This window comes from Mirounga angustirostris, unplaced genomic scaffold (assembly GCF_029215605.1).
Source record: "Mirounga angustirostris isolate CCGP_5_RB_7025 unplaced genomic scaffold, mMirAng1.0.hap1 SCAF_16, whole genome shotgun sequence".
Lineage (NCBI taxonomy): Eukaryota > Metazoa > Chordata > Mammalia > Carnivora > Phocidae > Mirounga > Mirounga angustirostris.
The window spans coordinates 49318467-49377545 of record NW_026991724.1 but is presented as its reverse complement, the minus strand read 5'-3'; the positions used below and the strand labels follow the sequence as shown (position 1 = coordinate 49377545).

Below are 59079 nucleotides of genomic sequence, written 5' to 3'. Positions count from 1 at the left end.
GTACTCTAGAAACTCCAAACACTTATGAAAGAAATTGAAGAAGACAGAAAGAGATGGAAAAACTTTCCATGCTCATGGATTGGAAGAATAAACATTGTTAAAATGTCTATGCTGCCCAGAGCAATCTACACATTCAGTGCAATCCCTATCAAAATATCATCGATATTTTTCACAGAACAATCCTAAAATTTGTATGGAACCAGAAGAGACCCTGAATCACCAGGGGAATGTTAAAAACAAAACAAAATAAAACAAAACACCAAAGCTGGGGGCATCACAATACCTGACTTCAAGCTGTATTACAAAGCTGTAATCATCATCAAGACAGTATGGTACTAACACAAAAACAGACACATAGATCAATGGAACAGACTTAAGACCCCAGAAATGGACCCTGAACTCTGTAGTCAACTAATCTTCGACAAAGCAAGAAAGAATATCCAATGGAAAAAAAAAAAGACAGTCCTCTTCAATAAATGGTGCTGGGAAAATTGGACAGATTTTCCAAATATCAAATATTAAAGGGGACTCCTTGAGTAGAAAAGAAAGACCATAAGTGACAGTATGAAGGTAGGAAACACAAAAGCAGGATTGATGAATATTTCAGTAAAAAATCAGGCCAGGAACTCACAAAATAAAGTATGATACCATATACTTAAAATGAGTGTGTGGGGGTGGGTGAAGTAAAGAACGTATTCAAACTTAAACATCAATATAGACTGCTATATGCAGAAAATGTTCTATACAAACCTAATGGTAACCACAAATCAAAAACCACTAATAAACAGGCAAAGAACAAAGAGGAAAAAATCCAAATGTATCACTAAACAAAACCAGCAAACCATAAAAGAGAAGAAAGGATCAGAGAAAGTATTCAGAAACAACCCCAAACAAGTAATAAATGGCAATAAACATATATCAATAATTACTTTGAATGTAAATGGACTAAATGCTCCCATCAAAAGACACAGGGTGACAGAACAGATAAAAAAAAAAAGACCCATCTATATGCTGTCTACAGAGACTCATTTTAGACCTACAGACACCTGCAGATTGAAAGTGAGGGGATAGAAAAGCATTTATCATGCAAATGGACATCAAAAGAAAGCTGGAGTAGCCAACTTATGTTGGATAAACTAGACTTTAAAACAAAGACTGTAACAAGAGACAAAGAAGGACACAATAACAAAGGGGACAATCCAATGAGAGGATATAACATTTTTAAGTATTTATGTACTCAACATAAGAGCACCCAAATACATAAAACAGTAACAAACTTTAACTAATCGATAGTACAATAATGGTAGGGGACTTTAACACCACACTTACATTGATGGACAGATCATCCAATAAGAAAATCAACAAGGAAACAATGGCTTTCTATGACACAATGGATCAGGTAGATTTAACAGATATATTTAGAACATTCTATCCTAAAACAGAATACACATTATTTTCAAGTGCACATGGAATATTCTCCAGAATAGATCACCTATTAGGCCACAAAACAAGTCTTAACAAATTCAAAAAGATTGAAGTTATCCCACGCATCTTTTGTATCCTGAGACCTTATTGCATTCACTTATTAGTCCATACGGTTGCAAATGGCAAGATTTTTTTCTTTTTGATAGCTGAGTAATATTCCATTGTGTATATATACCATATCTTCTCCATCCATTTATCAATCAGTGGACATCTGGACTCTTTCCATAGTTTGGTTATTGTTGATAATGCTGCTATAAAACATCAGGGTGCATGTACCCCTTCAAATCAGTATTTTTGTATCCTTTGGGTAAATACCTACTAGTGCAATTGCTAGGTCATAGGGTAGTTTTATTTTTTAACTTTTTGAGGAATCTCTATACTGTTTTCCAGAGTGGCTGTAGCAATTTGCATTCCTACCAACAGTGTAAGAGGGTTCCCCTTTCTCTGCACCCTTGCCAACAGCTGTTGTTTCCTGTGTTGTTAATTTTAGCCATTCTGACTGGTGTGAGGTGGTATCTCATTGTGGTTTTGATTTGTATTTCCCTAATGAGTTAAAATGCATTGCTGGATTTGGTTTGCTAGTATTTCGTTGAGGATTTTTTGCATCTATGTTCACCAAAGATATTGACCTATAGTTCTCTTTTTTGTGGTGTCTTTATCTGGTTTTGGTATCAGGGTAATAATGGCATCACAGAATGAATTTACAAGTTTTACTTTCTCTTCTTTGCAGATAGGAAAAATAACATGATGGAAACAGATGCAAATACTAATTTAAAAAAAAAAACTAGAGTGTCTGTATTATTATAAGAATAGACTTTAGGGGGTGCCTGGGTGGTTCAGTCATTAAGCGTTTGCCTTCGGCTCAGGTCATGATCCCAGGGTCCTGGGACTGAGCCCCGCATCAGGCTTCCTGCTCAGTGGGAAGCCTGCTTCTCCATCTCCCACTCCCCCTGCTTGTGTTCCCTCTCTCGCTGTCTTTCTGTCAAATAATAAAATCTTTAAAAAAAAAAAAAAGAATAGACTTTAGAATAAAACTATTAATAGGTGTAAATAAAGACATTCCTCAAAGATAAAGGAGTAAATTTATTAAGAAGACATAACCATTGTAAATATGTATACATCTACTTAAGGTACTTAAACATACATGAATCAAAAGAGGATCGAAATTAAAGATATTGACACAGCCACAACTGGAGTTGGAGACTTCCAGGCTCTTTTCTCTGTAAACAACAGAAGAAGTAAACAGATAATCTGTAAAGACGTAGAGAACCTGAACACCTCTATCAACCACCTTGACATAACTGGCATTTTTAGATCACTCCACCCAATGGCAGATTACAAATTCCTTTCAGGTACACTGCAACTTTTAAAAGAGTTGAAATCATAAATATGAGATGGGACCAAAAAAAAAAAAATCACAAGGGTAAAGTAAAACACAAAAGGAGTTTATGCAACTAAAGTGGTGCAAGGATTTATAACATGAGGTGTTTATATTGAAATAGAAGAAATCAAGGACCTAAGCTTTCACATCCAGATACTAGAAAAAGAGAAATCAATTAAACTCAAAGTTTAATTTGGAAAAAAATAATAAAGCAGAAGACATGAACAGACACTTCTCCAAAGACAACAAATGGCTAACAGACACATGAAAATATGTTCATCATCATTAGCCATCAGGGAAATTCAAATCAAAACCACATTGAGATACCACCTTACACCAGTTAGAATGGCAAAATGGACAGGGAAAGAAACAACAAATGTTGGAGAGGTTGTGGAGAAAGGAGAACCCTCTTACACTGTTGGTGGGAATGCAAGTTGGTACAGCCACTTTGGAAAACCATGTGGAGGTTCCTCAAAAAATTAAAAATAGAGCTACCCTATGACCCAGCAATTGCACTATTGGGTATTTACCCCAAAGACACAGAGGTAGTGAAAAGAAGGGCCATATGCACCCCAATGTTCATTGTAGAAATGTTCATAATAGCCAAACTGTGGAAAGAGCTGAGATGCCCTTCAACAGATGAATGGATAAAGAAGATGTGGTCCATATATACAATGGAATATGACTCAGCCATCAGAAAGGATGAATACCCAACTTTCACATCAACATGGATGGGGCTGGAGGAGATTTTGCTAAGTGAAATAAGTCAAGCAGAGAAAGTCAATCATCATATGGTTTCACTAATTTGTGGAACATAAGGAATAGCATGGAGGACATTAGGAGAAGGAAAGGAAAAATGAAGGGGGGGAAATCAGAGGGGGAGATGAACCATGAGAGACTATGGACTCCAGGGAAACAAACGGAGGGTTTTAGAGGGGAGGGGGATGGGAGGATGGGCTAGCCCAGTGATGTGTATTTAGGAGGGCAAGTATTGCATGGAGCACTGTGTGTTATATGAAAACAATAAGTCATGGAACACTACATCAAAAACATGTACTGTATGGTGACTAACATAATAAAATTAAATTCAATTAAAAAAATAAAAATAAAATAAAGCAGAAATCATTAAACAAAAACCAGAAACAGAATGGAGATGAATCAGTGAGACAAAAAACTTTGATTCTTTGACAAGACCAATAAAAATAAAATCTCTAACCACTCTAAGTAGGAAGAAAGAGACAAGATCAAAATTATCAATATCAGGAATGACAGTGGGCATCATTAGAGATACTAAAGCCATTAAAAGATAAAATATTACAAACATTTGTACCCATAAAACCTAGATGAAAAATTCCTTAAAAGATATAAAATATCCATTATAAACCCAACAAGAAATATAGAGCCATTCTATTCCTGTATTTAAAAAACGGAATCTCTAGTTAAATGTGTTCCTTAAAATACAAAAAACTAATTAAAAATTCAAGTCTCAGATTGCTACATGGGTAGATTCTACCAAAGAGTTAAATTAATACTAATTCTATACAAAATCTTCTGGAGAACTGGAGGAAATTCTTTTCCATTCATTTTATGAAGCCAGCATTTCTTTGATATCCAAACCAAAGATATTACAAGAACGGCAAACTGTGTTTTTTGCACAGCAAAGGAAACCATCAATAAAACAAAAAGGCAACCTACTGGAGAACATGTTTGCAAATGATATATCTGATAAAAGGTTAATATCCAAAATATATAAAGCACTCCTACAACTCAACGCCAAACACAAATAATCTGATTAAAATGGGCAGAGACCTGAATAGACATTTTTTTCAAAGAAGACATACAGATGGCAAATGGACACATGAAAAGATGCTCAACATCACTAATCATCAAGGAAATGCAAATCAAAACCACAGTGAGATATGGAGGTCAGAAGAAGTTGCACATTTTCCAAGTGCTGGAAAAACAAACAAACAAAAAACTCATCTTCAAATTATATATCCAGCAAAACTATCCTTCAGGATGAAGGAAAAATAGCGACATCCTCAGATGAAGGAAAACAAAGAATTTGTTGCTAGTGACCTACCTTTAAATAATGGCTGAAAAATTTTTCAAACAGAAAGGAAATGGTAATAGAAGGAATGTTGGAACATAAGGAAGAACAACAAAAGGAACAGAAATATGGCTTATCAAACTCAACACCCAAAAAAACAAATACCAGTCAAGAAATAGGCAGAAGACATGAACAGACATTTCCTCAAAGAAGACATACAAATGGCCAACAGATGCATGAAAAAATGTTCAACATCACTTGGCATCAGGGAAATACAAATCAAAACCACAATGAGAAACCACCTCACACCAGTCAGAATGGTTATAATTAACAAGTCAGGAAACAACAAATGTTGGAGAGGTTGTAGAGAAAGGGGAACCCTCTTACACTGTTGGTGGGAATGCAAGATGGTGCAGCCACTCTGGAAAACAGTGTGGAGGTTCCTTAAGAAGTTAAAAATGGAGCTACCCTACAACCCAGCAATTGCACTACTGGAATTTACCCCAAAGATACAAATGTAGTGATCTGAAGGGGGTACCTTTTTAGATCACTCCACCCAATGGCAGCAATGTCCCCAATGTTAATAGCAGCAATGTCCACAATAGCCAAACTATGGAAAGAGCCCAGATGTCCATCAACAGATGAATGGATAAAGAAGATGTGATACACACACACACACACACACACACAGTGGAACATTAGCCATCAAAAAAGATGAAATCTTACCATTTACATCAACATGGATGGAACTGGAAGGGATTATGCTGAGTGAAATGAGTCAATCAGAGAAAGACAATTATCATATGGTTTCACTCGTGTGGAATATAAGAAATAATGCAGAAGAGCATAGGGGAAGGGAGGGAAAACTGAATGGGAAGAAAGGGGAGACAAACCATAGAGACAACTCTTGACTCTGGGAAACAAACTGAGGGTTGTAGAAGGGGAGGTGGGGGGTATGGGGTAACTGGGTGATGGGCATTACGGAGAGCACATGATAGGAGCACTGGGTGTTATATGCAACTGATGAATTACTGAACTCTACATCTGAAACTAATGATGTACTATATGTTGGCTAATTGAATTTTAAAAAAAGAAAAATGGCCACACACAATAATCTTCCTGAGTTTTATAAAACATATTAGATGATTGAAACAAATACCATATCACCACCGGATATTCAAGACAGTGATATTTAAAAGTAGGGAAGGTAAACGATCCTAAATGGAAGGCTTCCACACTTCAACATAATAGCCAAAGCAACCATTAAAAAACAAACAAACAAAGAGATACACTCAAAAACACTGTAAATAAACCAATATCCTAAAGCCCCAAATATCTATTTGGGATTCTGCACATCATATAGTTAAATGTATATAAAAGTATAAAGTCATTCAGGGAAAAGTCCTGGATGGGTGCCACCTCATTCCAGGTGGATTGATATCTGAATCTAACTGGGAATGTAGATCATGAGAGCTTGGTGGGTCTCAGTCTCCACATCTTTGAAATACAAGTGGCTGGAGAGATAGATCTGTAAAACCGACTGGGCCATTTCCAGTGCTAAAATTTGATTATTCCATAAATTACCAATCTCCCTTCTTCTCATCCACCCTGTGTTATTCCTGATGATTCAGAGATCTCTAAAAATGCTCTGAAAACTAAGGGAAAGTCTACAAACAAAAATGGTATTTGTAGGACACACTCAAGGCTCTTACAGATCCTGAGGTAGAAAGAAGTAAGAGCCAGAGACTTCAAATATCACATATACTATTGGAGCATGGAAGGTTTCCACTAAAGGAATCATTCATTGCTTTCCCCACCACGGGTAGGGAACAGAAGCAAGCAAAGCAGATTCAACCATTTACTGCTGTTCATTTAGCATTCTTCTGGGATCAATCTATATCAAATCTCTAAAATTAAATTATGTGAAAATTATCCAATACCTATCACAGTACAAGTCAACATACTTTCACTTCCTCCTCAGCTCACCATGCTACCCTATTCTGTTTGCATAAATAGCCCAAAGGTAATTTACCTTTGGGAAGTGCTAGGTAATGTATAGATGGTTTGGTACGTTAGACAAAGAAACGCATTTAAAACAAAACTATGCCCTTACTATGTTTTACAGAGAAGTATAAACACCTTATTTTTATCATAAAGTTTAAAAGGCCTGTTTTTCTATATGCAATATAGAAGAATTTTAAAAATTATAAATTTCCTTCAATCCCTTATGTTCTGTGACCAGAATGAATTATTTTTCCTAAACAGAATCAGGCAAAACCCTTAAACAGGACAGTGTAAGCTTACTGGTTAAGAGTTTGGGCTTTGGGGGCACCTGGGTGGCTCAGTCGTTAAGCGCCTGCCTTCGGCTCAGGTCATGATCCCAGGGTCCTGGGATCGAGCCCCACATCGCATCAGGCTCCCTGCTCAGCTGGAAGCCTGCTTCTCCCTCTCCCACTCCCCCTGCTTGTGTTCCCTCTCTCACTGTGTCTCTGTCAAATAAATAAAATCTTAAAAAAAAAAAAAAGAGTTTGGGCTTTGGTGTTATATTTACCTGGGCTAAAATGGTCTGGTTTGTGTATTTGTTAGCTAAGTGGCCTAGTTTAACACCCTGGACCTCAGTATCTTCATTTGTGAAAAGGATATGGAAATACCTACTTTACAGAATTGCTGTAGGAACCAATGTGTCAAAGGCTTTGGCAGATAAGCATTCTACCATGGAAAACTTTGTTTCCATAATTATGTTTACCTCTGGCAACACAGTGAAGCATTTCAAACAAGATGTCAGATTAGTTAGGTTTATGGCACAAAAGTAGATCAAGTTCTATAGTCAGAGAGGTTACCTCTGAAACCATAATTCTCCTGTTATTTGGGACTCTAAGATCACTTACCACGGGACTATAATGCTGAGTCATTCTCTGTCTCCTACATTAGGACAGTGATAACCCCTCCCACAATCGGTGTAATGTGTTCTATAAAATAGGGTTAAGTTCTACTTTATTTTTATAGTATAAATCTGACACTGGTGATTTTTTAAAGCTTATTTCAAGCCATGAATTCTTTTCTTCGAAAGAAAACTTTTGAATAAAGACAAGTAATCTTTAATATCATCTCCATAATTTTAGCCTGTACTAGAAATGCAAGCATATCTTTTCTGTTTTTAATACCAATCCAGTATATCCAAAATGGTCACCTTAAAAAATTATCTGCAGTGCCTGAGTGGCTCAGTCAGTTAAGTGGCTGCCTTCAGCTCAGGTCATGATCCCAGAGTCCTGGGACTGAGCCCCGCGTCGGGCTCCCTGCTCGGCGGGAGAGCCTGCTCTGCCTACTTGTGCTCTCTCTCTCTCTCTGTCAAATAAATAAAATCTTAAAAAAATAAATAAATTACCTAATAAAAGCACACATTCCAAGAAAAACAATGAGATATCACCTTACACCTGTCAGACTGGCTATTACCAAAAAGAAACAAGTGTTAGCAAAGATGTGGAGAAAAAGGAACCCTTGTGCACTGTGGGTGGGAATTGAAGTTGGTGCAGCCACTGTGGGAAATGGTATGGAGGTTCCTCAAAAAATTAAAAATAGAAATACCATATGATCCAGTAACTACTGGGTATTTACCCAAACAAAATGAAAATACTAATTGAAAAAGATGTATGCATCTTTACATTTACTGCAGCTTTACAACAGCCAAAATGTGGAAACAACCCAAGTGTCCATCAATAGATGAATGGATAAAGATGTGTGTATGCATGTGTGTGTGTATTTATGTTTATATACATATACACATATATACAATATTTATATATACACATATAGTATATATATAAATGGAATATTTATATTTGGAATGGAATATTACTAAGCATAGAAAGAATGGAATAGGGGCACCTGGGTGGCTCAGTCAGTTAAGCGTCTGCTTTCAGCTCAAGTCATGAGCTCAGGGTCCTGGGATCGAGTCCTGCCCTGGGCTCCCGGCTCAGAGGGGAATCTGCTTCTCTCTCTCCCTCTGCCCCTCCCCACCCACCACTAGTGCACTCACTCTCTCTCTCAAATAAAAAAGCAACTAATCAATCATTGAACACTACATCAAAAACTAATGATGCTTAATTGAACATAATAAAAATAAAATCTTTAAAAAAAAAAAAGAATGAGGGCGCCTGGGTGGCTCAGTTGGTTAAGTGACTGCCTTCGGCTCAGGTCACGATCCTGGAGTCCCTGGATCGAGTCCCGCATTGGGCTCCCTGCTCAGCAGGGAGTCTGCTTTGCCCTCTGACCCTATCCCCTCTCATGTGTTCTCATCTCATTCTCTCTCTCTCAAATAAATAAATAAATAAATAAATAAATAAATAATCTTTAAAAAAAAAAAAAAAGAATGAGATATTGCCATTTGCAGTAGCATGGATGGACCTAGAGAGTATTATGCTAAGTGAAATAAGTCAGAGGGGCGCCTGGGTGGCTCAGATGGTTGGGTGTCTGCCTTCGGCTCAGGTCATGATCCCAGGGTCCTGGTATCGAGCCCCACATCAGGCTCCTGGCTCAGCGGGGAGCCTGCTTCTCCTCCTCCCTCTGCCTCTCTCCCTGCTCATGCTCTCTCTCTCCCTCTCTGTATCTCTGTGTCTTAAGTGAATAAATAAAATCTTTAAAAATATATATATATGTTAAAAAAAAAAGTCAGAGAAAGACAAATGCCCTATGATTACACGTATGTGTGGAATTTAAAACAAACAAAAAACAGAGGTAGACTCAAATATAGAGAACTGATGGTTGCTAGAGTGGAGGGAGTGGGGACTGGGCAAAATGGGTAAAGGGGAGTGGGAAATACAGGATTCCAGTTACGGAATAAACAAATCGGAGTAACAAGTACTCCATGGGGGTGGTGACGAGAAAAACAAACTATAGAGATGGATAAATTTCACAAATATACGTGAAAATTTTACCCAAACAGTAGGAAATTGAATCCAGCAATATTTACAAAGAATAAATTCATGACCAAGTGGGGATCATTCAGGGAATGCAATGTTGGTTTAACATTTAAAATTTTATCAATATAATACACCATGTTAATATGATACTAAAAAAAATGACATGGCCATTTTAATAGCTATAAAACTCAACACCCATAAATGATTAACATTCTCAATTAACTATGAATAGAAAGATTGCTCTCTCATAAAAGGGATCTATAAAAACTCTACAGCTGGGTTGCCTGGTTGGCTCAGTTGGTCAAGTGTCTGCCTTCAGCTCAGGTCATGGTCCTGGAGTCCCAGGATCAAGCCCCACGTCAGGCTCACTACTCAGTGGGAAGTCTGCTTCTCCCTCTCCTTCTGTGCCCGCCCCCGCCCCCCACTCCTGCTTGCTCTCTTGTTCACTGGCTTTTTTTTTTTTTAAGATTTTATTTATTTATTTGAGAGAGAGAATGAGAGAGAGAGAGCACGAGAGGGAAGAGGGTCAGAGGGAGAAGCAGACTCCCTGCTGAGCAGGGAGCCCGATGTGGGACTTGATCCTGGGACTCCAGAATCATGACCTGAGCCGAGGGCAGACGCTTAACGACTGAGCCACCCAGGCGCCCGTTCACTGTCTCTTTCTAATAAATAAAATCTTTAACTCTACAGCTAATGTCATACTAAATATTGAAAGAATGAATGCCTTCTTGCTAAGATTGAGAACAAGGCAAAGATGTCCAGTTTCACTACTTCTGTTCAATATTGGACTGGAGGTCCAAGTTAGTGCAAAAACTAATAGGAGTACAGACTAGAAAGAAAGAAAATTTCTGCACAGCAAATGAAACAATCAACAAAACTAAGAGGCAACCAACAGAATGGGAGAAGATATTTGCAAATGACATTATAGATAAAGGGCTGATATCCAAGATCTATAAAGAACTTCTCAAACTCAACACCCAAAAAATAAATAATCCAGTCGGAAAATGGGCAGAAGACATCAACAGACACTTCTCCAAAGAAGACCTACAAATGGCTAACAGACACATGAAAAAGTTTTCAACATCAGTAGCCATCAGGGAAATTCAAATCAAAACCACAATGAAATACCACCCTACACCAGTTAGAATGGCAAAAATTAACAAGACAGGAAACAACAAATGTTGGTGAGGATGTGGAGAAAGGGGAACCTCTTATACCCTCTGTCAGTGGGAATGCAAGCTGGTACAGCCACTCTGGAAAACAGTATGGAGTTTCCTCAAGACGTTAAAAATAGAGCTCCCCCATGACCCAGCAATTGCACTACTAGGTATTTACACCAAAGATACAGATGTAGTGAAAAGAAGGAGCATATGCACCCCAATGTTCTAGCAGAAATGTCCACAATAGCCAAACTGTAGAAGCAAGATGCCCTTCAACAGATGAATGGATAAAGAAGATGTGGTCCACATATACAATGGAATGTTACTCAGCCATCAGAAAGGATGAATACCCACCATTTACATCAACATGGATGGAACTGGAGGGGATTATGCTAAGTAAGTCAAGCAGAGAAAGACAATTATCATATGGTTTCACTCATATGTGGGACATAAGCAATAACACGGAGGACTGTAGAGGAAGGGAGGGAAAACTGACGGGGGAGAAATCAGAGAGGGAGACAAACCATGAGAGACTCTAGACTCCGGGAAACAAACTGAGGGTCTCAGAGGGGAAAGGGTGGGGGATGGGGCAACAGGGTGATGGGTATTAAGGAGGGCACATATGATGAGCACTGGGTGTTATACGCAACTAATGAATCATTGAACACCACATCAAAAACTAATGATGTACTATACAGTGGCTAACTGAACATAATAAAAAAGAAATAAAGCTATTTACAGATGACCCTGTCATCTACTATGATGGAGTAACTGAGGTATGGTAAAGTCAACAGGTCAGGAAACAATTGCCATCAAGAAGATATAGGCTTCAAGTTGTTAGAACTTGGTGAATTTCTTGGGTCAAGGTGGCAGGTCAGACTGTTACGAGGGTATAAACTGACAGTTTGATAAAGTATATGTAAAAATTAGTGGTATTTGTATGTAACCGATGGGAAGGAGTCCTGTTGCAAATATGTTCTAAATCATATAGCTGATCTGAGTGTATGTTGCTCATAGGGTGTCCGGTTGCTTGCCAATTGAAACATCCATCCTTAGCCAATAGGCAAGCCTTCTAATTTGGCTAATTACTCAGGGCTCTTTACCTCAATTGTTGGATTGGTCAGTGATAGGCAGGGTCTTTATTTTTTAAAGATTTTATTTATTCGACAGAAAGAGACAGCGAGAGCAAGAACACAAGCAGGGGGAGTGGGAGAGAGAGAAGCAGGCTTCCCGCTGAGCAGGGAGCCCGATGTGGGACTCGATCCCAGGACCCTGGGATCACGACCTGAGCCAAAGGCAGACGCCCAATGACTGAGCCACCCAGGCGCCCAGGCAGGGTCTTTAGATTGTGGGCTTATATTAGCTAAACTTGATGGCATGCAGGCTTCAGCATTTACCATGTCTGGTTGAAACTGGTTTACTTGGAGGGTTTGAGCCTCCTGGTTGCAAACCAATGAATGCATCCAAATCAATAGTAACCAGACCAACAGTCAACAGAATGGTGTGTGGCTGCACTGGATGGGCTTTGTTGTAGGATGTTGAGATTCCTCGGCATGTATTATTATTACCATGTCTGATTTCATCATTATGGGATAGGACATTGCAATGGGCTGAATTGTGTCCAACCACCCACACAAATTCATATTTTGAAGTCCTAACACCCAGTACCTCAGAATTGGACTATATTCGCAACTAAGGCTTTTAAAGAGGTGATGAAGTTAAAATTAAGTCTTTGGGGATGGACCTTAATCCAATCTGACTGGGTGTCCTTATAAGAGGGGGAAACTTGGACAACTCAAAGAGACACCAGGTATGCTCAGCACAAAGAGAAGACAATGTGAGGACACAACAAGAAGGCACCATCTCCGAGTCCAGGAGAGGGGCCTCAAAAGCAGCAAACCTGCCCACACCTTGATCTTGTACTTCCAGCCTCTAGAGAAAATGAGTTTCTGTTGTTTAAGCCACCCAGTCTGTGACATTTTGTTAATCCTAGCCCTAGCAAACTAATACAGTGTTGATTTTATTATGTCCAAGAGTAATATTTACTAGGTGAATTTTCTGTCTCCCTTCTGGCAATCCACACGGTCTTTGGGGATGGCCCTGGAACACAAATTTCCCAAAAAGGATCAGAGGAAAAACAGATTATCCACCCCTTATAACATGAATATTCAGTAAAGTTTTTTGGGGGGGTGGGGAGTTTAGGCTCAAATAGGTCCCAGGAGAGTACCTTCCATCTGGTTTCCAGCCCTTATGGGATGGGGGCAAGATCAAAAATTTATAAAGACAAACAGACCTTATTAACGGGACTCAAACATAATCAGTCTTTATATACATAGAAGATCTAACATTAAATATAGGAAAGGGTGATGAAAATATTTTTTTGTGTTGGTATGAGTCTGCCAAGGAGCCTTGAAGTAAGAGAAATTAACATGTGGGACAAGATATAGACCCATTTAGGGGTCCATTTGCTGGGCTGCAATTTAAAAAGGCATTATTGGGGGTCACCATTAGGTCTCTTAATTAAATGGACTATCTGGGACCTAAGAGAAATATGAAAATTTTATCAACGGTCTTTTCCTAGAGCTAGCAATGCCTACTTGGGGAAGTGAAATGTGTGCCTTGGTAACCATCAGTAATTCCTGGAATTCTGAAAATGAAAAGGAGTGTCCTCTCAAGGCCAGGTCTTAGGGCTTTAGAGTATGTAGAGACATGTGGAACTGGATTTAGATTTTGGGTATTTGGGGCAAGAGATTCCCAGAGTCCTTTACCCTAGAGGGGACAATCTTTAGGCAATGGTCCAATAGATAGTGATAAACGTGAAGATGGGCCATTTGTTGGCCAGGGCATCAGTGCTAAGATGAACACCTAAGGTTTGGCCAATTGTGTTTATCAGGGACATCCTGGCTAAGAGATGGAAAGCAGCAGCATTCTGAACTCCATATGGTGGTTCTTTAGAAAAAGAATGAAGTTAGAAGACGTGTACTACCTAATTTCAGGACTTACTCTAAAGTTACAGCAATCAAGACAGGTTGGTATTAGCATGGAAATAGATCTGCAGCTCATTGCAACAGAATCCATAACTAGTACCACACATAACTGTCAGTGAACTTTTGATAAAGGTACCAAGGTAATTCAATGGAGAAAAGGCAGTCTTTGAACAAATTATACTGAAATAAACAACCATATGTTTAGATGAACCTTCATCCTTTGCACCATATTTATGAAATTACTAAGATTGCATCATAGACTTACATGCAAAACTAGAGATATCAAACTTTTACAAGAAAATGTAGGAGAAAACCTTTATAAACATGGGTTATTCAAAGATTTATATTGTACACACAAAGGATGAATCAGAAGAAAACTTGGTAAATTTCATTAAATTAAAAACTCACAACACTATTATAAAATTTCAATGTTAAGCTACATTGTGAGAGAAGATGAACTGATAAAGGACTTGCATCCAGAATTTACAAAGAAGTCTTAGAATTCAGTGAGACAACTGATTTCTTAAATGGAAAATTTTCAAACACTTTAAAAAAATATGAGAATGGCCAATAATCACATGGACATGCTCAGTATCTTTAGTCCTAGGGAAATGCAAGTTAAAACTACAATGAGGGTCACACCTATTAGAATGGACCAAATTAAACAAAAAGTTTGAAAATACCAAGTTCTTTTGAGACTACAGAGCAACTGGAACCATTGCACAAAATACAACAGCTCTTTGGAAAATAGTTTGACGGTTTGCAATAAAACGGACTAAAATTTACCTTAAGATCCAGCAATCTCACGCTTAGGTAGTTACCCCAAAGAAATGAAAACACACATCCAAACGCTACATGCAAAGCGTTTATAGCAGCTTTATTCCTAAGTGACAAGGGCTGGAAATAAACTAAAAGGAGGTGGAGAAACTGGAACCAGCCATCCATTCCTGGTGGGAGTGTAAACTAGTACAACCACTTTGGGAAACAGTCCATCAGTTCCTCACATGGTTAAACACAGAGAGTTACCATATGACCAGCAATTCTACCTCTACCCAAGAGAGATACCCCAGAGAAATGAAAACATAGGTCCACATAAAAAACTTGGATACCGAGGTTTACAATAGCATTACATCATATCAAAGAGGCCAGTCATAGGGCGCCTGGGTGGCTCAGTTGCTTAAATGACTGCCTTCGGCTCAGGTCATGATCCTGGAGTCCCTGGATCGAGTCCCACATCGGGCTCCCTGCTCGGCAGGGAGTCTGCTTCTCCCTCTGACCCTCCCGACCCTCCCCCCTCTCATGTGCTCTCTCAAATAAATAAATAAAATCTTAAAAAAAAAAAAAAAAAGAGGCCAGTCATAAAAGACTACACACTAGATGATTCCATTTTTATAGGGAGAGTGGTAGTTAAATGGTACAGGGTTGCTTTTTGAGGTGATGACAATGCTCTAAAATCGTGGGGATAGTTGCACCTACCTGAATATACCACAAACCACTGAATTTTACACTTTAAATGGATAAATTCTAGGCTATAGGAATTACATTCCAAAGTGGTTATAAAAAATCGGCAAAGAAAGCACCAGTCAAAAATCATACTTTTTCTAAAATGTCTATAATTGCAACTGTAGTTATGAAGATTTATTTTAAAGGAGCATTGAAAACAGCTGATTTGAAAGCAGAATAAAGATAGGAATTCTTTCACACTCTTTGTGAAACAGAAGAATGAGAACCATAAATGAAATCAAAAAGTAAATATCTGATATATTACAGATACTAAATATTTGGTGTCCTCTCTCTCTCTCTCTCCATGAAATTGAGAAAAAGATGCATACACTCATTGCAAAAGGAGATTTAAAAAAGCACAGCTCACCTGAAACTCGGTCATTGTCTCCTCCTTTTTCTGGGGAAGGACAGAGTCTCAGGAAGACAGAACTAGAGAAAGGAAAAGAAGTCATGAGAGAAAGGGCAGGAAATCTCTCCCTATTTGGCATCTTTGTGAAAATTGAAAGAAGAAAAAAAAAAAGCGCCCCCTACGTGAAACAGACACGGTCCCACATGGCTAGATTCTGGCTACCGCTAGTTTCCCCTGGGATGAGAACAGCGGCGTCTGGTAGCACCAACCACTGTTCCTTGGAGTTCCCAGGCTGGCCATTCCAGTCCTGGGCAGCGTGAGAAGGGGAGGCACGACCGTGTATTTTGGCCCTGGTGCCAAAATGCCTGAATTTAAATCATGGCCATGTTACTACCTGATCCAATAACTTTGATTTAATTCGGTCATCTGCAAGGTGAGGATAACCATGTGCCTACCTCACTGGGTAGTTGTGAGGATTAAACGTGTGGGTAGAAGGAAAGCGGTTATAATTCTGCTTGCGGGGATTCTCCTGGCAGCTGCAGAAAATCAGAGGCTAGTCCCCTCATAGAGCGATCTTTGCAAATGGGCTTGTAAGACACCTGAACACCAGGGAATTTTTTTTTTTTAAGATTTTATTTATTTGTGTGAGAGAGAGTATAAGAGGGAGGAGGGTCAGAGGGAGAAGCAGACTCCCTGCTGAGCAGGCAGCCTGATGTGGGACTCGATCCCGGGACTCCAGGATCATGACCTGAGCCGAAGGCAGTCGCTTAACCAACTGAGCCACCCAGGCGCCCGGGAATTTCATCTTTGAAAACTGAAATCCTTGGGACGCCTGGGTGGCTCAGTCATTAAGCATCGGTCTTCGGCTCAGGTCAGGATCCCGGGAATCGAGCCCCGCATCGGGCTCCCTGCTCCGGGGGGAAGCCTGCTTCTCCCTCTCCCACTCCCCCTGCCTGTGTTCCCTCTCTCACTGTCTCTCTCTGTCAAGTAAATAAATATAAAAAAAGAAAAGAAAAGAAAAAACAAATCCTGACTGGCAGCTTTATTTGTTGCCTGGTAGGGTTTTTTTGTTTGTTTATATTTGTTTTATAAAAAGGAATCATTGCTGGTGGATTTTCTTCTGGAAGCCAGAAGAGGCTCAAAAGCACATCCCTCTTCTTCATAGACTCGTGAAAACTTTAACTTTTATGTGTCATGTTAAACAAAGACGGAGTCCCTGTTTAACAATACTTGAGTAGTGATAACAAAACACAACCCCTAGGGTTGTTTGGGGGCTTTTGTGAACATATCCATGGGAGATCTGGCACAGTAGATAAATTCTCCCTAAATAATGAGGATTTTGATGACGGCTGCTCCCATTTAACAAATATGAAGACTGAGGTTCAGTGAGACTAAGTTACCCAGGTCATAAAGCTTGAGAAGTAGCAGTGGCTGGATCCGAATCCAGCTGAGTCTAGAACCTCTGCTCTTTGTTACTGGGCTGCTCTAAAGACAAATACAGTAGAGGAAGGGGGATGATCCCCGTATGGGTGAAAGGGCGGTCCAGAAGTGGATTTGTTTCCTGTGGCGGCTGTAATAACCTAACTGTGTGCTAACTTAAACCAACATAAATATATTTTCTTACAGTTCTAGCGGTCAGAAGTCCAAAGGGAGTGTTAGAGTTGACATCAAGGTGTCAGCAGGTCTGATTCCTTTTGGAAGCTCCACGGAGAGAAACCATTTCTTGCCTCCTCCAGCTTCTAGAAGCTGCTCATAGCCCCTTCCTCCATCTTCCAAAGCCAGCTGCGTAACATTTCTCCTTTCCTCCAACCACCCTTCTTCCTCTTATAAGAGTCTTGTGATTACATTGGGCGCACCTGGATAATCCATGCTACTCTCCCCATTTCAAGACCCTTAACTCAATCACACCTGCAATGTCCTTTTTGCACCATACAAGGGAACATACTCACGGGCTCTGGGGATTAGGACATGGACATCTTTGGGGGCCGCTATGCAATCCACCATGAGGAGTGGAGCACAAACACAGAAAAGAGAAAGCTCCTGCTGACAAATGACCCGTTTGCCAGTTAATAAGACATAGGGAAGGGGGTGGTTTCTGGAACCACATCTTTGAGGTTCTAACACTGACCTGCTACCTCTCTGGGCTTTGTTGCCTCATCTGTGTAAAAGGAAGATCATCGTAACTTCCTTGTAGGGTTGTTGTGAGGCATAATGCAGTAAAGATACAGAAAACAGCCGTGCAGGGCACACAGGCTTCTCCCTGGCTCCAGGAGCATCGGAAATGACTTCAACTGGGAGTTGCACAGAAAAACCCACTGGACCAAAGAAGGGGCTGGTGCGCCTGGCTCAGTTTTGCCCATGACACCAGCAGGGTCCCACCTCTAGACCCAATTTTCCAGACACAGTCTTTCCTGGGTCAAGTTTTCTCACCACTTTGCTCAGGCCAGTGTCTCCACCTGGGAGACCCTCTTTCCCTTGATTTCTGAAGGGCAGGCATGAGAACTTGCACGTGCCCCTCAAACCCTACTGAGGTGTTGACTTTGTGAAGCCTTCCATCACCCTCCAGGGATATTTTATTAATTGACCTCTTGCACTGCCTGAGGGGTGATTAGTTCTTCCTCAGCTCCGTATCAACAGTCCCCCAAACACAGGAAGGGCAGACTGCAAAATGAACGGAGGGAAGTGTGAGCCCCCAATTGGGCAGGGGTGGTGTGGGCTAGGTGATGGTTGAGGTTCCTGGGTCTGGGGATTTGGAGAGCAACAGTGTAATTTTCTGGCTGCTACTTCTGGGTTTCTTACCTTACCTACTGCTCTCAAGCATCTCAAGGGGATCTTGGGATATCTTTGAAGACATGAAACATTTCCTGTGAAGCCCTGCTTTGGTCACCTGCTCCTCCCCTACAAAGTGCCCACTCACCCTGCCTTAAGAAAAGAAAAGCTCTTTTCTGTCTCAGTTTGAGACACCTTCAGATTTCTGAAATTGGAGCATTCTCCCTACTGCAAGTCCCTTTGAACGAAGTCTCTCCTAATTGAAGTCCAGACGGGTTTCTATTTGACACACTGGTCTCACGAGCTAGGAATGCAATCAGTCTCTGAATCGACATCTAGTGTGGATCAGCAGCTCAGTGTCAGGTGACCCCATCAGGCAATAAGCCCTTTGCTGGGGGTATTTCCATGGGACCCAGAGGGCGCAGCAGCATCCACTTTTTTTTTAATTGAGATATATTTGGCATATAACATTGTGTAAATTTAAGATGTGCAACATGTTGATTTGATACATTTATATCACAATAGGATTGCCACTGTAGCATTAGTTAACATGGTGTCACAGATTTATCATTTCTTCTAGGGTTGAGAACACTTAACATCTAGTCTCTTAGCAAGCTTAATGTTTATAATAGTTATGTTGTTGGGGCACCTGGGTGGCTCAGTCGTTAAGCGTCTGCCTTCGGCTCAGGTCATGATCCCAGGGTCCTGGGATCAAGCCCCACATCGGGCTCCCTGCTCGGCGGGAGGCCTCTCTCCCACTCCCCCTGCTTGTGTTCCCTCTCTCACTGTGTCTCTCTGTCAAATAAATAAATAAAATCTTAAAAAAAAAATAGTTATGTTGTTTATAATCCTTGCACTGTGTATTAGGTAACCAGATGTAGCCTTAACCAACATCTCTCCCAGTGCCCCACTGCTAGCCCCTGGTAACTGCCATTTTACTCTGCTTTTATGACTTCAGTTTTTTATTTAAAAATATTTTATATATTTATTTATTTGAGAGAGAGAGAGAGTGCCCAAGTAGGCAGAGCGGCCGGCAGAGGGTGAGGGAGAGGTGGGCTCCATGCTGAGCAGAGAGCCCCATGTGGGTGGGGCTCGATCCCAGGACCCTGGGATCATGACCTGAGCCAAAGGCAGATGCTTAACCGAGCTACCCAGGTGCCCCATGACTTCAGCTTTTTGTTTTGTTTTGTTTTAGATTCCACATATAAAAAATATATAGTGGGGCACCTGGGTGGCTCAGTTGGTTAAGCAGCCAACTCTTGGTTTCAGCTCAGGTTATGATCTCGGGGTCCTGGGATCAAGCCCCATATTAGGCTCACTCTCTCTCTCAAATAAACAAATCTTAAAATATATATATGTGTAAAATATATATATAGTATTTGTCTTTCTCTGACTTATCTCACTTAGCATAATGTCCCCCAGGTTTATCCATGTAGTCCCAAATGACAGAATTTCCTTTTTTCTCATGGCTGAATAGCATTTCATTGTATATATACACCACATCTTTTTTATCCATTCATCAGTTGGTGGACACGTGGGTTGTTTCCATATCTTGGCTATTGTGAATAATACTGCAATAAATATGGGGGTGCAGCATTTCCTGCATAATCTGCTTTCATTTCCTTTGGGTATATACCCAGAAGCAGGATCACCCATGATGTTTTGTCACAGTTTAGGGTCCCCCAGAGGGGTGCAAGTGTCACATAGTCTGAGCTAGTTTCCTGAGTGGAGCAATTCCATCCCACTTCAATTCAGCACAGTACACGCTGGGGCTGAAACAGCTCAGGCAGACAAGTATTGGGTTTCAGCCCAGAGACAGATCCAGGCAATAAGGATCTGCGATTTCAGCATTCCAAAAAAGCCGGCTGCTTTTCCCTGGCAGTAGCAATGTTGAGACTACAGGGTCAGACAGCTGTGCCCAAGTCCAAGTAAAGATGTCCAAAGCCCTTTCTACCTTGTCATTCTTAGAGTCCAAACTGACCTCTCAAAAATACGCACACCAGGTTGGAGAAGTATCTGCCTCTCAGGGTCAGATTTCTGATTTTCCCAAGAGCTCATTACCAACTAAAATCTTTTAAAAATTCCAAAAGTGTATCTCCACATGGAGATGGCCTCTCTTTTCATGTTGCCTCCTTTTCCCCAGAGGCTCCAAGAGGCAAGACTCACAGCAAAAATCATCATTTACAGAGACTCATTCTGTTCCCAAAATTCAAAGTTGAAATTTCAGCCCGCTCACAGGCAGCAGGAAGCAAGGGAGTGTGGCCCCTGACACATTCTCTGCGGTTTCCCCTGATTGGGATGATCCCTCTAGTGTTTAGGTTATAAGCACATGAATTTGCATCAGTTTTTATCATACACCCAGGGGCAATAGCCACAAAATACAAAAGCTATATCTTTATAAGTCCTCCTTTGGGGCGCCTGGGTGGTACAGATGGTTGAGCGTCCAACTCTTGGTTCTTGATTCTGGCTCAGGTCGTGATCTCAGGGTCATGAGATGGAGCCCTGCATCAGGTTCCATGCTTAGCACAGTCTGCTTGAGTTTCTCTCTGCCTCTCCCTCTGCCCCTCCCCACCTCAAATAAATAAACAAATCTTTTTTTTAAAGTCCCCCTTTTTACCCTCTCGTTGCAAGCTTGCTCAAACCTTGAGCAGTAGATCTAACATCTACAGGGTTAACAACAGCTGGGGAGGGAGGTTGCGACAATGCCACCGAGTATTGTCTATCGGGGAAGCTCAGTGCTTCCCTCCTCTACCCTCTCTCTTTTTTTGTCTGGTTTATCTATAACTTTGTTTCATGGGGTAAAGTCTAGAAAAAAAAAATAATCCAAGCTTCCAAGAGTCCTCTCCATAGGGAGTCACACAGGAAACCCTTAATTCCCCAGCAACAAGTTGTGACAAGACATGTGAAGTGTGTCTATGGAGGAAGCCCATTAGACACTGAGTACCCAAGGTTTCTCTTGCAGGCTGGTCACACAGGCACACGCTGCCTGTCCCATGTTCAAATTCCTGACACCCAGAAGGAAAGCAAGTGTTCAGCATAAACCACGTTATTTGCATAGTCTAGGCATAGTGCATAGCCTTTACCACTGAGGGAATGGTGAAAACCCTACAGAAACCCAAGTTCCCAGATGTCAGAGGTCATGAATATCTTTTACAACCTCTGTCCTCTCTTTGTTTCCTTATATTTGACACAGAGAAGTTGACAGTGCTTACTATTTGGTAACGGGATAGAGAAATACGTTTCTCATGAAACTTTTGTCAGAGTATATTGGTAAAGCCTTTCTGGAAGACTCTCAGACAATGTGACCCAAAATGTAAAATGTGACAACACTACGCTAGTGAGGATGTGAAGAAACTGAATCACTCATACCTTGCTGGTAGGAATATAAAATATCATGGATACTCTGGGAAATAGTTTGGTAATTTCGTTTAAAACAAACCATGCATTTACATTGCACTCTTGAGCATTTATCCCAGAGAAACAAAAACTTGTGTTTATGCAAAAACCTGTATGTGAGTGTTTACGGCAGCTCTATTCATAACATCAAAAACCAGAAACATGTCCTCTAACGGGTGCATGGTTAAACAAACTGTTGCACATCTACCCCATGGGATACCAGTCCGCACTAGAAGGAACTATGAAAATTAACAAAAGGAAACCTCACTAAAATGGAGTCAGGAGGCCAGAAGGGGGAGCTCTCACACCGTCCCACTCACCGTCAAGAAGTGTCCATTGCAGGGGCGCCTGGATGGCTTAGTAGGTTGAGCGTCTGCCTTTGGCTCAGGTCACGATCTCAGGGTCCTGGGATCAAGTCCGGAGTTGGGCTCCCTGCTCAGCGGGGAACCTGCTTCTCCCTCTCCCTCTGCTGCTCCCCGCACTTGTGCTCCCTGGGTCTATCAAATAAGCAAAAACCTTTTTTAAAAAGTGTCAATTACAGACCCCAACAGAAGTTCTCAACAGGAAAGAACCATCAGTTAGAGGCTCCAACAGGGAAAGTCTACATTGCATCTTGTATCATACGTGTCTCTCCTACAAGACAGCAACTCAGCCAATGAGAGATTGTCATCACCCCGAACTATTGCCTTTGTCCAATGGACTCTCCTTTGAAGTGACCTCTTCCAACGTCCTCCTTCTCCATAAAATAACATTCCTCTCCTTTGTTGGATTAGCCTGTGGTTTTTGCTGCAGCTTGCTTGCCCCAAATTGCAATTCTCTGCTATTCCCGAATAAACCCATACTTGGTGGTAAAATAGCTGTTTTATGTTTAAGGTCAACAGAACAAACTACTGATACAAGCAACAATTTGGTTGGATTTCCAGGTCATTATGCTGAATGAAAAAAGCCAATTTCAAAAGCTTGCACACTGTAGGATTCCATTTATGTAACATTGTTTTGAAGGGTAGCAAGATACTTATTTTAATTTATTATGTTCAGTTAGCGAGCATATAGTATGGAACATTTTTGAAATGAAATTGTAGTGACGGAAAACAGAGTAGCGGTTGCCAGGGCTGAGGGATGGTGGGGGAGTGGGTGTGGCTATAAAGGGTATCACCAGGGGGGCGCCTGCCTTCGGCTCAGGTCATGGTTCCGGGATCCTGGGATCGAGCCCCACATCGGGCTCTCTGCTCAGCAGGAAGCCTGCTTCTCCCTCTTCCACTCCCCCTGCTTGTGTTCCCTCTCTCACTGTGTCTCTCTCAGTCAAATAAATAAATAAAAATTAAAAAAAAAAAAAGGGTATCACCAGGGAGCCTGTGGGGATGGGACAGCTCTGTACCTTGATTGTAGTGGTAGTTAAACTACATAAAATTGCACACACACACACACACACACACACCCTGCTTGGTTATTTATTGAGATTATATTGTATCTATGGATCAACTTGAAGAGATTTGATTACCTTTTTGTCTGTCATTTGTTTGGGTCTGCAATTTCTCTCAGTAATGTTTTGTTGTTTTCTGTGTTGATCTCACATTTCTCTCATTAGGCTTAGTTCTGCCTATTTGATACTTTCGATTTCTTTTTTTTTTAAAGATTTTATTTGAGAGACAGAGAGAGAGAGAGCATGAGTGGGGTGAGGGGCAAAGGGAGAGGGAGAAGCAGACTCCCCGCTGAGCAGGGAGCCCCATGCAGGGCTCAATCCCAGGACCCTGGGATCATGACCTGAGCTGCAGTTAGACGCTTAACTGACTGAGCCACCCAGATGCCCCACTTTCAATTTCTTTATACATTCTTTTACTTCTAATATTGTAATTTTTGTTAGTATATAGGAATACTATTGAATTTTTTATTTTTATTGTATGTTGTGGCTTAAGTTTACTAATTCTAATATATTTTTATTTTTTTTAAAGATTTTATTTATTTATTCATGAGAGACAGAGAGAGAGAGAGAGAGAGAAGCAGGCTCCCTGCTCGGCAGGGAGCCTGATGCGGGACTCGATCCCAGGACCCTGGGATCATGACCTGAGCCGAAGGCAGACGCTTAACCATCTGAGCCACCCAGGCGCCCTCTAATATATTTTTAAATTTATTTTTATTTTTTAGACAGAGCATGTGTGTGTGGAGGGGAGGCACAAAGGGAGGAGAGGGAGAAACTTAAGCAGGTTCCATGCTCAGGGTGGAGCCCCAGGTGGGGCTTGATCCCACGACCCTGAGATCATGACCTGAGCTGAAAGCAAGAGTCCATCAGTTAACCAACTGAGCCACCCAGGCGCCCCTCTATTTTATTTGTAGATTCTTTTGGATTTTCTACATACATGATAATATTTGCAAATAATTCATTTTCTTTCTACTCCTTGTTTAGTTATTGTTTTCTTGCACTGGCTAATATCCATAATTATAGATAATATGTGATAGTAGACATTCTTGTGTTATTTTTGATCTCAGGGGATTGCTTTGGTATGTAACTATTAAGAATTGTTTGCCAAAATATATGTTAAGAAAAAAAAAAGAAGAAGATAGCAGGAGGGGAAGAATGAAGGGGGGGAATCCGAGGGGGAGACGAATCATGAGAGACGATGGACTCTGAAAAACAAACTGAGGGTTCTAGAGGGGAGGGGGGTGGGAGGATGGGTTAGCCTGGTGATGGGTATTGAGGAGGGCACGTTCTGCATGGAGCACTGGGTGTTGTGCACAAACAATGAATCATGGAACACTACATCTAAAACTAATGATGTAATGTATGGTGATTAACATAACAATAGAATAATAAAATAATAAAATAAAATGCATTTAAGATTTAAATAATTCGGGGCGCCTGGGTGGCTCAGTTGGTTAAGCGACTGCCTTTGGCTCAGGTCATGTTCCTGGAGTCCTGGGGTCGAGTCCCGCATCGGGGTTCCTGCTCGGCAGGGAGTCTGCTTCTCCCTCTGACCCTCCTCCCTCTCATGCTCTCTGTCTCTCATTCTCTCTCTCTCAAATAAATAAATAAAATCTTTAAAAAAAATTTAAATAATTCCATACTTAAGAATTTATGCTAAAGATATAATCAAGTATCTGTACAAAGATTAATCTATAAGAATGTCAACAATAGCATTATTCATAGTAAAATAATTAAAAAACTAAATGTTCAATAAAAATGGATTAATAATTTTTTTTTTTTTTTTTAGAGAGAGGGGTGGGGTGGGGAGGGACAGGGGGAGAGAGGAAGAGAGAGAATCTTAAGCAGGCTCCACACCCACTGCAGACTCCAACACAGGGCTCAGTCTCACAGCCCTGGGATCATGACCTGAGCTGAAATCAAGAGTTGGATGTTTGGCCAGCTGGGCCACCCAGGCGCCCCTAATAAAAGTATTTTTAAAACATAATATAATTCCATTCAGTCATTTATAAATCACAACATGTAGAAATATTCACAATACATTGTCAAGTGAAAAAACACAACCAAATGGGTTACAGTATGTCCCCAATCTTTTTTAAAAAATAGATACAAATATAGTTTTATAGATAGAAAAATTCCATATTTAATCTTTGTGCTTTTATGTATTTTTCAGTTTTACAGTGAAGACTGCATCTTTTTAATCAAAAAATGCTGTTACAGCATATACTAAAATAACAGATGCAAAGCTTTCAACTTCTCTTTTTTAACTGAAAGAAAAATACCAAGTATATAAGCAACTTCTTTTCATAGATAAGAAACTTAATGCCTAGGGGGGGCGGAGCAAGATGGCGGAGGAGTAGGAGACCTGGATTTCGTCTCCTCTCAGGAATTCAGCTGGATAGGGATCAAGCCATTCTGAACACCTACAAACTCAACAGAAGATCGAAGAAAAGAATAGCAACAACTCTCTGAACAGAAAAGCGACCACTTTCTGGAAGGTAGGACGTGCGGAGAAGTGAATCCGAGGAGATATTCGGGAGGATAGACGGCGGGGGAGGGGCCTCCGTCGGCCGCTTCTGGCAAGTGATAGAGCCGCGGAGCACAAAATCGGGACTTTTAAAAGTCTGCTCTGCCGAGAGACGTCGCTCTGGTGGCTAAGCGGGGGGTGGAACCCTCCAGGACAGTGTGGTCTCAGGACCCTCGGGGTCACAGAAAGACCGGGGGTGCCTGAGTGCGGCAGAGCTCCCAGGTATCGGAGCAGGGAAGCCGGCTGCAGAGGTGGAGCCCAGGTGCGGGCTCTCAGCTCGGGGTGGCCATAAACCGTGATCCGCGGCCCAGTCGGGCCACTGCTCCTCCAGCAGGACACAACAAGTGGCAGATCCGGGGAGACTCACATTCCTCCTCCGGGAGGAGCCGGGCGGGAGCGCACTGCAGGGATCTGCTGGGCTTGGAGACTCCACCGGGGGTCGGGTGCCAGAGATAGAAACGCGCAGTCGCAGGCCGGGCGAGCACGGAGTGCGGCCGGAGACCGGGGAGACGGGAGTGACTGACGGCTTTTCTCTGGGGGCTCACTGAGGAGCGGGGCCCCGAGTTCTCGGCTCCTCCGGGGCGGAGATTGGGAGGCCGCCATTTTCACTCTCCGCCTCCAAAGCTGTACGGGAAGCTCGCAGGGAACAAAAGCCCGGAGAGCAAACCCGAGCAGATGACTTAGCCGGGAGGGGGCAAGGGTGGGGCAATTCTGCCTCCGGCAAAGACATTTGGGAACCACGGCAACAGGCCCATCCCCAGAAGATCAGCGAGAACAGCCAGCCAAGACCAAGTTTACCGATCAATGAGAACGGCAGAACTCCAGCGCTAGGGGAATACTGCACATAGAATTCATGGCTTTTTTACCATGATTCTTTAGTCTTTCAAAGTTAATTTTTTTTAACTGTCTTTTTTTCTTTTCTTTTTTGAATTTTTCTTTTCCCCTTTTTCAGCCAACATCTTATCAATCCCTTTTTAAAAAAAACATTTTTATTTTTCATTTTTAGAGTCATATTCTATCCCTTCATAGTAGTTACCTGTATTTTTGGCATATATATATATATATATATATATAAGTTGTTCTCTCTTTAAAATTTTGAGATAGTTTCTTCTAACAGATCAAAATATACCCTAAATCACTAGTATATGGTTTTTTCTACTCCCCTGCCTGATCACATTCTCTCCCTTTTTTTTTTCTTTTTTCTTTTTTTAAATCCTCTTCTTTCTTTTTTTAAACAACTTCTTATCAATTCCTTTTATAAAATTTTTTATAATTTCCATCTTTACAGTCATATTCCATCCTTTCATCATATCAACCCTTATTTTTGTACATATATAAGTTTTTCTTTCTTTAAAATTTTGGAAGGCACTTTCTTCTAACAGACCAAAATACACCCAAAATCTAGTGTGTGGCATTGATCTATATACCAGCCTGATCATATTTGATCACATTCTGGTTTTTTGTTGTTGTTGTTTTGTTTTGTTCTGTTTTTGTTTGTTTTTATCTTTATCTTTTTTTTTTTTTTTTTTCTTTTTCTTTTTTCTCTTTTTCCCTTTCTTTTCCCACTGCTTCAGGTCTTTTCTGATTTGTTTAGAGTATATTTTCTGGGGATGTTGTTACCCTGCTAGCATTTTGTTCTCTCATTAATCTAGTCTCCTCTGCACAAAATGACAAGACGGAAAAAATCACCTCAACAAAAAGAACAAGAGGTAGTACCGACTGCCAGGGACCTACTCAATACAGATGTTAGTACGATGTCAGATCTAGAGTTCAGAATCATCACTTTAAAGATACTAGCTGGGCTTGAGAAAAGCATGGAAGTTATTAGAGAAACCCTTTCTGGAGAAGTAAAAGAACTAAAATCTAACCAAGTAGAAATCAAAAAGGCTATTAATGAGGTGCAATCAAATATGGGGGCACTAACTGCTAGGATAAATGAGGCAGAAGAGAAAATCAGTGATATAGAAGACCAAATGATGGAAAATAAAGAAGCTGAGAAAAAGAGAGATAAACAACTACTGGATCACGAGGGCAGAATTCGAGAGATAAGCGATACCATAAGACGAAACAACATTAGAATAATTGGGATCCCAGAAGAAGAAGAAAGAGAGAGAGGGGCAGAAGGTATAATGGAGCAAATTATAGCAGAAAACTTCCCTAATTTGGGGAAGGAAACAGGCATCAAAATCCAGGAAACACAGAGAACCCCTCTCAAAGTCAATAAAAATAGGTCAACACCCCGACATCTAATAGTAAAACTTACGAGTCTCATAGACAAAGAGAAAATCCTGAAAGCAGCTCGGGACAAGAGATATGTAACCTACAATGGTAGAAACATTAGATTGGCAACAGACCTATCCACAGAGACCTGGCAGGCCAGAAAGGACTGGCAGGATATATTCAGAGCACTAAATGAGAAAAATATGCAGCCAAGAATACTATATCCAGCTAGGCTGTCATTGAAAATTGAAGGAGAGATAAAAAGCTTCCAGGACAAACAAAAACTAAAGGAATTTGCAAACACAAAACCAGCCCTACAGGAAATCTTGAAAGGGGTCCTCTAAGCAAAGAGAGAGCCTAAAAGCAACATAGACCAGAAAGGAACACAGACAATATACAGTAACAGTCACCTTACAGGCAATACAATGGCACTAAATTCCTATCTTTCAATAGTTACCCTGAATGTAAATGGGCTCAATGCCCCAATCAAAAGACACAGGCTATCAGATTGGATTAAAAAACAAGACCCATCGATATGCTGTCTGCAAGAGACTCATTTTAGACCCAAAGACACCCCCAGATTGAAAGTGAGGGGGTGGAAAACCATTTACCATGCTAATGGACACCAAAAGAAAGCTGGGGTGGCAATCCTTATATCAGACAACTTAGATTTTATTTTTTTTTTAAGATTTTTAAAATTTATTTATTAGAGAGAGAAAGAGTGAGAGAGAGAGAGCGCAAGAGGGGGTAGAGTTAGAGGGAGAAGCAGACTCCCCGCCGAGCAGGAAGCCCGATGTGGGACTTGATCCCGGGACTCCGGGATCATGACCTGAGCTGCAGGCAGTCGCTTAACCAACTAAGCCACCCAGGCGCCCAGACAACTTAGATTTTAAACCAAAGACTGTAATAAGAGATGAGGAAGGACACTATATCCTACTTAAAGGGTCTATCCAACAAGAAGATCTAACAATTGTAAATATCTATGCCCCTAACATGGGAGCAGCCAATTATATAAGGCAATTAATAACAAAAGCAAAGAAACATATCTACAACAATACAATAATAGTGGGGGACTTTAACACCCCCCCTCACTGAAATGGACAGATTGTCTAAGCAAAAGATCAACAAGGAAATAAAGACTTTAAATGACACACTGGACCAAATGGACTCCACAGACATATTCAGAACATTCCATCCCAAAGCAATGGAACACACATTCTTCTCTAGTGCCCATGGAACATTCTCCAGAATAGATCACATCCTAGGTCATAAATCAGGTCTCAACCGGTACCAAAAGATTGGGATCATTCCCTGCCTATTTTCAGATCACAATGCTTTGAAACTAGAACTCAATCACAAGAGGAAAGTCGGAAAGAACTCAAATACATGGAGGCTAAAGAGCATCCTACTGAAGAATGAATGGGTCAACCAGGAAATTAAAGAAGAATTTTAAAAATTCATGGAAACCAATGAAAATGAAAACATAACTATTCAAAATCTTTGGGATGCAGCAAAGGCAGTCCTAAGAGGAAAGTATATAGCAATACAAGCCTTTCTCAAGAAACAAGAAAGGTCTCAAGTACACAACCTAACCCTACACCTAAATGAGCTGGAGAAAGAACAGCAAATAAAGCCTAAACCCTGCAGGAGAAGAGAAATAATAAAGATCAGAGCAGAAATCAATGAAATAGAAACTAAAAGAACAGTAGAACAGATCAGCGAAACTAGGAGCTGGTTCTTTGAAAGAATTAATAAGATTGGGTGCCTGAGTGGCTCAGTTGGTTAAGCGACTGCCTTCGGCTCAGGTCATGATCCTGGAGTCCTGGGATCGAGCCCCGCATTGGGCTCCCTGCTCGGCAGGGAGTCTGCTTTTCCCTCTGACCCTCTTCCCTCTCATGCTCTCTGTCTCTCATTCTCTCTGTCTCAAATAAATAAATGAAAAATCTTAAAAAAAAAAAAAAAGAATTAACAAGATTGATAAACCCCTGGCCAGACTTATCAAAAAGAAAAGAGAAATGCGGGGCGCCTGGGTGGCTCAGTCGTTAAGTGCCTGCCTTCGGCTCAGGTCATCATCCCAGGGTCCTGGGATCGAGCCCCGCATCGGGCTCCCAGCTCTGCGGGAAGCCTGCTTCGCCCTCTCCCACTCCCCCTGCTTGTGTTCCCTCTCTTGCTGTGTCTCTCTCTGTCAAATAAATAAAATCTTAAAAAAAAAAAAGAGAGAGAAATGACCCAAATCAACAAAATCATGAATGAAAGAGGAGAGATCACAACCAACACCAAAGAAATACAAACAATTATAAGAACATATGAGCAACTCTATGCTAGCAAATTAGATAACCTGGAAGAAATGGATGCATTCCTAGAGATGTATCAACTACCAAAACTGAACCAGGACGAAATAGAAAACCTGAACAGACCTATAACCACTAAGGAAATTGAAGCAGTCATCAAATATCTCCCAAAAAACAAAAGCCCAGGGCCAGATGGCTTCCTAGGGGAATTCTACCAAACATTTAAAGAAGAATTAATACCTATTCTTCTGAAACTGTTCCAAAAAATAGAAATGGAAGGAAAACTTCCAAACTAATTTTATGAGGCCAGCATTACCTTGATCCCAAAACCGGACAAAGATCCCATCAAAAAGGAGAATTACAGACCAATATCCCTGACGAACATGGATGCAAAAATTCTCACCAAAATACTAGCCAATAGGATCCAACAGTACATTAAAAGGATTATTCACCATGACCAAGTGGGATTTATCCCTGGGCTGCAAGGTTGGTTCAACATCCACAAATCAATCAACGTGATACAATACATTAACAAAAGAAAGAACAAGAATCATATGATCCTCTCAATAGATGCAGAAAAAGCATTTGACAAAGTACAGCATCCTTTCTTGATCAAAACTCTTCAGAGTATAGGCATAGAGGGTACATACCTCAATATCATAAAAGCCATCTATGAAAAACCTACAGCGAATATCATTCTCAATGGGGAAAAACTGAGAGCTTTCCCCCTAAGGTCAGGAACGCGGCAGGGATGTCCACTATCACCACTGCTATTCAACATAGTATTGGAAGTCCTAGCCACAGCAATCAGACAACAAAAAGAAATAAAAGGCATCCAAATCGGCAAAGAAGAAGTCAAACTCTCACTCTTTGCAGATGATATGATACTTTATGTGGAAAACCCCAAAGACTCCACCCCCAAACTGCTAGAACTCATAGAGGAATTCAGTAAAGTGGCAGGATATAAAATCAATGCACAGAAGTCAGTGGCATTCCTATACACCAACAACAAGACAGAAGAAAGAGAAATTAAGGAGTCGATCCCATTTACAATTGCACCCAAAACCATAAGATACCAAGGCATAAATCTAACCAAAGAGGCAAAGGATCTGTACTCAGAAAACTATAAAATACTCATGAAAGAAATTGAGGAAGACACAAAGAAATGGAAAAATGTTCCATGCTCAGGGATTGGAAGAACAAATATTGTGAAGATATCAATGCTACCTAGAGCAATCTACACATTCAATGCAATCCCCATCAAAATACCATCCACTTTTTTCAAAGAAATGGAACAAATAATCCTAAAATTTGTATGGAACCAGAAAAGACCCCGCATAGCCAGAGGAATGTTGAAAAAGAAAAGCAAAGCTGGCGGCATCACAATTCCGGACTTCCAGCTCTATTACAAAGCTGTCATCATCAAGACAGTATGGTACTGGCACAAAAACAGGCACATAGATCAATGGAACAGAATAGAGAGCCCAGAAATGGACCCTCAACTCTATGGTCAACTAATCTTTGACAAAGCAGAAAAGAATGTCCAATGGAAAAAAGACAGTCTCTTCAACAAATGGTGTTGAGAAAATTGGATAGCCACATGCAGAAGAATGAAACTGGACCATTTCCTTACACCACACACAAAAATAGACTCCAAATGGTTGAAAGACCTCAATGTGAGACAGGAGTCCATCAACATCCTAAAGGAGAACACAGGCAGCAACCTCTTTGACCTCAGCCGCAGCAACTTCTTCCTAGAAACATCACCAAAGGCAAGGGAAGCAAGGGCAAAAATGAACTATTGGGACTTCATCAAGATAAAAAGCTTTTGCAAAGCAAAGGAAACAGTCAACAAAACCAAAAGACAACCAACAGAATGGGAGAAGATATTTGCAAATGACATATCAGATAAAGGACTGGTATCCAAAATCTATAAAGAACTCATCAAACTGAACACCCAAAGAACAAAGAATCCAATCAAGAAATGGGCAGAAGACATGAACAGACATTTTTCCAAAGAAGACATCCAAATGGCCAACAGACACATGAAAAAGTACTCAATATCGCTCAGCATCAGGGAAATCCAAATCAAAACCTCAATGAGATACCACCTCACACCAGTCAGAATGGCTAAAATTAACAAGTCAGGAAACGACAGATGTTGGCGGGGATGTGAAGAAAGGGGAACCCTCCTACACTGTTGGTGGGAATGCAAGCTGGTGCAGCCACTCTGGAAAACAGTATGGAGATTCCTCAAAAAGTTGAAAATAGAGCTACCATATGATCCAGCAATTGCACTACTGGGTATTTACCCCGAAGATACAAAAGTAGGGATCCGAAAGGGTACATGCACCCCGATGTTTATAGCAGCAATGTCCACAATAGCCAAACTGTGGAAAGAGCCAAGATGTCCATCGACAGATGAATGGATAAAGAAGAGGTGGTATATATATACAATGGAATATTATGCAGCCATCAAAAGGAATGAGATCTTGCCATTTGCAACGACGTGGATAGAACTGGAGGGTATTATGTTGAGCGAAATAAGTCAAACAGAGAAAGACATGTATCATATGACCTCACTGATACGAGGAATTCTTAATCGCAGGAAACAAACTGAGGGTTGCTGGAGTGGGGGGTGGGTGGGAGGCATGGGGTGACTGGGTGATAGACACTGGGGATGGTATGTGCTCTGTTACGCGCTGTGAATTGTGCAAGACTGTTGAATCTCAGATCTGTACCTCTGAAACAAATAATGCAATATATGTTAAGAAAAAAAAAAGAAGAAGAAGAAGGTTGCAGGAGGGGAAGAATGAAGGGGGGGAAATCGGAGGGATAGACGAACCATGAGAGACGATGGACTCTGAAAAACAAACTGAGGGTTCTATAGGGGAGGGGGGTGGGAGGATGGGTTAGCCTGGTGATGGGTATTGAGGAGGGCACGTTCTGCATGGAGCACTGGGTGTTATGCACAAACAATGAATCATGGAACACTACATCTAAAACTAATGATGTAATGTATGGGGATAATATAAGATTTAAAAAAATTAAAAAAAAAAAGAAAACGCCTAATGATAAATGGTTAGGAAACCTTCCAAAGTCATACATCATCAGTGAGGCAATAGGACTCAAATCCAAATGTCCCAAATGCTATGCAGTAAACACAGATTAAATTTCTCAAAAACACTGACCAGGAAATATTTTAAATATATTAGAAATGGGGGCGCCTGGGTGGCTCAGTTGGTTGAGCGTCTGCCTTCGGCTCGGGTCCTGATCCCGGGGTCCTGGGATCGAGTCCCACATCGGGCTCCCTGCTCAGCAGGGAACCTGCTTCTGCCTCTCTCTCTCTGCCTCCTTCTCCCTCTGCCTCTTGTGCGCATGCTCTCTTTGTCAAATAAATAAACAAAATCTTTAATAAATAAATAAATATATAAATATATTTTTAAAAAAGAATTGTTTGCAAGGTTTTGTGTGTGTACCATTTATTAGACTAGTGAGACAAAGATCCATGAGTTGTTATTGTGAGCTGGCTATAGTTTCCACTGCTTGACATGTGTTAAGTCTTTCATTCATAACATTCCAAATATTAGCCTCATTTAACAATGAAGAAATAGAGGCAGAGAGGCTCATTTACCTGTATAAGGTCACACAACTGTTAGATGGTCACACCGGTATCTAAACCTCAGCAGTCTGAGTTCACATTTGTATTCTTAGGCACAATACCCAAGCCCAGATGGTTTCACTGGAGAATTCTACCGAATATTTAAAGAATAATCAGAACTAATTCTTCACAATCTCTTCCTGAAAATAGAAGAGGCCAATATAATCCCAATACCAAAATTAGAAAAAAAAATATGGAGGATAAGATAAAACAAAAATTAAGAAAAAAAAAAACTAGACTAAAATGAAACATTTGAAGCAATCACAGAATTTGATTATTTTGTTAGGTTTGATAATGGCTTTGTGGTTTTATAAAATATAGCTAATATTAAAGAGATGCCTATTGAAATAGATAGGTGTGAACTAATATATCAGGGATTTGTTTTAAATTATCTCAGCATTTAAGTCAAAAGTAAAAGGGGAAAGATTAAGCAAATGTGGTAAAATCCTGGTAACTTGAATTTGAGAGATGAGTATGTGGGGAACCATTATATTTTCTCTTTTTGAGATTTTTCATAATTAAGAATTAAAATCTTGAATTTTGACAACCTGTGGAAATCCTGCTACTTGAGTGAATGCGGGCAATGGTTTTAACCTTCTCAAGCCTATTTTCTTATGTTACAATAAGGATTTACCATCACTTGCTTCACTGAGGCTCCAATACACAAGAATGGTGTCCCTGCAGTAGTCCCCGCCCCACCAACCCCCCATGGATGTTAAGCTTTCTTCATTGGACAGACTTATCCATCTCTGAGACTAGGCAAGGTATATAATGAAGAAAAGACATCTCACTTCCCTGGAATTCTCTGAATGTCTTCTTTTGGAGCAAGAGAAGGCAAATGACAGAAAAGAATCCATAAAACCAGGTCTGCCTGACCCTCCTGACTACTCAGTCTGGGAATAACTTGGTAGGAAGTGTAACATTTAATCAGCTATGACAACTGGCTCCGACCTACCTGAAACATACACCCTTTTCCTTGAAGATATCTTCACCTTTCTTCTTACCTACAAAGACTGCCCCGACCTGAGACCCTTGTCATTCTCACCTCCCTTCTTGTGCTTCTGAATCAAATCCTCCACATTCTTTTTCTTTTCTAAGTCTCCCAAGTGCAGCCACACTACCTAGCCCTGATTACCAAGGACAGGAAGTTCCAGAATTACTGATGTGGAAAGAAATCTGAGGAAGGATTTTTATTGGCAGAGTTGTCTGGTTTGATCTTCAAAAGCAAGACTTGTTCATGTCTGCCTGGGACCTGTTGCTCAAAGGGCTCCCAAAACTCATTCTCTGCAGCAAAGGTCCTATCCTCTGAAGCCTCATTGTTTCTATAAACATTCACTGCACAGTCATTACACAATAAAACATGATGTCTGCCTTGGAGTTCCTCAGTCCACTGAGCTTTCAGGCTAGAGAATAAACAGCATTAGCCACATCTAATTTGCTTTTAAGGCCATCTTCTAAATTCTTAACGAGTTGCTGTATTTATCAAATCCAGGACTGCTTGATTTTTTTTTTTTGATAGATTGCAGTTCTCTGGTGAAATTCTCCATATTTTCATGACCATAATAAAAGTTATTTTAAAATCCATGTTTGATAACTCCAATTTTTGGATCACTATGGGTTAGTTTTGATCATCTTTTTGTTTTGGGGTCATTTAACCTTTATTTTTCCTGAAAAGAATTTAGGTTTTAATGCCAGACACTGCTTATCAATATATGTGGAGGCTGTCTGGTATCTTTATCCACAGAGGATTTCTTTTCTTCTGGTAAGCAAGACAAATACCAGGAGGCCATTTTTTATCTCATCAAGATTGTATATCCTAGGGAAACAGTCTTGTGTACTTTTGGAAAACTGCCCCAGTATACACCAAAATCTAAAAGTGATTATTCTTGGATACAACACTGGTTCTAGAAATTTCTTCACAAGAACATGAAGATGGATGTCACTGTTCTAGATTTTCATTGAACTGCTCTAAAGATACAAACTGAACGTTCGTCAGTAGGAAACTGGTTAAAATGTGATATGTCTGCATTACTGGAATACCACACAATTAAAATGTTATAGACCAATATTGATAGAAAATGCTTCCAACATATTGAGTGAAGAAAATCAAGTTACAACATAGTATGTATATTATCCTAGTTTTGTAAAACTGAATAGATCTGTATCCATAGGCACAGATACCCTAAAAATGTCCAGTATTGTTTATGTGTGTCAGCACCCTTACATTAGTGCCTTTTCTGAATTATTTTATCTAAAAATTTCAGGCATTATTTTTTAGAAAAAAAAAATCTAGTTTTACACAGGAGAAAAGAAAAAGTTTCTCCAGAACACAGATGCATGATAAAAATGGCAAATGGTAACTCACAGTAACCCTATAAATATTTGCATTTAGATATGGTATATTTAGGAAAATGCCAAACCTCTAGGTTGACTAACAGGGACAAGAAGTTCAGAGGACAACTGCTTTAGAAGTATATAGAAAAGGGGGGTGTGTGCTAGAAGAGTTAATGGAGTGTCAGTTCTTTAAATAAATTTCCTAAGAGTGGGTTGGAAAAAAACGAATGTGAGAACCAACTCAACCAGAAGGGCAGAGGTGAGGAAATCACAAAAGAATTGATCCAGAGCCATTTCAACTGGGCCTGTGTCCTGTCCTACCCATATTCTTCTTAATTATGCACACCAATAAATTCTCCTTTTGTCTCAGCTAGTTTGAGCTGAGTTTTCTATTTCTTACAACTAAAAACATTCTGCTATAAAGAGCCAGGAGATCCAGTAGCCCACGCGAGGATCTGGTAATGACAAAGCACAGGGTTTGTTTTGTTTTGGCTTTTGTTTTTTAAAGATTTTATTTATTTATTTGTCAGAGAGACATAGAGAGAGTGAGCACAAGCAGGGAGAGCAGCAGGCAGAGGGAGAAGCAGGCTCCCCATGGAGCAGGGAGTCTGAAGTGAGACTCGATCCCAGGACTCTGGGATCATGACCTGAGCTGCTGAACCGACTAGGCCACCCAGGCGTCCCAACAAAGCACAGTGTTACGGGCACTGGATTTCTGTTGGTAACATGGAACTTGAATATCCAGTGTCCTGGAAGGTAAGGTCCAGAAAAAAAAAAAAAATTGTGGGAAACTTCTCTCTCTCTCTCTCCAATAAATATACACCAAACTGTTCAACCAAGCAAACTTGAAAGCTACTGAAGCAGCTAGGAAGTGTGGGGTGCTATCCAAAATGCTCTGTGCCTTAATAGCTTAGTTCAATGTCCAAAATGCATGCTAAAATGTGTTCCCCTTTTCCACACCCCTTTCTCATGATCTTTTATGGAATTAAAAACAAGTTCCTCTTTTTTTCATTCTGTCTGTTCCTGTCACAAAAGACCCAAAAGAGATAGTGAGGTGTATGCTATACAAACTGATGATGTACAGGGAAAGTCTTAAATGGTAAGATGAAAAGCCAAGCTTATTACGGCTGGAAAAGTAAAGATGTGCAGACAGGAGTCAACTGAAAAAAAAATCTTATGCTCAAATTGCAAGTCGCATGATTTTATGTATTTTTATGAAGTTGTCACTTCCTTCAGTTGTTTTAAAACTTCTAACAAGAATCCTTTTCCTGGGCGCCTGGGTGACTTAGTATGTTAAGCATCTGCCTTCAGCTCAGGTCATGATCCTGGGGTCCTGGGATCGGGCTCTGTGTTGGGCTCCCTGTTTATCCGGGAGTCTGCTTCTCCCTCTGTCCCTCCCCCTGCTGCTCATGCTCTCTCAAATAAATTAATAATAATAATAGTAATAAAGAATCCTTTTCTTGGTACAACTGATTATGACTAACTGGGTCAATTTTTAAGTATTTGTCTTATTTATAGTAGGTTTTCTTCTCCACCAAGTTAGACATTTATACTGTTTGTTAAGCACTGGTTTGAGGTCATGGTCATTCAGCAGTAAGCAAACTTCCTGCCCCCATGGAGCTTCTCTTCTAGTGGACATGGATTTGTCATGTCCATCAGTAAACTTTTGCTAATGTCCTGACCTTACTTATCCTTTTTAAGCCCTCTCTCCTGTGTTGATTAGATTGAAAGTGAAGGTTCTGACTGAAACTTACTGCACCATTCTCACAGCTTCTGTGTCTTGAGGACTGTGAAATTTTGAGCTCTGCTGGAAACACTGGCTACACTCACACAACAAATAAGTTTCCTCCAGCGGAATTCAGAGGACTATAAAAAAATTCAGCTCACTCCTGAATTATTAAAACACAGTATTTTATGAATAGTCTCTGCTGCGTGGATTTTCTGATGAAAATGAGAAGTCTACATTCTGAAAAACACTTTTATCACACTCATCGTGTGTATTGGATTTATCACCACTATGGACTCTCTGATGAACTTGCAGACGTGAACTTTTACTAAAGCCCTTACCACAGTGAAAACATTTGTAGGGTTTATCTCCCGTATGGACTCTCCAATGGGCTTGAAGATGTGAGGTCTGATTGAAGCTCTTACCACACATGCCACATTTATAGGGTTTCTCTCCTGTGTGGATCCTCTGATGAACATGAAGATATGAGTTCCAGATGAAGGCTTTCCCACATTCTTCACATTTGTAGGGTTTCTCCCCAGTATGGACTCTCTGATGGGCTTGAAGATGGGAGCTCCAACTGAAACCCTTCCCACACATATCACACTTGTAGGGTTTCTCTCCAGTGTGGACTCTCTGGTGGTCTTGAAGATGTGAACTCTGACAAAAGCCCTTACCACATGTCTCACACGTGTATGGCTTCTCTCCTGTGTGGACTCTCTGATGGACCTGAAGATGTGAAATCTGAGTGAAGTACTTACCACATGTGTCACACTTGTATGGTTTTTCTCCTGTGTGGACTCGCTGATGGGCCTGAAGATGGGAATTCCGGCTGAAGTTCTTATCACACACATCACATTTATATGGCTTCTCTCCAGTGTGGATTCTCTGATGGGCTTGAAGATTTGAGGCCTTACTGAAGTCCTTCCCACATACCTCACATTTATATGGTTTCTCTCCAATGTGAACTCTCTGATGAGGACCAGGATTCTGATTAACTAGCCTGTCACATGCCTCCCATTTGTAGGTTTTATCTCTAGGGTGGGCTCTCTGATGGGCTTGAAGTTGTGATGTGTGATTGAAGCCTTTATCACACATCTCACATTTAGAGGATTTCTCTCCAGTGTCGTCTATACAGTGAACGTTGAGATCTAGGCTATGACTGGAGCTCTTCCCATACATGCCACACCTATACAGATCCCCTCCTAGGTGGAGGGGCTCATGGGTGGGAAGACAGGAGTTCTGACTGAAGCTCTTAGCACATACCTGACATTTGTAGGGCTTTTCTCCTTTGTTGACTCCCTGATGATTTTGCAGGTCTGAGCCCTGACTGAAGACCCCATCACACTTACCATTCCTACCACATTTCTCCCCTGCATGAATACTCTGGCAAATGCAAAACACTGAGCTCTCACCGATGTCCTCCCCATGCTCACTGTATACGTGGTGCTTCTCTCTTGAGTGGGTTATACTATGCTGGCATGATTTCCTCATGAAGTCTTTTCCACAGTTATTGTGGCTATAAGCCTTCTTGCTTTTGTGTACTTCCTGATCATCACAATGATGTGAGATCCTTGTCATAACACAATGGTCACACTTACACGGTTTATTTTTTACGTCAACTTGCTGACACCTACTCTGATAGTTGTGTGACTCTCTCAGATAGATTTTCTTCCAGAAATCCCCAGTGGTCTTAATTGGAAGCTCTTGACTTCTGATATTATTGGAACTCTCCCCTTGAAGCTTTATTACATAGTTTTCATCTTCAGAAACCTGAGGAGATTCTCTTGCCCATATCTGACAGGAGGAATCACCTAGTTTTGGCAACTTGGACTTCTTGCTTTGCATATTTATCATTGAGTCTTGATTTCTGGCTAATTTACTTGTGAATTGTTCCCATATCTGCCAGCATATAACATCTTCATGTAAAAGGTATCTTAATCCTACTTTTTGAAAAGTCTCTATCTCGTTTTGATTCCTGAGGCCTGGAAGGATAAAGAGGATTCAGAGTTGAAAATGTGGACAAGTGAAAGTTTGTTCAGAGACAGAAATATTTCACAGGTCAATCACACTACGAGACCTTTTCAACCAGTGAAGACTTCAGCTTGACCTTACCACTGTTTTTTTCATGCCTATGGAAATGAAGAGGTAATGAGTAGACTCCTGCCCACTAAGGGCCAACGAGACTCATTTCCAACTATACCAAGACTAATGTTTACTGAGGTCAAATTAGAAATACAAGGCTACAGAGCAACAAAAAGATGTCCCAGAAAGATTATACAGAGGAGAAACTTTACTTCCTTGTTCATAAAAATAATCACTTAAATAATTCTTGCCTTTTCTGCAGCAGGGGTATAAAAGCTACAAAATCCTATGTATTTGTAAGCCTTAAAATCATGGTTACATTACACTACCTGCATATTTGTATAAGACAAGCCAAAAATGGCTAGAAAAGGCTGAATCTGTCTTTTAGTGTTTACAGGTGGATTATCATGTGATGCCAAGAGTTTCCACAGGAAAAAAAAAAGAAAGGACATTCTTGAAAAGTGAAAAGAATGTATTTGCAAAAGGAAGTATTTCCTGTCTTGATAATGAATCCATGAGATGGTACCTTTATATTCTTAATCTAGCCAGAAAACACACATTAAACAAGCTAGATTTGAGAGGATTCCCCCTTATTTCAATGAAGTCCTAATATATAATAGTCAACTGATGAACATTGTAACTAGAAAAAAACCTAGAAAATGCAATCCCATGGTGGACACATCCTATGGGAGTAAAAACCCTATGACCATTGTGGCCACTTAATTTGGCCTGTATTTTCTGGTAAACCTGGACGGTTAATTTCATCTTTTAGGTTTTGTGGATTCATATCTGTACAAAAGGTGCTGCGGTGGTCAGCACACAAGATGGTCTCCAGCGGTCCCCCTCCTGGTATCCATGCCCCTATAGAGATCCCCTCCCACAATGTACCAGGATCAGTCTATGAAACCAACAGAATATGGCAGAAGTGATGCTATGTCATTTCCAAGGTTAGATCATAGAAGACATGGTGGCTTCTGCCTTCCACTCTCCACAGCTCTTGGGGAAACCAGGTGCCATGTTCTAAGGACACTCAGGCAGCCCCAGGGAGAGGCCCACTTGGCAAGGAACTGAGACCCCCAAATAGCCAGCAAGGAACTGAGGTATTTTGCCAACAGTGTGAATGAGCCCATCTTGGAAGCAGACCCTTCGGCCCCATCAAGCCCTCAGAGGACTGCAGCTCTGGCGGTGCTCCTTGACAGCAACTTCATGAGATCCTGAGCCTGAACCACCCAGAAACTTGCCCCAAGATTCCTGGGCTCACATTAACTGTAAATAAATGTTTTGTGGTTTTAAGCCAATAAGTTTAAGAGTAATTTGTTATATAGCAATAGATAGTTAATACAAGTGCCATAGAACTTCTAATTAGGGTAGACATTAACAATGTTCTGAAATAATCCTTTAATCATGCTAGCTTATTCTGCTCACGTGAACTGTCTCCAGGAGGAGCGAAGACAGTAGGATTCACTTAGCACCATTCTCTGTGAGCTTCTGTTTGTAAAGATCATTAAGGGAGAAGAAACCCTTTAGTTTGTGCTTCTGTGCAGTGAAAACAGACCTCAAGAATATTCTTCATAGATGGAGTAGGGCACCTAGATGGATAGACAAAATGCAAAATCCGGGGTATTCTGATGTTTGCCACAAGAACTTTTAGTAAGGGACATGGGGATAGAATATGCTGTAAGATTTGCTCAGCATTCTGAGTAATATGGGTTACAGAGTAGTATCCATTTGTCAAAACTCATCAAATTGCATTCTTAAGATACGTAAATTTAAATTGTACCTCAGTAAAAAGAACTGTAAGACAAATAAGTCATTTTACACCCTGAAAATTCATGGGGCTGTATGCTTATAATGTGTGCAGTTTTCTGTATCTAAGATATATTTCAATAAAAAATCAGCCCAAAATTAAAAAATAAAAGTACAGATTTGTACATGGAAGCAAAGCAACTGGGAAGCTACCTATTAAGAAGCAAAGAGACAATTGTAATAATTGGGATCCTACCTCCCAAGGTTAGGTTTATACATAAAAACAAGGGAGTGAGTCAGATGGAACCAGCATCCAACATGCCTGACTGACTGCATTAAACCTTCATGCAGCAGAAGGATACACGAAAAGAAATAATCGAAGGACCAGGAAGGCCTTCCCCTCACTACTCACATCAGATTAGCAGATAGGTTTTTCTGGTTTTTTGTTTGTTTGATTTGGTTTTGGCTTTTGGTGCTTATCTCCAGTAGGAATGACTATGATTATGGTTATTTTAGGCTGGGTTTACCTGAGGGATACGCAAATTAAAGATAAATGAAGGAAGGAGGGAGCAAAGAAAAGGGGACAATGAAGGGAAGGAAGGGAGGAGAGAGGCAAGGCCAGAGCAGGGAGGACGTAACTCTGTAAAGGGAGGAGGCAGCGCTCACCAAGGGCGAAGCAGAGACCATAGGTTAGGACAAGCCCAGAGGAGTCCTTCTCACTACTGTTCAAATGGCCGCCATGAGGACTGCGGGTCGTACCAAGACAGGGGTCATGGAAGGCTGAACAAATGGAATGACATGGGCTGACCTCATGTGTGTGCAGAACAGACCGCCCCATAGGAGTAGGGAGGCAGTGGGAAAGCTGCTGCGATGAAGCAGGGTGATGAATGGTAGGGGCTCGGGCAGGCTGGCCATCAGGGAGGTGGTGAGCACTCAGAGCTGCACGCCTCTCACCTGAACGCCCATCCCCTGGGGTTTGTGTCTCCATCATCCAAAGCTTCTCTTCTCTCCCCAACGGTAATGTCGTATCTAATCTGAAGGGTTCATATCCTATGAAAAAGAAATGGCATGTGTGCAACGTGAATAAATTGAAGGCAAAGATTGTAATTCCAGAATTACAATCTTTACGCTCTTTAAGTAGTATTTTCCCAAATTCTGACCGTGGCCTGCTGTAATAAAGACCTTTTATGTTGTGATCCAGTACACAAGCACATAGATGTGTTGACCTCATCCTAACCATTACCTACTTCTGTCACATTTCCTTTCCCGCTTTTGCTCACAATCTCTGTTGCACAGTATGCAGTTCCCGACAAGGAGCTACACTATTTCTGACCTATCTCATTCAACACAATAATGATGTAACTCACCAACTGATTTTAAACCTCACAAGATGTCCGACTGGAATCTGACAAAAAACAGACAAGGTACAGACAGGGTGTCCTACAGGAATGAGGAAACTGAGACCCCTCCCCCAAGTTTGGGGAAGCATTGTAAGAGTCCCCAAGTCTTACACATTTGAAACCAAGACATTCCAGGGGGCTGACGTTGAGTCAGAGAGGGCCCCTGTGCTCACCCACAGAGAGTAGGTTCCTGAAATTCTCCAGCATCACGTCCCGGTACAGCTTCCTCTGAGTAGAATCCAGCAGCCTCAGCTCCTCTCTGGTGAAGACCACAGCCACGTCCTTGAATGTCACCATCTCCTACAATAAGCACAGGCAACCGCAATCTCATAACCAATGGCCAGTAGGGACAAGGCAGCCCTAAGAAGGTGGAGAGGATAGGTGAGAAGCTGTTCTGGATTCTGAGGGCCTTGGATCTACCTAAGTAGTTTCCTCCTCTTCTCCATCCCATGTGTCATTTCCACAGATTTAGCCACAGTCACATCAACAATACAGTAAAAAAATTAAAAACTAATTTAAAATTAAAAATTTCCAATTAAAGTTAAATTTTAAAATTTAATTGAAATTTGAAAACTGAGGGTTGCAGAAGGGAGGGGGTGGGGGATGGGGCAACCGGGTGATGGGCATTAAGGAGGGCACGTGTTGTGATGAGCACTGGGTGTTACATGCAACTAATGAATCGTCGAACATTACATCAAAAACTAATGATGTACTATATGTTGGCTAACTGAACATAATTAAAAAAAAGAAAACAGGGGCGCCTGGGTGGCTCAGTTGGTTAAGCGACTGCCTTCGGCTCAGGTCATGATCCTGGAGTCCCGGGATCGAGTCCCGCATCGGGCTCCCTGCTAGGCGGGGAGTCTGCTTCTCCCTCTGACCCTCCTCCCTCTCATGCTCTCTGTCTCTCATTCTCTCTGTCTCAAATAAATAAATAAAATCTTTAAAAAAAAAAATATTCAAAAAAAAAAAGAAAAAGAAAACAACCAATGACAAATAATTCCTGTACATTTAACATGGTGTCATTTGTGAGTATTCCTATAGTCAGTGCCCTAGAACAGTAACTCTGGAATCGTGGGGTATATACATTTTATAATTTGATTGATACGACCAAATCGTCCCAGAGATGTTAGGTCAGTTTAGTCCCCAAAGAGTCAAATAATTTTTGTCTTTCCTTTCTGATTCACACAACCACTAAGTCAAGGGACTGTCACTTTGCTACAATCTGACAAACCAACAGGTCACCCTTCCCGGGGAGCTATGCAAAGGACCCTCTGCACTCTGAAGGCACATGCCAACTCTGCATGACAGCATTCAAAGTGTCAAAGTGTTCAGTTTTTCATGCTATAATACCTGTTAAAATCCCCAAGCTCTGGCCCTCACAAGCTCTAAGATCTTCAACAGACAAATCCTTAATCATTTTCCTCATCTGTGTAATGGCATTCATCTTGCAAGATTCCTAGTTATGTAAATGAATGTACATGATATTTTTATAACTGTACTGTCCAATTCAGTAGCCATGTGACTCACATGGGACTATGTAAGTGTAAATTTTAAATTACATAAAATTAAAAATTCACTCCCTCGGTTGCACTGGCCACATTTCAGGTGCTGGAGCATACTGGACAGTAAAATATAGACTACCTCCATCATCAAAGAAGTTCCGCTGTACACTGCTTAGAACATATACACTTGCCACAGGGTAGGTCCTCAATGGAAACTAAGTTTTACTAATATAATTATAAGTGATATGGTAACTGTATTACTACACTCGCACGTTGATTTAGTCACCCCTGCTTTCTTTTGATTAATGTTGCGTGGTGTATCTTTTTCCATCCTTTTCCTTTTCAACCTGCTGATACCATTATATTTAAAGTGAGGCTTTTTTTTTTTTAATTTGAACATCTAGTTTTATAAAGTGATTCATGAATAAGGTAGCATCCCATCTAGCAAGGAGAAGGGAGCCCCCTGAGGTGAGTTCCTTATAGAATGCATATAGCTGGGTCATAGTTATTATTTTTTTATTTAATTTTATTTTTTTTAAAGATTTTATTTTTATTTATTTGTCAGAGAGAAGAGCACAACCAGGGGGAGAGGCGGGGAGAGGGAGAAGCAGGAGCAGGCTCCCCGCCAAGCAAGGAGCCCGATGCAGCACTCGATCCCAGGACCCTGGGATCATGACCTGAGCTGAAGGCAGATGCTCGACTGACTGAGCCACCCAGGCACCCCAAGCCATATTTTTTAAAAGATTTATTTATTTATTATTTTAGAGAGAGAGATGGGGGAGGGGCAGAGGGAGAGGGAGAGAGAGAATCTCAAACAGACTCCATGCTGAGTGCAGAGCCTGATACAGGGCTCGATATCACAACCCTGAGATCATGACCTGAGCCAAAATCAAGAGTCAGATACTTAACTGACTGAGCCACCCAGGTGCCCTGGGTCATATTTGTTTTTAATTTTTATATTTCCAGTATAACTGGCAACAAATACATTAGTTTCCTTAATTTGAGAATGTCTTGATTTTCCCTTCATTCTCAAGGGATATCCTTACTGGATACAGACTTCTGAGTTGACAGTTCTTTTCATTTGGCACTTTAAAAATAGTGTGCCATTTTCTTCTGGCCACCATGGTTTCTGATGAGAAATCCACTGTCTTTGAGTGTTTTTTCCCTTATAGCTAAGGTATCATGTCTCTCTGACTGCCTTCACAATTTTTTTTCTTTTTTGTTAGTTTTCAGAAGTTTAACTAGAACATGTGTTGGTGTACTTCTTTTTTTCTTTTTAGCTATTATTATTGCATTTATTATTGCTACTACTATTATTAATGACAACAGAGTACCGAGAAGGGCGGAAGACCCCAGAATACTTTGTGTGTTTATCTTCCTCATTATCAAAGCTTAAAGAAACATCTAGTTTAAACAAGAAGTTAAATTATTTTTATGAAAAGCAAAACCAAAACAATACTTATTTTCTCCCAAAATTGGGTTTTTAAAGTTAAAAAAGACAGTAGATGTGTTGGTGTATTTCTTGCAGTTTACCCTGTTTGGGGTTCACTCAGTTTCTTGAATCTGTAGTTTTAGGTCTTTTGTCAAATTTGGGAAATTTTCAACCATATTTCTTCAAATACTCCTTCAGTCCTACCCTCTTCCTCCTCTCCTCCTGGGACCCCAATGACATGAATGTTATATATTTTGTTATAGTCCCCTGGGCCCCTGAGACTGTTCTTTTTTTTCAGTCTATTTTCTCTCTTTTATTCATATTAAATAATTTCTATTATTCTATTTTCGAGTTCCTTCCTCTGTCCCTTCATTCTGCTATTGAGCCCATCCACTGAATTTTTAAATTTCTTTTACTGTATTTTTCAGTTCTCAAATCTCCATTTGGTTCTACTTTATATCTTCTATTTCTTTGCTAAGATTTTGGGTTTTTTTTTTCCCCCCCAGCATGTCTATAATTGCTTACTAAAATATTTCTATGATAGCTGCTTTAAAATCTTTGTCCAGTGGATGAATCTAGAAGACATTATGCTAAGTGAATAATAAGCCAGTCACAAAAAGGATTGTGAATATGAGGTATCTAGAATAGTCAAATACCTAGAGACAGAAAGTAAAATGGTGGTTTCCAGAGAATGGGATGAGGGGTGGTAATAGGAGTTACTGTTCAATGGGTAGAGAGTTTCAGTTTGAAGATGAAAACCTTCTGGAGTTGTGAGGTGGTAATGGCTGCAGAACACTGTGAATGTACTTAATGTCATTGAGTGGTACACTTAATATATGTTATGTATATTTTACCACAATAAAAAAAGTCCTAGTCAGACAACTAACATTTTATATCACTTATAACTTAGAACTAACATCAGTGAGCATCATCTTACTTTGTCTGTTGATTGTCTTTCATACCAGTTGAGATTTCACTGGTTCTTGTATACCAAATGATTTTCCACTGAAACTTGAACATTTTGAGTATTCTGTAATCAGACTCAGGATTTCATTTAAATCTTCTGTTTCACTAGGCCTCCTCTGACACATCTCTCAAAGGGGAAGGGAAGCAGAGCTTTGTTACTGCCAGCTGGGGGATGTAAGCCCAGATTCTCCACTTGGACTCTGTTGACACCTGGTGCGGTGAGAAGTTCACTACTTCTGGGCTAAGACTTCTGGCCCTTTACTTAGTGGGAAGAATAACATCTCCTCCATCTTTCCAGAAGTGGCAGTCTCCAGAACTGCTTGTTGAGAACAGAGCTTTTATGCAGGAAAACTGTTATAGCAGTGTTCTCTAAAACATTTTTTAAAAATCTGGGTGGCTCGGTTGGTTAAGCATCTGACTCTTGATTTTAGCTTAGGTCATGACCTCAGGATTGTGAGATTGAGCCCTTTGTCGGGCTCCATGCTCAGCAGGGATTCTGCTTGAGATTCTCTCCCTCTCCCTCTACTCCTCCCTGTCCCAGGCTCTCTCTCGCTCAAATAAATAAATCTTAAAAAAAAAAATCTTAAACTACCTAAATGTCTAGTATTAGGGAATTTTTAAAATTTTTTAAAGATTTTATTTATTTACCAGAGAGAGAGCATGAGAGTGCACAGAGGGAGAGGGAGAAGCAGACTCCCGCTGAGCAGGGAGCCTGATGTGGGGCTCGATCCCAGGACCCTGGGATCAAACGCCCAACCAACTGAGCCACCCAGGCACACCGGGAATTTTTTTTTTTAAGGAACAGCAATTCATTGAAATATGATGCAGTCATCAAAAATGCACGTGACAGAAACCTCTGTTTCTGGCTTTAACAGAATAACTGGTACCAAACATGCCCTTCTATCATAAGTAGTAAAATAGAAAAAAATATGAAACAAACTGCTTTCAGACACTGAAAGCAGAATACTTTGATCTCTGAAATGAAGGAAACAAATGGGGTGAGCCCTATGATCACCCTAAATATTTGCCTATCGATAACTTTTGAACTGCAAGTGCTGGAAGGGGGAACCCAAACAGAGCCTTGCTGGACTGAAGAGACAGAAAAATCAGAATGGGGAGACTGGATAGGTGGAAAATGTGGAGCAGAGTTCCAGAATGGGAATTATGCATAAGAAAAGTGCTGGAAATCTGCCCAGGAATCCCTTTGAGTCTAGTGCTAAAAACCAAACTGTGCAAATACAGGAGGAAACTCCACAGGCCAGGCAAAAAGTATCTGAGGAGCGATGGGCTGAATGGTTCCCAGAGCTTAGTAGGACTTAGAGGTGTCTGAATTCCAAACAACGAAAATGGAAAGCCCTCACTGATCATTAGGGACATTTGGCAGCAACAAAAGGGCCACACTTTAGTAGAAGGGCTAAACTATCTCTAGAACAGAGTTTCTCAACAGTTGACATTTTGCACCAGGTAATTCTTCATTGCTGGACGCCATCCTGTGCATTGTAGGATGTTTAACAGCATCCCTGGCCTCTGCCCAGTAGTTGTCAATGGTACCCACTGTCTAGTCCTGACAATCCAAAATGTCCACACACTGCCAAATGTCCCATGGTGGGGCAAAGCTGCTCCTGAGAGCCACTGCTCTGGAATAAAGGTTACTCCACCCCCACCCTAATCAAGCTTAAAAAACAAGGTTCCAAAGAATCTAATTGAACCAAAGGAATATATGACTATCTGACTGTTAAAAGAAAATGCACTTACAAAGTTGATGCTCATTCATAATAAAAACTCTGAGTAAAGTAGGACTAGAAGGGAACTTCCTCAACCTCAATGATGGACATCTACAAAAAGCCCACCAGATGGTGGAAGACTGAATGCTTTCTCCCTAAGATTAAGAACAAGGAAAGGCTATATATAGCGAAATTGTTCTAACAGTTTTAGCCAGTGCAATAAGAAAAGAAAAAGCAGTCTACATGATGGGGACAGGAATGGAAAAAATACAACTCTTTATTTACTGATGTCTGTGTAGAAAATCTTGAAAGGTTAGAAAAACGTTTCTAGATTTAATATGCAAATTTAGAAAAGTCAAGATACAAAAATCAGTTACATTTCTATATTCTAGCAACAAACAAATAGAAATTGAATTTCAAAAACAACAGCATTCAGAATAGCACCCCCAAAACATAAATCATTTAGGGATAAATTTAACAAGATACATGTAAGAAACCCACATGTTGAAACCTATAAAACATGACTGAGGGAAAGAAATAAGACCCAGATAAATGAAAGAAGATACAAATGAAAGAAGATCTAAATGCTCATGGGTCAAAAGGACTTGTATTCAGAATATTAAAAGAACTACTAAAATTCAATACAAATAAACAACTTAAATTTAAAAATAAGCAAAAGCATTGAACAAACCTTTCAAAAAGAAGGATGCAGATGACCAAAAAGCAGAAAAAAGACATTCAACATCTCAGGCATCAGGAAAATACAAATGAAAGCCACAATGATATATCACAACATAACTGTCATTAGGATAACTAAAATTTAAGACTGAAAATATCAAATGTTAGAAAAAGTGTGGAGCCAACTGGAACTCTAACACCTTGGGGAAAGAATATAAAATATGCAATCACAATGGAAAATGATTTGACAATTCCTTAAAAAGTTAAGCATATGACCCAAAGATTATATTCTCCTCCTACTTAGAGAGAGAGAGAGAGAGAAAGCCTGTGTTCATCCAAAAATCTAGCACACAAATGCTTATAGTTTATTTTCAATAGCCAAAAACAAGGAGCAACCCAAATGTCCATCAATGAGTGAATGGATAACCAAATCGTGGAAAACCCACACTATGAAATACTATGCAGCAATAAAAAGGACTATTGGTTTGGGTCCAAAAACATTGTGATGAACAAATGGAGCCAGACACAAAATGAGTACACACTGTATAACTTCATTTACATGATGTGGGGGGACATCATCAAAAAGACATGATTGCCAAATGACCTGTGAGCTGGACCCGTGAGCTGGACCCTGGCACTCAGAGGCTCCTCACCCCCTCCTGTCCTTGGGATGTAGGTTCTGCTTGTCTGTCCTGCTCCCACAGACTCCTCCAAAGATACAGATTTGAGATAATGATGTGATGTTGAAAACACCTGCAGGGTATACTGAGGACAGTTAGGGCCTCTTTATAAACTTCTAAGATTTGGAGGGCAGCTGAGGGGATCCATTTATCTTGTTGCCGCCCAAGACAAGCCTCACAGGTAAGTTCCCTTTGCTTAGTAAAATTGCCACCTACCAACCTGGAGTGGCCTGCCCCTTTCTTCCATCTCTCCCTGCCTCCCGCGTACAGGGCCCATTTCAGATTACAGCTGGGAGGCTCCCGAGAGGGTTGAAGACCAACATACGAAACTCAAGTAATTTAAGATTAATCTAATCTGTAGTGACATAAAGTAAATTGGTCATTGCCTACAGACAGGTGTGTGGGACTGGGATTAATTGGGAAGGGACATGAGGGAACCAGAACTTTTCGTGGTGACAGAAATGGTTTACATCTAGATTGTGGAGGTGGTCATGTGGGTGTGCATATTCATCAAAATTGATCAAATGCTTTATTATATGTAAATCATATGTAAACTGTAACTCAAAAATGATTTTATTTTTATTTATTTGAAACAAAGAGAGAGTATGTGCACAAGCAGAGGTGGGGTGGAGTAGCGGCAGAGGCAGAGGGAGAAGCAGGCTCCCCGCTGAGCAAGGAGCCCAACGTAGGGCTCAATCCCAGGACCCTGCGATCATGACCTGAACCAAAAGCAGACGCTTAACCGACTGAGCCCCCCAGGCGCTCCTAGAAACCCTTTTAAGATGAGCACATAAAAGAATGCTGAATCATAAAAAAACTCAAATAGTAACAGTAAGTGAAAATACAAAATTGGAAACTGTACATATACTGCAATTATAACTTTATAAAGATAGCATGGGGAAAACAGCTGACATACGCAGTGTAGTAATGTGGGTTGTTTTTTTTTTAATTTTCTGAAATCTATAAATTCCTGAGCTATTATTTGTGAAATGAAGATGATGCTAAAATAAAACCAAAGCCAAAACCAAAACAAAAGCTAAGGATAGAAACAAAAAAAGAGAACCAATAAAAAAAGAACTGGCATATAACAAATACCTGTTTTCCTCCTTTATCCTTCCCATAGAAGAGAAAAAAGAGGTGTCTAATCTTTGAGAAAAAGGCATGCAATTTTGACAAAAATCAAAACTCAACTCACCTGAAACTTGGTCATTTTCTCCTGCTGCTTCTGGGAGAGGGCAGAGTCCTGGGAAGGCAGAACTGACAAAGAAAAAAGCCATGAGACGTAGGCCCTGCCCAGATGGCTGCTCTGTGGGAAGTGTAAACAAATCTGTGCCTCAAATCTGTCACCTACAAAAGTGCATAATAGTGCTTCCCTCATGGGACTGTTGTGAGGATCAACATGTGAGTAGAGGGAGAAACTCTTATAGCTGATTCCCCTGCAGCTGCAGAAAAAGTAGGTGATGTAACAAAATTATGATTATATATATATGTATATAAACATATAAATTTATAATCATAAATTTGTCTTTGCAAATGTCTTCTGCCATCATTTCCAGTAAAGGAGTCTTTTATAAGACATCCAGATTTCAGAGCCTGTTCAATTCTTTCCTTCTATCTATTTATCCATCTATTATTTAAGTAAACTCTACCCCCAGTGTGGGGCTTAAACTCATAACCCTGAGATCAGGAGTCACACACTGCACCGACTGAGCCAGCCAGACGCCCCTTACAATTCTTAGTCTTAAGAAATTCACCTTTGGGGCGCCTGGGTGGCTCAGTCGTTAAGCGTTTGCCTATGGCTCAGGTCGTGATCCCAGGGTCCTGGGATCAAGTCCCGAGTCAGGCTCTGCTGGAGATTCTCTCTCTCCCTCTGCTCCTTCTCCTGCTCTCTCTCAAATAAATAAAATCTTTTAAAATACTCAAGTAGGGGGCGCCTGCGTGGCTCAGTCGGTTAAGCATCTACCTTCGGCTCAGGTCATGATCCCGGGGTCCTGGGATCGAGCCCCGCGTCAGGCTCCCTGCTCAGCGGGAAGCCTGCTTCTCCCTCCCCCACTCCCCCTGCCTGTGTCCCCTCTCTCGCTATCTCTCTCTCTGTCAAATAAATAAATAAAATCTTTAAAATAAAAAAAAAAAAGAAATTCACCTTTATCTCTGAAAGCCCATAATTCTGATTGGCTATATTACTTAATAATCTGTTGTCTTGAAATGATGTTTAATTGACATCAGTATCTGGTTTTGTAGGAGGTTTGAATACTTGAGTTTTCCTCACGCAGCTAGAAGAGTCTCAGTGGTAACTGCTCCTCTCCTATGCTCACTGTAGTAAGGAAAAACTAATTAAAATTAGGACTTGTAGATGTTTTCATCTGAAACAAAAACTTGACAGTCTCTTATTTAAATGAACAGTGTTGCTCTGGGGATTACGTGAGCAAGTCTAGCAAAGCTGCCTAAGCAAATCCAGAGACAGAAAGTGAATTAGTGGTTGCAATGGGCTCAGAGAGCAGGGAGTGAGGGGTGATAGCTAAGAGGTGGGGGGTTTTCTTTTGGGGTGATGAAAATGTTCTGGAATTAGACAGTGGTCGTGGTCATACAACCTTGTGAATATACGTTAAAAGGGTAAATGGTATGATATGTGAAATACACCTAAAGTTCAAAAAACAGCAAAAAAAGAAAAAAGCCCTGGCTCAGTGCCTGGCACATTATATAAACTCTCAATAAGTGATGATATGATGATTATTGCTCCCATGTAATGGATGAGGAAGAGGGGGATTCACAAGATTAAGTTACTCAAGGTCCCAGAGCTTATGAGAGATGACAATGGACCTGAATCCAACTTTGACTCCAGAGCTCGTGTTTTTATATGGTCTCCGTGTTTCTAACCACAAACATGAAGAGGACGTAGGAAGGTTGTCCCTTGGGATGAGAGAAAGGGGAGCCCGAGGGCACAGGTCTGCTCAAAGCGATCTGCTGGGAGATACTGGAGCCAGTTAGTCAGGATTCTACCATCGACTCTTCTGACTTCCTAGCTCTTTGTGCCTCTTTCTACATCTCTAAGATAGGATCATAACAGTATCTAGCATCTAGAGTTGTTAGGAGGTTTCCATGAACACAACACACACAAATAAGCGTCCAATATGTGGCATCCACTCATGTTCGTGGCTCTTCCTACTTCAGACAGAAGTACTCGAGTAGAGGGGTGCCTGTGTGGCTCAGTCAGTTAAGCTTCTGCCTTCAGCTCAGGTCATGATCTCAGGGTCCTGGGATCGAGCCCCGCATCGGGCTCCTTCCTCAGCAGGAGGCCCGCTTCCTCCTCTCCCTCTACCCCTCCCTTCCACTTGTGTTCTCTCTCTCTCTCAAATAAATAAATAAAATCTTAAAAAAAAAAAAAAAAAGAAGTACTCGAGTAGAGATGAGAGCAATGGATCCACTTCTCAAAACCTGGACAAAATCTCAATTCATAACACCAATTCCGTTGTGCTGGCCCTCTTTCTGCCTCCCCCTACTGCTCTGCTCAGTGACAGGGTTTTGCAAGGAGACCTGACATTTCACAGTGTTTAGTGAGAGAAAGGAAGTGAGGTCTGGGGTCCCTGGCTCGGCTCTCCACTTCTGGACTCCGAGAAGCCTTCCATCACCAGGGGGCAACCACGGGGATAAGTAGTGGTTAAGCATCTGTTTTGCCTATGAGATGATTAACACACCTTTCTCTCCCCAGTACCCAGAATATACTGAGGACTGAAAACACAAGGAATCAAAAAATGACTGAAAAAACACTCCATCGGGCAAGGACTGGACTCTTCAATCTCTGAGGTTCCTCTGAGCTGTAAAATTCTGAGGCTGTTCCTAATTGGGAGAAGGACAGGATGAACTCTATCTTCCAATTTCTTCCTCTGGGTTTCCTATTTTATTTGCTTTGTTCAAGCAACATCACAGTCATCCTTAATGGTAAAATAATCATAAAAGGGTCAATCCTGGGCTCTGGGTAAAGCAAACCCTATTTAGGTATTTATTTATTTATTAATTTATTTATTTTAAGATTTTATTTATTTATTTGAGAGAGAGAGAATGAAAGACAGAGAGCATGAGAGGGAGGAAGGTCAGAGGGAGAAGCAGACTCCCCGCCGAGCAGGAAGCCCGATGCGGGACTCGATCCCGGGACTCCAGGATCATGACCTGAGCCAAAGGCAGTCGCTTAACCAACTGAGCCACCCAGGCGCCCGGTATTTATTTAATTTTTAAAGTTACTTATTTATTTGTTTGTTTATACAGCACCATCAGTTCCTTAGTCAAATGTTATTCCACGGACATATTTATGTAACTGAAACCCCCCCACCCCACCACTTCCCTTTTGGTCCCATTCACTCCCCTTTTATACTTGGTCTCAGCACTCTCTAACATACTAATGGATGTTTTCTTTATCTTGCTTATATCTATCCACCTTTTCAGAAGGTAAGCTGCATTATTTTGGTCACTGCTCTTTCTCCAGTGCCCAGAAGAGTTCATGACATGTAGCAGGCACTTAATAGAGATTTAAAAATATATATATATATATACATGTATGTATTATAATTATATAGTATTATTTATATAAATATAATATATAAATATTATAAAGATATATATTTATAATTATATGTACACACACACACACATACATATAAATGACCGAATGAACAGTTCATAAAGACACATCCTGTATTATATTAGCTGAGAGCCTCATTACTACTCACCAAGCACATTCATTCATACATTCAACGAATACTTATTGAGCATCTGCTACGTGCCAGGCACAATTCCATATATTAAAGACACAGCAGTGAACAAAGTCCCTGCTCTCGTGAAGCTGATATCATAGGTGGGAAGACAGATAATTCACCAACCAACAGGTATGTGCATCATGTGTCAGCTGGTGATTGATACTGTTAAGAAAAACATGGCGGGGGGTGGGGGGGAAGGGGCGATGGGGAGGTGCTATGTTAAGACCTGATGGTTTTAGGGGCGCCTGGGTGGCTCAGTCGTTAAGCGTCTGCCTTCGGCTCAGGTCATGATCCCAGGGTCCTGGGATCGAGCCCCGCATCGGGCTCCCTGCTCTGCGGGAAGCCTGCTTCTCCCTCTCCCACTCCCCCTGCTTGTGTTCCCCCTCTCTCGCTGTGTCTCTCTCTGTCAAATAAATAAATAAAATCTTAAAAAAAAAAAAAAAAAGACCTGATGGTTTTAGTTCAGTGCCGTAGTTACTGGCTGAGTGATCTTCTGGAGACCACTTATCTTCTTGTATCTCATCTGTAACGTGGGGATAATAACAAGGTTCTTTTGAGGAATAAATGAGTTAATATATAAAAAGCACTGGAAACTGCCTGACTCATAATAAGCTCCCAATAAATGCTAGTTATTCTTTTCACCACCTTCATTATTATGACGTGGTGATAAATCCAGAGATGATGCGTTAGTCCTGGTCTGTTTCTAAGAAAGTTTGTTTTAGGACATGGAAGTATTATCAGTAAATGTCTATCAATTTTTGAATACTCCGAAAAAGCTGTGGCTTCTGTATATAGCCACAGAGTGAGATAAAGGACAAAAATATCTATATGGATCATTTTTACTGTTTTGTCCCTTAATTTGTCTTCAGGAAACCAAGAGCAAATTAAATTCCAAAGGCACAAACTAAATTTGTCATGTTCTTGCCCGGCTAGCTCAGTCGGTAGAGCATGAGACTCTTAAATTTGTCATGTTCTTTTCTTTAATTGCAACTTTTTTTTTTAAGATTTTATTTATTTATTTGAGAGACAGAGAAAGAGAACACACATGAGAGGGATGGGGGAGAGGGAGAGAGGGAATCCCAAGCCGACTCCACACCGAGCTCAGAGCCTGACACAGGGCTTAATCTCCCGACCCTGAGATCATGACCTGAGCCGAAATCAAGAGTTGGATGATTAACCAACTGAGCCACCCAGGCGCCCCTCTTTAACTGCAAGTCTTACAGGGCTCCTAGCTCTCTCACTAACCACCATTTTCCTAATCACCACATAAAAACTTTGGAATTGTTTATGTCCTCTCTCCCTCGACGTCCATATATTTATGATAATCTAGTATAAATCCTCTTGCCTCAATGTCTGGATTTTTTTTTTTTTGCATTAAAATATTCAAGCAAAAAAAGGGAGGGAGGATTATATGGCAAGATGGACAAAACTTAGACTAACAGTTGAAGGTTGACCAAGGTTGATGGATGTGAGAATTCATTATAGTATTTTGTCTGTATCTGTGTTTGAAAATGTTCACAATCACAAGTTACCAAATATAAAAATACTACAAGTATGATACAACTCCTGAGAAGCATAGAAAAATGCATATACATAGAAATAACTAAAAAGAAATACGTTAACACGTTTACAGCTGTCTCTACATCCTGGGATTATGGATCATTTTTGGCCTTCTTCATCTATTTCTCTACTTCTCTATGATAAGCACAAACTACCGCCATAATCAGAAAACAGAGTGTCATAGAAAATAAGAAAGTAATTAAATGAGCATAGCTTTCAGGTCCTTTAAGGTCCCAAATTATTACCAAATGGCCTCCCTCTAGACATAGGGATTACTGTAGAGGCTGTGTTTTGGCAACAGGCTTGAGCAATGAAACCTTGAGCAAGGCACAAGGGCCCACAATGACCACCAAGCTAGTGCAAACAGACTCATTAAGTGACCCACCTCAAAATGGCCATAGTCCCTAACTAACCAGTGGGCTACTTACAACCAGGCACAGTGCCTAAGATTACCAGAAAAGGGAAAATTCCATACATCTCCATACTTTCTCATTCAGCCCTAAAACTGTGGCCCCTCACCACTGCCCAGGGGCAAAGAGTCTCTCTTTTGCTGTCCTGCCTGCTCCTCTCTTGCAGTGTATTCGATAAACTTCTATCTCCTCTGTTCCGCCTTGGATGAATTCTTTCACCCCTGGGCTGCCAGCCCCCACCCAACTGGGATGCCCCATAATTACCATTTTAGGGCTGAAAAAGTGTATGGCATAAAGGTCAAGAACCCAGACAGCCTGCGCTCAAATTCCCAGTTCTGTCTCTTCCCTGTTGTTGGACTTTGGGAAAATAAGTAACTTAAGTTCTTCACCTATCAACGCTGTCATCTGTAAAATACAAATAATCACAGAAGATTTGTGTGTTAGGAAGATTAAGTTAATCGATGCATATAAAGCTATGTGGCACTCAACATGTCACCAAACTGTTATTACTCATTCTTCAACACAGGTCTCATCTAACTCCCATTTATTCTATAAACATTTGAACATGTGCCCAGTAGAAAAATATCTGCTTAGGAGTGAAGGAAGTCGGTTCCCCACTTGAGAGCAGAAATGGCACAGCAGGGAGCGTGGGTGGATCAGTCGGTTAAGCACCTGCCTTCTAAGCATCTGCCCTCCGCTCAGATCACGATCTCAGGGTCCAGGAATGGAGCCCCCCGCCCCGCCCGCCACGGGCTCCCTGCTCAGTGGGGAGTCTTCTCCCTCTCACTTTGCCCCTCCCCCGGCTCATGCTCTCTCTCAAATAAATAAGATCATATAAAAAAGAAAGAAATGGCCCATCATGTTAAATTCTCTCACGGTGGGACACTGTTACCAGCAGGAGGCAGGGGGTCACTCCCTCCTCCTCTCTGCACCCTCTGGGAACTCGGGGGCGGAGAAGGGAAAAGAGGCTGGGAGATATCACAATTTTTTCCCCCTGGTCCAGAATAAATCACGGTGGACAAGCCCAGGCACCAGCTGGGGTGAGACCAATCCTTCCTTTAAAAAAGAGGGGTGTGGTCATGGGGAGTCAGGAGGAATCCCAAACAGCCCTGCTTCCCGCGGGGACTCAGAGAAGCGCCAGCGACGCTGCAGCTGCAGCTCTGAACCCAACCCCGGGCTCACAGAAGTTTTCAGGGGCTGAGAGCTTCTCGGAAAGAAAACGCCGATTGGTAACAACCGGACCCTGTTCCCGTGCCAGGAGGGCTTCCAAGCATCTTCACGCTTCACGTAAACCTCACTACACGCCTCCTACGGAGGAACTACCCTTAATTCCACTTTACGAAGGAGAAACGGGGAAATTAAGCAAGTCTAGGAACGTGTCGCTAGAAGGCGGCAGAGCGTGTAGAAGTGTGGAAGGCCAGGGAAACCGAGGTCGCGACCCCCGCCCGCCAAGTCAGGGACGCCCCCCCGCCGCCCCTGCCCTCCGAGGCTTCTATTCCCTGAGAGCGAGGGCGGCACCTGCAGGTCTCACGCCCAGGCGAACTGGGCAGAGACGCAGAGGCTCAGCCTGACTCACGTTCCAGAAGGTACCACTGACCCGGGCTTCGCCCTCCCGCAGCACAAGCGCCTGGACCGGTAGCAGCTCCGGGACCACGCTTCCCAGAATCCCTAGCGGAACACGGGCTTATAGCGCCTCCGCGCGGTAGCGGAAGTGGCTCTGACTGCCCGGCTCTGGCGGACTACATTTCCCAGAATCCTCAGCAAGGTTCCGATTGCTCTAGGTTACCACTTTTTCCCCCTTTAAACGTATAAACTGTTGCAGTTCAGTGCGTTCTCGGGTGATATTAGCGTTTGTTTTCTACTTCTTTTCCTTCTTTCCTTATTTAAAAAAAAACTTTTTTTTTTTTTTTTTTTGTGTGGGCGCCTAAATGGCGCAGTCGGTTAAACATCTGACTCTTGGTTTTGGC

The 59079-nt window shown here is 41.1% G+C and overlaps 1 protein-coding gene across 11 annotated transcripts; it reads right to left on the bottom strand.

The window, feature by feature from the left end:
- Positions 1–37637: 37637 nt before the first annotated feature.
- Positions 37638–58780, bottom strand: ZNF233 (zinc finger protein 233). 11 transcript variants are annotated; one of them, XM_064580436.1, is made up of 7 exons: positions 58710–58780; positions 57377–57517; positions 52535–52705; positions 51587–51648; positions 43583–43709; positions 42964–43059; positions 37638–40163 (listed from the first exon to the last, which is right to left on the bottom strand). In XM_064580436.1, exons 4-7 carry the CDS (start codon positions 51599–51601, stop codon positions 38365–38367), a joined length of 2037 nt encoding a protein of 678 aa, XP_064436506.1. In that variant the 5' UTR covers positions 51602–51648; positions 52535–52705; positions 57377–57517; positions 58710–58780; the 3' UTR covers positions 37638–38364. The 11 variants fall into 11 exon arrangements, with proteins under 11 accessions (XP_064436506.1, XP_064436509.1, XP_064436503.1 ...); XM_064580439.1 differs by lacking the exon at positions 52535–52705 and having other exon boundaries at positions 43583–43769; XM_064580433.1 differs by lacking the exon at positions 52535–52705.
- Positions 58781–59079: the final 299 nt, after the last annotated feature.

Bases quoted from the DNA above. Each gene is read 5' to 3' on its own strand.
- ZNF233 (XM_064580436.1), bottom strand. The intron at 43,060-43,582 runs GTGAGCACAGGG...TCTTTTTCATAG, and splicing joins CAGGAACCTACTCTCTGTGG to GATATGAACCCTTCAGATTA. The intron at 40,164-42,963 runs GTGAGAGGCGTG...TTATCCTTCCAG, and splicing joins CCCAGGGGATGGGCGTTCAG to GCCTCAGGAATCAAAACGAG.